This window comes from Eulemur rufifrons, chromosome 19 (genome assembly GCF_041146395.1).
Source record: "Eulemur rufifrons isolate Redbay chromosome 19, OSU_ERuf_1, whole genome shotgun sequence".
Taxonomy (NCBI): domain Eukaryota; kingdom Metazoa; phylum Chordata; class Mammalia; order Primates; family Lemuridae; genus Eulemur; species Eulemur rufifrons.
This window is the reverse complement of record NC_091001.1, coordinates 13506890-13578978: the sequence shown is the minus strand read 5'-3', so window position 1 is coordinate 13578978 and position 72089 is coordinate 13506890.

Sequence of the window (72089 nt, the reverse complement as noted above, 5' to 3'; positions counted from 1 at the left end):
AACATGTTTCTCATTTGGTTGGGTTACTCCAGCCCATTTGGTGACTTCCAAAGCTGCTAGATTTGAGTGAGACCCAGAATTGGAGACCAGGACCAGGCTGCTGTGCCAGTTGCTCTTCTGCTTGGTCCATGTGATCCAGCAGATGCAACGGTGTTTACAGTGTCGGTGGCACAGAGATGCTTTTGGAGGCTTTGTCAAGCCCTTATAAGTGAATCATAGATCAGGCCCTTAGGGTTTTGCAGCAAGAGCCTGCTATCCTCTACAGATAACTACTGTCCTTTTTGGTAACAGCTCTTGGTCTGCTACTGGGCCTTATGGAGACTGAATATTTAACTCTGGGCAACCAAGTTATCCTGTTACCTAAGCTGCCTATTATCAACTGGCTGTTACCTGATCCACCACACCATAAAGTTGGGTGTGTACAACAATACTCCAACAGTAAATGGAAGTGGTATATACATATAAAACCCAGGCAGATACTGAAGGCCCAAGTAAGTTACGTGAAGAACTGGCTCAAATACCCATCGTTCCCACTCCTGACACACTGCCTTCTCTCTTCCAGCCTGCACCTGTGGTCTTATGGAGAGTCCCCTACAATAAGTTAACAGACAAAGAGAAGACTCAGGACCAGTTTATAGGTGGTTCTGAATGATATGCAGCCACCACTCAAAAGTGGAAAATTCCAGCACTACAACCCCTCTCTGGGACATACCTGATGGGCAATGGTAAAGGGAAATCTCAGTAATCAGAACTTTGAGCAGGGCACTTGTTCACATTGCCTGGAGGGAGGAATGGCCAGATGTGCAACTGATTATATAATGATTCATGGGCTGTGAACAATGGTTTGGCTGGATGGTCAGGAACTCAGAGAAAACATGATTGGAAAATAGGTGACAAATTTTTAAAAAACAAAGAAACAAAAACAATAACAGCTATTAAGATATTGGTGTCCCATGTGCTTGCTCACCAAAGGGTGACCTTAGCATGGTGAGATCTCAATAATGAAGTGGATAATTCATGCTGTGAATATCAGCCTCTTTCCTCACCCACCTCTATTATTTCCCAATGGGTTCATTAACAAAGTGACCGTGGTGGCAGGGATGGAGGTTGTGCTTGGGATCAGCAACATACAGTCCCACTATCCAAGGCCAATCTGGCTATGGTCACTGCTGAGTGCACAATCTGCCAGCAACAGAGTTTATCACTGAGTCTCCCCATATGAACCCCAGGGTGATCAGCCAGCTACCTCGTGGCAAGCTGATTACATTTGACCACTTCTATCATTAAAACAACTTTTTTCATATTTCTGGAATAGATGCTTACTCTGGATATAAATTTGACTTCTCTGCATGCCAATGTTTCTACAAAAACTACCATCTGTGGACTTACAGAATGCCTTATTTAGCATTATGGCATTCCATACAGCATTGCTTCTGATCATGATCTCATTTCACAGCAAAACAAGTCTAGAAATTGACTCATTTTGGTGGAATTCACTGGTCTTACCATGTTCCCCACCATCCTGAAGAAGCCGGTTAGACAGAACAGTGGAATGGCCTCTTGAAGACTCAGCTAAAGTACCAGCTAGGTGGCAATATCTTGTATGGCTTGGCCAAGGTTCACCAAAAGGCTATTATATGCTATGACTCAGTGCCCAGTATGTAGTGCTGTTCCTCTGATAACCAAGATTTACAGTTCTAAGAGCCAAGGGGTAGAAATGGGAGTGGCACCATTTACTCTTACCCCTAGTGACACAATAACAATTTTGTGCTCTGCTGACCTAGCGGTTTTGGTTAGAGGAAGGAATGTTCCCACCAGGGGGCATAACAATGATTCCACTGAACTGAAATTTAAGACTGCCACCTCCCACTTTAGGCTACTCATATCCCTGAGTGAATAGGCCTAGAAGGGAGTTGTAGTGTTGAGTGGGGTGATTGGTCCTGACTACAAAGGAAAAAATTGGAATATTACTACAGTATAGAGGTAGGGAAGAATATGTTTTCCATAAAAGCATTAAGGCATCTCTTAGTATTACCATACCTTGTGATTAAAATCAATGGAAAACTACAACAAACCAATCAAGGCAGGTCTACTAATGGCCCGGACCCCTCAGGAATAAAAATTTAGGTCACTCAACCAGGTAAAAAACTATGATGAGCTGAAGTGCTTGCAAAGGGAATATGGGATGTGTAGTGGAGGAAGGGAGTTTAAATACCAGCCACAACCACTTAACCAGTTACAGAAATGAGGACTCTAATTTTCATGTATATTTTCTCCTTAGTTTGCTATGAATGCGTTTGTGTGTTTGTATGTATTATACACACATACACCATACATGAACACCCCCCCACGCACACATACTATTGGTTCCATTTCTCTAGAGAACCCTGCTAATAAAATTGTTTACCCTTTCGGGGTTTCAATTTCTTCATCTGTTAATTAGGTAATACCAGCTTAATTAATGGATCAAATTAAATTTGTCATGTAAAGACTCTCCACGTTAGTTATTATGTCTATAATCTTACTATAGGGAAATCTGGAAAAAAGTAAATTAGTGTTTGATGTCACTTACTCCTTAGTAATCCTTTCATAACTTACTAATGTATACTAAAAGCTCATAAATTATAGCACTTTAAGGGCATACTTACGGTTTTATTTCTCCTTTAAATACCTTTTAGAAATTGCACTTCTTAGCCCCACCGTCTTCAAACTATCCTCACATCTGCAATCTGCATGGCGATAATGACAGCTGCCATGGCGGGACAACGTGAGCACTGCTCACAGTCAATCATTGCCAGGGTTTTCTGATGCAAATTGATCCTATAAAACTATATCCCTGGTAATTATCTTTGTGGATCTAGTATTTGGGAACTGAGCCATTTAATGACAGTATTCCTAAAAGAAAATCCAGCAACACCTACCGATTAATTTGTCATTCTTCTCCCTGTATTTCACAAGATAGTTCAGTATTCTTTTAATAATGCTCTCTACCCTCACATCACCTCCACTTTTTCTTGTTTGTTTGTTTCGTTTAGGCAAACTGGAGAGAGTCCTGTTATTTAAAAAGAAATAAGCATTAAAGTGATATATTAGACAACCGGATTTCTATATTTCTACTCATGCATAACATTGAGAATGTTATTTAGAGCTGGATGCACAGCTCTGGAGTCAGATCTCCTGGGTTCATTGCCATCTCCATCACAAAATTGCCATATGACCTTAGACAACTGAGTTAATGTCTTTTCTTTCTTTTCCTCCTCTCAGTATTAGACATACTAACAGTACCTAACTTATAAGATTTTTATGAGAATTAGAATACAGCCTAAGTGTTGTAGTCACTTACAGAAATAGAATGTACCCCACCACCCCAAATTTGCTTCAGATGTAAACACTGACTATGCTATCCATGCATCAAGAGAGTATGAAATGTTTGTTACTCACAGAATGATACTTTCTGGAGAGAACAGACTGTGATCCAAAACATGTCCAGAAAGGGACTGAGAGAGCAAGAAAAGAAGATAGCTTAGATCTTACTGTGGTGAGCAGATGGGATTGGAGTAAGAATTTCTGTACATACACAGGCTGTGTCTTGCCTGGTTTGAATTTTCTGCCAGCACCAAAGGAGGGAACACTTGATTTTCTTATCAGGTTCTCCAAGATGTGGGACAGCAGAAAAAGGGCAAGTGGTAGAACTTGCAAGCTCTCAGCATGCAACAATTATGTCGGACATTTTATCAAAATTCACATCTCTTGTTTGACTAAAGACTGAAATTTGCATGTTTCATTTAATTGAATTTTAATTCATTTATGTAAGCCATTATGGCACGCTTTGAAGCAAGTAGCTTGAGTCCAGTAAAAGAGGTGAAATTCCCTTGAATGTCTAGGTCAAGAGACCAGTCTTGTGCATTTTTTCAAGTGAAATGAATGTCTTGGTCACTATCAATGATGCCCAGAACTTCAAAGTAGGTAAGGCATATCTTGGTGAGGCTTTGTATTGTATCTTTAGTATATGTAGAGATATGTGTGACTTGGATTTATATTTTGGGTGATTATGAGGTAAGAAATTTCCAAATATTGTTTATCCCAAAGGGGGAAATCTTGGATAAGTAATTGTTGTTGCCACCATTGGATAGGTCAGACCATTAGCAATGTCCCAAATGTCTAAAAATACACAGACAGGGCTGATTTTTGGCCATGGTACCCAGTGCTAAAATGCCTACTCAAATTGGTGCCAATTTTGTTTACACTTGAGTCCTGTCATCAATCAGTGAGGTTCTTTTTAAGACATGAAACCAGTAACTCTCCAGAAATCTCCATCATATGTGATGATAGCTATATTGTCCATAAATTATAAAACCTTCCTTTGGTGTTAACTCAGTTGATCCAAGAAGCTCACCAGGTATTCACAGGGGCCATAAGAGGGGTGGCATCCCCCAGTATTAGTATATCTGGCAAGGGACTGAGGAGAGGAGAGGCAACTCCTCCTGCAGGTGACTTACTCCAGGGGGTCCAGGTTTGGCTCTATTTTGTGGGTACCATTTCCATTTCAACAAGGAGGCTTTAGGGTGGGCGAGGGTGCTGCTTCTATGATCTAAGGAATAATGGGAAGTTGTGTACCAAGGGCCATGGGTAGTACCTGTGAGAGCCTCTAGTTCCTAGAAGAGCACAATGTTTAGCCAGCAGTCAATACAATGAAATAGAATGTAGTGCTGAGGAGAGCAGTACCTTGTGCCGAAAGTCCATGGGCATTTATCACCATGATGGATGGCTGAGAAACACTGAGGAGAAAGATAGGAAGTTGCTAAAGCCTCTACTGTTAAGGAATATTTGGGGGCATTAATTGGAGTGTCTATTGTATTGCAATTTGGAAAGATTATAGAGACTTTTGTCATTGGGGGACTCGTTCAAGATGGGCTGATTTTAGAATAGGCTTAAGTAAAATCTGTAAACAGGGAATGTGCTGCCTGCAGAACCCAAAAAGGCCTGAAAGGTGTTGGTCTTGCTTTAATGTTGTGGTTACTGAGAGGATCAATAGCTGTTTATTGACAGTGTCAGGGATGCAGTGACCCTTGGTTGAGCAAACAATTTCCAAGAGTTTAACTGAAGTAGCAGGGCCTTTTACTATTTGTACTATGTATGTGACACTGGCCCATCCCCTTTATTTGAACTCCTTTGTGAGTATCTGTATGTTCTTAATGAGTGTATCAAATGAATCTCCTTGGAGGAGGATGTAATCAATGTAAAGTCATACCTGTGCTCCAGGATAAATTGAATGTAATTAAGATCTTGGCTGCCACGTTATGTGTAATGGCAGGGCCCTTGAGATAAACCACGGGTAGCAGGGTAAAGGTGTATTAGGTATATTGGAAGGTGATGGAAAACTGCAGCTGAGGGGCTATAGAAATCAGCACTGTACGGAATATATTATAGTAGCTGAATCTGTGCCTGCAAAGTATTTACCATTTTCTGACTTGATAGAGTCAGTAATGTCAATAATATTGGGCATGAGAGCCTTAATGTGTAGGGCACAGCATTAAGCTTGCGGTAATGCACCATGGGGCACCATTATTTCGTTCCAGGATTAAGAACTAGCCAAATTTGATTGTTAAATGGAGAAGTAGTATGTAAAATTACCTCTTCTCTAAATAGATCTTGTATTATCAGTTTCAATACTTGAAGATGATGTTTTAACTGACATTGATCTATATTAACCATCTTAATCAGGAGTGAAAGTCCATGGGCACCCTTTCTGTCAAGCTAATTTTAAGTGCTAAAATTGTAATTTGACTTTATTATGCCTTGGGTCAGAGTGTTTATATCAATTACGGGATATTTTAGGGACATAGGTGCTATGGCTATGGAGAATTTAGGCAAGGAAATAATTCTGATGGTTAAGTGGTAAAGCATACCTCGTTTAGTTCTCTATTTTATGTTTGCTAACTCTTTTAAGAATGTAGAGGGTGCTCAGTTTAAATTTACTGGAATACTCAAGTTTAGCTCTGATTGGAGACTCAGTATCATGTGAGACTGTGAAAGTTGGTTAGGTGGTGACTTCAGCAGATTTTAAAGTTAATCTAGAAAAGTCAATAAGCACTCTTTTTTTCTTTTTGTCATAAATTCTTTTAGAAAATATTTGAATTGTGGTCTTTATTTCAAGTTTTATTTCCTCCCCCTATATCCAGGTAGGTTTGTTTGTTTTTTCTTTGTTTTGGTGGTATCTACATATACTTCAAGGGGTTCCCTCCACCCTGTTCGTATTTATAAATTTCTTCCGCTAGAGCATCTCAAAGTCAGTACCATCAAGGGTTGCTGTACAGGGTTTAAGTCTCCCAGGCTTAAGCTGGGTTTAAATTAAAGCCTTGGTTGTACACTAGGATGCCTTGAGTATTTTTCCCTATGATCCTAAGGACCAGGATCTCTTTTATGACAGAGGTACAGGGGGAGGGAACAGCAGCAAAATCATTTTGTAGGGTCCTACTGAGCCACCTGCTTTTATGTGTGTGGACCTTAAAACGTCACATGGTGTATTCTTATCCATGTGAAACCACCCGCTTTTTTAATCACATCAGATATTAGGCTTTTCCCTAAACACTCTATAGATTGGGAGCCAATACCTGATTTAGACAAAGACCCCATGGTCACAGGGCAAGAGCTGTTCCCCTGAGCCTAGCATATATGCTTGATTTTGCTGGAATTATGACACACAATTTGATCTGAGATACACAGGCATGTTCAGGCAGAGACATATGACCTAAAGCCACTTTAAAGTGGATCACAAACCAATACTTTGCCCCTGAACATCACCTATTGAAACTTCTGACTTCTCTTAGTTACAACAGAGACTCAGTAAAATTCAGCAAATGTAGCATAAAGCAGCAACTGCAAGATTTCCAGCAGGCAGCAGCTCAAGGCTCATATTTGCCAACAGACAGCAACATAGCTGAAAAAGCAAGCTGGCCAGCAGGGAGCAGAGTAAATTATTATAGTAAGCTAACCCAAGGAAGAAAGATCCCCCCAACTATGTTGATCACCTACGTATCCTGTTTACTCTACCAATGGTTGAGGTCACCCCACAGAAACTAAATGGATACCCCACTCAAAATTTGGACAAGATTTTGATCTGATAACCCCATGCACACAGCAAGAAAGTACAAAAAAGTCTTTATGAGGCCTTCTGTGGACAGCAGGGCAGGTTTCCATGCAGGTCTGAAAATGGCTTAAGAGAGTAAGGTCAGAGACTGAATTGTCTTTTCTTATGGATGGCGGGACACTGGGGCCAGAGTTCCCCGGGCATGCACAGGCTGTGGCTTGTGTGCTTTGAACTGCCCTTCGGTACCGAAGTAGGAAGTACTTGGGATTCCTTACCAGCTTTTTCAGATGTGGGCTGAGGGGAAGAGGTAATAGAGGAACTTAAATGCAATCTGTAGTCAAACGCTAAAATTAAAGTCACGTTCTTTATGATACTAATACTATATTTTTCAACAAATGTTAAGTGTGTGTTTTTACCATCCTTAGAGTGTTAAATTCCACATCATATTTGTCACTCCATAATCACAAGAGGGCTGCTGAACTTCCAGGTATTACCTAAGTATTCTTGGCAGGAGGAAGAGGAAAGTGACTTAAGTTGTCATGGTTGCACCTACCCCTTTTTGAAGTAAGGGAATACTTTCCCAAGAACTCTCACTGTACATTTTTTCTTGAATATCATTGACTAAAACCAAACGGCATGGCCATCCCCAGTGCCAAGGAAGACTGAGAAAGCTAGTATTTCTAACATTGAACACAACTTGGGGTGGGGACCCTCTTAGAAAAGAAGAGGGTATTGGCTGTTGGTGGGTACTTAGCTGACTATAACAGTAATGCTTTTGTATATATTTCTGCGAGAAGTTTTACATTGTAGTTACCAACAGTTGTAGACACTATATTTTTTTTTATGCTGCATCCTTGCTGTGTTGAAAGTTGACATCCATCACATACAAACAGCTGAGGAAATGGCAATAATTGCTGCTTTGACAACATTGTGTCTTTTCTTACACATGTGCAGGAAGGGGAGGGGTCAGGGAAAGAAGTACTTATTACACTGGGAACTCACTATAATTTCTCCTTACCTTTCTGTTTGAATGACATAGACTAACGCACAGCTTTTATTTTTTTTATTTATTTATTTTTTTGAGACAGAGTCTCACTCTGTTGCCTGGGCTAGAGTGAGTGCCGTGGCGTCAGCCTAGCTCACAGCAACCTCAAACTCCTGGGCTTAAGTGATCCTACTGCCTCAGCCTCCCGAGTAGCTGGGACTACAGGTATGTGCCACCATGCCCGGCTAATTTTTTGTATATATATATTTTAGTTGTCCATATAATTTCTTTCTCTTTTTAGTAGAGACGGGGTCTCGCTCTTGCTCAGGCTGGTCTCGAACTCCTGACCTCCAGCGATCCACCCGCCTCGGCCTCCCAGAGTGCTAGGATTACAGGCGTGAGCCACCGCGCCCGGCCCTGACGCACAGCTTTTAAAGGACTATTGCATGACTACATATGTAGCTTGTCTTTTGAAGGGATGGAAATGAAAAAGCTTGACCCTGAATAGTAATCATTACCTTATTTCTGACTCTATGTCAGACATAATTTGTCTTTCCTTCCCATTTCCAAAAGTAAAATAATCATTTATAGGAAACTGAAAAGTACATTTCCATCCAGTTATATAAGCAAATAAGGAGGGAAGAAAGGAGCAGTGTGTATGTTAAATGCAGAATAAAAGCTGTTCACATTTAGATATCACAATTGTATATCTCAATGCCTTTCCTTTCATACTTAAGAAGCATAATGCCCCTGAAAATGAAAAGAAGAAATCAAAGCTATTAAACACATGTTCTTTTCTCTGTGCTTCTTCATTGATTAATGCCCTGAGCTCACACAGCTGTAAAGTTAAACTGATGTCCTCTTTAGATCGTGCCTCACGTGAATTTACCCAGAAAAGGAGAGAAAGGCTTGTTAAGTAAAGGAGTAAATGAGATATCTCATTTACATTGAAACATAGAGAAGATCAAAAAAAAAGGGATGCTTTTTCTTTGCCAAGTGCATTTCTTCACTCAGTATACTAATGAGATAATGGAACTTGACTTGTCACAATAATTTGCATTTGGCTTTGCTTTCTATAGTGTCTTGCTATGCTTCTTATTTCAAAAACAAATTAAAAACGGGATTCATATTCACTCAGGAAGCTACAAGATCCCAACACATTTTTTTTTTCTTTCTTTCTTTTTTTGTATGCTGAGCCTAAGATCTTGCTTCCTGCTTTGGATTATTTTATCCTATTAGAATGTCCACATGATTTAAAACAACCTTGTAAATAAAATACATGAAATTTACTATATTCTAAAAATGTTTTATCACTCATTCTAACAGGGAGTACACAGGTAGTCAAATACATTAAGTCAGACATTCTTTACCACTCGGCTTCAAGCATTATTCACCATAAGCTAGTGGATATTTGAACAATTGATTAAAATTTGTTTTGCTTTCTGACCATGTGAAATAATCTGACTCTTTTAAATTGTTCGCATAAACCATACTAATTATGAAAACATTGCAGGAATATTAATAGATATGTTTTTCCTCCTTTCCCATCACATTCTAAATCAAAACAAACTTTCACCATACATTTCCCTGCTCAAGATCTACTAATATCATATAATGTTATTTCACTTATTGGCTAAATACATGAAATTAACAATTTTCTCAGTTGGCTAGACTTCTTAACAATAGCACTGAAAGTTCCAGGAGAGTAACATCAGCAAAATGCCTGGAGAGGAGTTTCCAGGGCTCATTCCTTCAAAGAAGTGTCAATTTGAACAACCTTTCACATATGCAAAAAAAATACTTCCAAAGAGTTAAGGAATCCAGGTAACATAATACAGGAGTTAGGAGGAGAACAGAAATAAGAAAAGATATATTAAAGTAGATTAAAGAGGAGATACATTAATGTAGAATAAACAGTTCCACATTACCTAGGTCACCTTTCTCCCGATACTTGCAATGCAGATGTAATGCAGAGAGAAATACTCTGTGCATGGAAGAAGGAGAACAAAGGAAGCACATGATTACTCTGCAGACCCCAGCACAAGATACTGTACAGTGAAGCCCAGTATCAGGCTGGCCCCCGTGGCCACAAGCTTCAGTCTGAGCTCTATAATCCCATGCTTGAGGGTTATGTAGACCCAAGATCCTGACCCACTCCAGTGGATCCAGTTTATAAGCCTGCCTCCGCATACCTAGGCTCAAGGTTAGATTCTTTGGACTCGGGAGCTAGCCCCAACCAATCACTGATCCAAGCACAAGGCTGGCCCACCCAAGAACTCCAGCAGCAAGCTGCATGAGTCAAAGGGATAGCTAACTGGATGCAGAACACTAGCCTCACTTACTGTCTCCATTAATGAACTGGTTGGTGTCAATGCCTGTGATGAGCCCCTGTAGCCAATGCTCTCCTTGTCTCAAAACGACTCTTTCCATATGCCTCTGGACCCCATACCTTGCATATCTCAGATTTTCAAATCCCCTGCACACTCCTGAATAAACTCAACATCTTTGGAACATCTCTCTCTGTTATTTAGTTTGACATTTTACAACTTCTTCCTACTTGTTAAAAGTTCTTCAGTGGTTCATCTACCTATTTTATAATGGATTTCAACATTTTACTTTGCCTAATCCATTCATGTACAAATTTCTGTTTTTTAAAGAAATCACTGCTTCTTTGCACAAGCAAACTTCATGCAAAAAACAGTCTAAACTCTCACTATCTCCACTTTTTAAACTTATTCGTTCCGCACTGCATAACTATATCTCTTTTAGTCTCACTAGATGCATCTCTAAAATATGTGTTTTAAATATCAAAATGGCAGAACTATTGTGCAGGTAAAAATCTCAAAAAAAAAAAAACTTTAAAAAAGGACTTTTTAAATTTAGAGGATTAATAAATGGCATTTTTTACTTTTACCCACTATCTCAAGTCTGGAAACAACATGAGATAAATTGGTATTTTTTTTAAAAATCAGCTTAACTGTTGATAATCTGTATAGTGAACCTAGCTTTAACTATTTGGCCAAAATACACATTGTCTGAGTCTGTTTTGTGATTCTATAACAGAATAGCACAGACTGGGTAATTTATAACGGAAATAAATTTCTTACAGTTCTGGAGGCTGGGAAGTTCAAGGCCAAGAGGCTCGCATCTGATGAGGGCCTTCTTGCTGCATCATCTAAAGGTGGAAGGCTGAAGGGAAAGTAAAGGCAAGAGAGCAAGAGCACAAGAGAGGACTGAATTCACATTAACTTATAACAAGCCCACTCTCATGATAACTAACCTATTCCTACAATAATAACATTAATACATTTACCAAGGCAGAGCCCTCAGGACCTTATCACCTCTTATTAAGCTCTACCTTCCAACACTTTTGATTTGGGGATTAAGTTTCTAACACATGAACACACTTAAACCATAGCGTTGACTTAATATTCCAACACTGAGTGAAAGTAGTAGATCCAATCCTAGGCAGACCCCTCTGCTTTCTGGAGCAGACAGATCATTTTTTGCTGAGAATACAATATATATTAATAATGAGCAAACCATGAACCACCTTTTCTGTAAGCAAAAAGAGGGAGGGAAAGAGGGTGAGATTCATTTTTTCCCCAAACTTGCTGTATAAGTTTCCTATTGCTGCTGTAATATTAACCACATCTATTACCACAAATGTAGTTACTTAAAACAACATAAATTTATTATGAATTTATTACCTTACACATCAGTATGTCAGACATCTACTGCAGGTCTCAATGAGCTACAACATCGAGGAGTTGGCATGGCTACATTCCATTCTGAAGGCTCTAGGGAAAATCAATTTCCTCGTCTTTTCCAGATTCTAGAGAAAGGCCACCTAATTCAGTAACTCTTAGTCCCCTTCCTCCATATTCAAAGCCAGCGATGGCAGGTTCTCACAGCAAAATATCTTCCACTTTTACCTTTAAGGATCCTTGGGATTATATTGTGCCCACCCAGATAATCCAGGATAATGTCTCTATTTTAAGATTGGCTGATTAACAAATTTATTTTCTTTTGCTACCTTGATTATCCTTTATTCTATAAGGATGCATATTCACAGGTTCCAAGGATTAGGACGTGAGTGTCTTTGTGGTGCCATTATTCTTCCCACCATAATCAAACCTGATAATCCCTCCTTTCACCGGAGTGAGAGGTAGGTAGAGTTAAAGGATTAATTGCAGCTGACATCTCTCTACAGAATGCTTAAAGAGTGGTGAGAAAGTATTTTTCCCACTGCTAGATTAATTGCAAAGAAAATGGTCCAGTTCTTCCTTCTCTGAATCCACACCCGTTGCACTGTGCCTTTACAACTCCCTTTATCAAGAGACAGAGTCTATTTCTTGCTCTTTGATTCTTGGGAGGCCTAGTCACTAGCTTTGAGCAGTAGAATGAAGCAAATATGATGGTGTCATTTATTAATCCTAAATTTCAATAGTCCTTAGGTTCCCCCCAGCTCCCTCCCTCATTCCCTCCCTTCCTTTCATACTCTCTCTCTCTCTCATTGCTTCCTTGGCCATGAGAACATATCCAGGTTAACCTGCTGCATGATGAGAGTTATGTGGCATGTGCTCCACTTATACTTAATTCCTTCAGTCTAGCTGATTGCAAGAACCCTGCCAGGTAAGCAAGTGAGCCCACTCCAGGCCAGACATCCACCCAGCCATGTCCACTCTAATTTTCTACACCCAAAACTAAGGTAAAGAAATTAGTTATAGTTTTAATACATTAAATATAATGGTGGTTTGTTATACAAGATTGTTGTGGCATAAGATTACTGGCATATATATATACTGGCATATATATTATATTATATATATTATTGATATAATATTGCCTTTCTGACATAAGGTTGCAGAAAAATTTCAAATACCAGACGTGTTATCTAGTAATCTTGGAAGATACTCTAATATTTACATTTTACTTGAAGTTTCAAATGAGCAAACTGACTTCACTAGTTGAACATCACCTCTTCATTCATCCTCTCTTGGTTATATCAAAGGTTGAAATGAATCTCAGTCCATTACTAAGGGATCCACAAATATCAGGCAACACTGGTCCAGATCATATGGTTCTAACTCCTTGAAAGCAAGCTCTAAATTGAATACATTGACTTTGTTTTACTATAATTAGTTATTTTATATTTGCTCCAATTTCAGCATCATTGTTAAAATGCATTGCTTACTGACTACTTTTAATGTTTGAAATTCAAATAATGCATAGTATCTTGTGAATCCATATACATATTACTGAAAATATTTGAATGTTTGATAGAAACCAGAGTAGTGTATCATACATAAGTGATATAAATTATTTGAATATAGATTATTCCCTTCACTATACATTTATTTTGAGAAACTTAGTGTTTTGCATACTACATAATTGTTAAGAATATTTGGGGAATAGAGAAAGGCAGAACTAGTTATTAGTTAGGACTCTAGTAGTTAAGAACTGAGAGATACAGCGTTAGGTAGTGTGCTAGTCTGTTTTGTGTTGTTATAGCAGAATACCACAGACTGGGTAATTTATAAAGAAAATAAATTTATTTCTTACAGGTCTGCAGGTTGGGACGTCCAAGGTCTAGGAACCTGCATCTGGCAAAGGCCTGCTTGCTGCACACCTCACAGTGGAAGGCAGACGGGGAAGAGAGCACCACCTAGGGAGCACTGCGCCACTCTAGGGAAAGAGGGGAGGAGGCCAAGCTAATCCTTTTATAAGTTTTTTCAGGAACCCTCTCCCATATTAACAGCATGAATCCATTTGTGATGGCTCAGCCCTCATGAGCTAATCACTTCTCAAAGGTCCCACTTCTCAACACTGTTGTGCTGGGGATTAAGTTTCCGACACATAAACTTTGGAAGACACAACCAGACCATACCAGGCGGGCAACTCACTTTCAGACACAGTTCATGCCTCATAAAATTGTGACAAAGTAAATTAAATAATGAAGAGAAAATGTTTATTATAGTGCCCACTATATAGCAAATGTTTAATAAACATTCACTAAAATAAGTAATGCTAATAAAAATTAATAAGAAAAATAATAAAAATACCAAAACAGTTTGAAATTATTTGATAAAACTCATGACCATTTACTTTTTTTTTTTTTTTTTTTTCCCTGAGATAGGATCTCACTCTGTCACCCAGGCTGGAATGTGGTGGCCAGATCATAGCTCACTACAATCTCAAACTCCTGAGTTCAAGCGATCCTCCCTCCTCACCCAAGTAGCTAGCGTGCCTGGCTGATTTTTTTCATTTTTAGGAGAGATGGAATCTCCCTATGTTGCCCAGGCTAGTCTCAAATTCCTGGCCTCAAAAGATTCTCCCACTTCAGCCTCCTGGAGTGCTGAGATTACAGGTGTGAACCACGGAGCCAGGCCCCCTATACTTTTGGGTTTCATGTTTCTTTGCTTTAATATTTGACTTTTTGTAGCAATCTTTTTTTAAACTTAAAAATACCTAATACTTTTTAAAAATTTTTACATGTTTAAGGTATACAACATGATGCTTCTATATACAAGTATATGATAAAATGATTACTGTAGTCAAGGAAATTGACCTAACTCTCATCTTTCATAGTTATCTCTTTTGTGGTAAGAGCATCTAAAATCTACTCTCTTAGCAAATTTTCGATATAAAATACAATATTATTAACTCTAGTCCTCAATCTCTAGAATTATTCATCTTATATAACTGCAAGTACAATTTTAAGTAGAAAATTCACTAATTTTTTTGAGATTTACTCATTTCTAAAATTGTTCTACTTCAGTGATGGTTACTTGGGGAAATTCTATTGTAACTAACTTTATGCTTAAAACTAGACAAATTTATTAATATATACAGAAAAAATAGAGAAAGATTAAGAAAAGATAAGGCCACTGGAATAGTGAATAATATCACATCTTCTAGAGACAAACTGTGTTGGGTTTGAAGTGTGGCTGTACCACTCACTAGTTGTGAGACCCTGGACAGGTTACCTTAGTTTTCTTATTTGTGAAATAAAGTTAATTATAATGGCATATATCTCATGGAATTATTACGAATATTAAGTGACTTAATATTTAATTGCTTAAAACAATAATTTTAATTGCTTAACACAATAATTTCTGTGGAATTGTTACAATAGTTTCTTTCTCTCAAAGTGTCCAAAATTGGAGTGCAAAATTCAAACAATACCAAGAATAAAGTGACCATTTCCTCTCCTTTTGATAATTAAAAAAGAAAAAAAGACACAAGGGAATAAACACACAGATATAGAGGAATGTACGCAGTTAATAAAATGAGGAAATTGAAGTCTAACAATGGAGAGCAAATTAAATTCCCCTCTTCTTGTCCACATGTCCCTGCAACTGTGTGTGTTCCTTTTTTTTTTTTTTTTTAGCACCATGCTACTATGGATAGAGATCAATTCTACTCTGATTTGCTTTTATCCCTAAGTACCCACTGGAACAAAGACTTGAATGGACAAAGATGCCTCCTCTGATTTAAACATTTCTTGACACACAGTAAACAACTTTAAAAAATGCTTTCATGTTTCTTCTCCAAATTGTTTGATTTTTTTACCGTCTCAGTTTTCTCAACTAACCAACTCACTGCCATAAATTGTCCTTAGCCTGTTTTCCTCTCATCTTTCTCTCACCATTCACCTTCCTCCTCTCAGAAATAAAATTTCTATACTTTATAGCATCCATCCTTCACCCAAAAAGACAGACCAAGTTGTCTCATTGAACAAAACAATATACATATAATTAGAAATTCTGGTGAATACTATATTTTCTATATCATTGCATCTAAGAATTAAATTAAGAGGCTGTATTAATATACTACTTCACTTCAAATATTTACAGGAAAATCATGAGAAACTTAAAAGTTATTAAGTCATTCATTCATTATGACTTGAGTGGATAACATGCAAGGTAGCCAACCACTTAAACAAGGAAGTAAAAATATTATAAATTATTCCATAAGTCTTTAATACATGTGATTCTATATTCTCAAGTTTCAAGCCAGTAAAACATGTCCAAGTTTTCTTGCACTATCTTTTTTCATTTCTTTGATTTTTTTTCACTTCTCTCCTATTGCCCTTAGGTATAACAATTGCCAGCTACATACCAATTCAAAGTAAAGTAGTGAGGGAATAGGGCATTCTCTCAAAGACTGCTAATAGTAAAGTTTAAACAACCTCTGAATTCCCCAGAAGCATCACTTTGAGGGAAAATTTGGTATGTATCATTTGCAAGAATTTATTATGTTATTTAAAACTGTTTTTCTTCCTGGGAGGGAAAAATCAAAGTAAAATGCTATACTTTTAGATCCTTTTGTTCAGCTTTGATGGAAAGAAAACACCTCACTTTCATTGGAATATTTCTATATTTATAAAAGCCAAAGACAAAATTCCAGAAGACGTTCTCTAAAAAAATGCACACAATGTTTTTTGACATTTTAAAGTAATATTCATATTGGACCTTATATTCATGGGATGGACTCTAATGACAATTTTATCTCATGTTGTCATTGTCCCAGGGCAATGATATTTATATGTTTTCTAATCACTCATTGTGAATATTTTTACTGGATTAATTATACCAAAAGTATTAAAGATGTCAGCATTATAGTATAGTTAAATGAAATAAAGTAGACCTTGGCAAAAGTGCTCCCTCATTGGAGATACCAGATATTTAAGAATGGAAAATAACTTCTCTCAGAAGACTGGTAGCATAGGAAAAAAAAAAAAAAAACTTACCAAGTAATTTAACAAGACAGAGAACAGCAGAAAATAAGTCCAAGCCCAAAAACAATGAAAAATCATTTCAAGGACAGGCTCATAAGAGAGAGAGATAAGTAATTTAGGAAAGATTTTCTTTCTAAACAGGAAAGATTTTAATTCTAAAACCCCATCATTTTATCATTAGGAGACTGAGTTAGTAGGGATTAAAGTTCCACTTCCAAAAGACACAGCTATGAACCAGAGGTCAAGGTGAAGGCAGGTAAGTGGGCAATATCACACTCGACTGAATTAATGAATGTCCGGTCCATGTGTTTCTGCTTTCTGTATTTTAAGCCCAGGAGAGGGGCTGAATCACAGCCAATTTGGAGGGCAGGGATAAGTTAGAGAGGTAGATAGAGTGATCAACACACAGACAAATATCTATTGATCGCAACACCTTTCCAAATAGAAGGAACTAGGCCTAAAGAAATTGTCAAGGAAATCAGTTCAAATGCGAAGAGAACTGACATCAATGATGTAGCACCCATTGATATTCTATAGAACTGAAATAGCACCAACACTCATGCTAAACTAATAACATAAATTAGCAGTGAGAGTATTGACTTTAATAGGTCAAAAAAAAAAAAAAAAAAAGGAACTACAAACACCAATAGGTCTAGCAAACATTTGCTCATTAATGGAAGTTCCCTCAGGAGTGCTATTCTTTAATCCAAAGGACATGGATGTATAAAACCTTGTTAGAACTAGTCATTTTGGAAAACATAACACAATTTAAGCTACCATCAAGCATTTCAGACTTGGTTGTCATTCAATATACAATGTTCTTGCTGCCTGCCTGACGCTTTTTCTGAAGTAGTTACAGATTTTTGAGGTTTCCCAAGAAGCTCATAGTTGCTCCTTTTGCACCCCATGTGGTATGAGGTTTCATAAATAGTTTTCCAGATGTCCTTTGAAAAAGTATTTTTCAGGTGCTCCATTTCTGCCCCAAAAGCAAGTCAATCTAATATAAAATTACTGATTGTAAATGACATTACCAAGGACTTATGTGAAACTCAAAAGTGTTTAACAGAAGTCTTTTGAAAATGACAATTCATTTAACTTACCACAAGTACTTGTTGAAAGCCAACTATCAGCCAAAACTGGATTTAAATGCTATGAACATGAATGTGAGAAAGATAAAGTTACTTACCTCAAGGATGTTATCATGGAAAAATTGATATAAATAGGCAAATGTGGCTTAGAAATGTGGAAGAATTAATCGAATAGTGTTTATCTCAACTGAGCAGTCTAGGATATGGAACATTTCAAAGATTGTATTAATACTTCTCAAGGAAAACATACAGACCACTGCATGTACTACTTGTATACTCTATCAATTTTGATATTTGCATAATATTTGTCTTAGTGCATAGACTGGGTGGCTTACAAGCATCAGAATTTTATTTCTCATAGCTCTGGAGGCTGGAACGTCCAAGATTAAGGCACTAGCAGATTCAGTGTCTGGTGAGAACCTATCTCCTGGGTCATAGGTGGTGCCTTCTCACTGTGTCCTCTCATGGAAGAAGAGGACAGAGGTCTTTCTTGGTCCTCTTTTAAAGGGCTCTAAACCCATTCATAAAATCTCCACCCTCATGACCTAATTACTTCCCAAAGTCCTCGCCTCCTAATAGTATCACATTTAGGGTTAGGATTTTATCATATGAAATTGGGGATGATCCCAACACTCAGATCATAGCAACATTTTTCAGTTTTCAAATCTTTTGAACATATATAATCACATTTTATACCGTATGTGTGTGTTTAATCAGGATGAGTCTGTAGATAGTGGAGAACAAGTGCTTGCTGACATCCATAAAGTAAAAATTTTGCCTATGAAAAAGAAACTTATAATCTTAAAAGACTTCAGAGTCTATTCTAAATGGTCTTTGAAATATTACTGAACTTACAGTTTTATAAAGTGAGGAAATAACAATCAGAAAGTTTTCTGAGGATGACTAGTTACTAGAGGGGAATTGTCAGCCATTGCTTCATTGATTTCAGTTTGATTTCCTTTCAAGAGGAGAAATTATAATGAATCACCACCGATCAGCACATCTGATTATGAATGTCAACTGTAAACTCTATAAAAAGCACCTGCTTCCTGGCAAGTACTAGGCAACTGTCCTGTGCCAGCAACAAAGATTTTAGCAATCTCTCATCCCTAAAACCCTTCTCTCAGTAACCTATTTCTTGAAATGGCACCTTCATTATGACCCACACAATTGAAACCCATAAACCCATACCTCATAAAAATATAAACAAATGTTTATATACACAAATGGGTATATACACATCTAACGGGTGTGGTGTGCACCATATAGGGGATGGACACGCTTGAAGCTCTGACTCGCGTGGAGCAAAGGCAATATATGTAACCTAAACATTTCTACCCTTGTAACATGCTGAAATAAAAAAAAATAAAAAAATAAAATAAAAATGAAAAAAAATCTAGAAATAAATTTAATGACATGTGTGTCTATGTGTATTTTGGATAAGTTTCAAATTTAATTTCATCATTTAGTTTCATTTTCATTTAAAATTACCTCTAGGGTATGGATAATATTTTTTATTCAGAAAAGATGTTGTCCTTCTCAAAACATAATTGATTATCCTCTACTGGGCAGATTCTTATACCAAGTCACCTTAGATGCAATTGAGGTGTCTAGGTTCACCCTGTATATATTCTTCTTAGAAAAATAAAAAAAAAAAAAATAAACACAATTGTCTTTGGCTTTTCTTATGAAATTTTTGTAGGTAGAAAAGGTTGGTTAGCTCAACATAACCGAAATGGGCCAAATCAACTTTATCAAGGGATAGGCAATTTTAGCTATGTTTCTTGGGAAGAGATGGTATAACAGCAGAAATTTTATGGCAATATAAACTTCAGGTTAATACATTTAAGTAATGCTATTATACGAAAGGTTGAATTGGATGGATAGCTGGATAGCCTCTAAAAATCTCTCAATTCTAATATTTTGTTTATAAATATGCCAGATAGGATGGAATACAAACTTCTTTTAAAAGTTTTCACTTCCTTAATAAATACTTCATGGTTCAGAACATTCTGTAATTTATTTTTGTTTTCCCAATAATGCATGTCCTCTTAATTCAAGGATGCTATTATTGACCATTTTAGCATCAATGAGTGAGCGTGACCTCAAAGATCAACATGGGGCCAACAGATCTTTTCACATCGTGCACACATAAAGATTTTACAACAAGAATTAAAACAAAGCCAGGATTTTCAGTGAGGAAGTATAAACTTTCTGTACATCCAAATAAAGCATTGTATTTTTTTGTCATAAGCAAGACCTTCACGCAAAAACCCACTTCTAAATGATTTCAGTGTTTAAAAACATCATTTGTCTTTGCCATCTGAATGACATTCTTTTATGTTTTGTCCTCTGGAAAACTGGCTGTATTAATGGACTTCAACATTAAGAGTCCATAAACCAAAAATGATAATATGTATATATATATATATTGCCCATGATAATTTCATGGTTTATTGAAAAGTGATGTAGACACATAGGTTTAAGATAAATGGAAGGTGATGGTAACATTACAAAAGTAAGAAGTAAAATTTGAAATTATTACGAAAATGACTGGGTAAACTAAAAAAGGGATGGGCATAGTGATCTGCTACGATTATTATCTTGGCACTGTCAACTAAAATTATCATTTTACTATCCTCTCCATTCACTTTAATATTTTTCTTAGAAAAACTTAATAAGACTACCTACATTTAGGAAATATGGTTGTAAGACCATTAATGATCTAAATGAAATTGAAGATCCATTAAATAAAATTTAAAAATATTTTACCTGAAGTATAGCCAAAATATGTATAATATACTATAGAATTTGAAATGTCATTATAAACATCTTAATCTTTAAATAAGAATAATTTGAATTGCCTCTGCTTTATAACTGCAAGGTGCCAGGTAAATATAAACTATACTTTTCCTTACAGATGTAACATATTTGCTACCTTATGCAAAAGCAAACTTTCAAGAGGGCTGAGAAAACCTAATTAAGTATATTTTAATGTATAATATAGCCTTGTGTTGAATCAATACTGTTAGCTTGTTAAATACAAGGTTTTGCTATACTTTTTAGAGTTAATTATATTATTTCTCTCTCTCTTTTAATAATTTGCTAGAGTTTCTGGTACATTAAATAACAATGACAATAGTAGATATTCTTGCCTACATGCTGGTTTAAGGCTGGTGCGATGCACGCAAAGCCCTTCATACAATCCGTAGCAATTATGGAACACCTCCTCATTTGGTAACCATTATTACTATTTTATACAAATTAACATATTAAAATGTTTCATTACATTTTAAGAATTTCTGTTGTCTCTTTTCAGGAGCATCTCCCTCTGCTAAAGTTTGTTTCCTTATCCCATATGTTTCTCGCAGATCTATCAGGCACAGTGCCTCTCCCAACATCCTCGCAGACATAGGTATGAGGTCACCCAGATCTCAATAAATAAACATCCATAAATACAGTAATTGATCAAAATGTTGGGAAATAAACAAATTAAACAAATTCACCGGAAGGTTTTCTATTTGATTGTCATGTAGATATTTGGGAAACTTAATTCCATTTGCAACCTTAGTTCCCCCACCCCTGACATGTAACAACATCAACATATTAACAGGCTCCAAGGGATTAAGATCTGCACATCTTTGGAAGTGCTTTTATTCTGCCTACCACAGATACTCTCCAATATTCATCATATAAAGTCAATTCTAGTTGTTTCTCATCCATTAACTGGTAGTGTGGCCAAATACAAATAATTTAATCTTTATGAATGTATTTTTTCCTCATTTAGAAATTGATTGTTCTATTTGACAACCTTTGCCTTGATTTCTTGATATGAATTTAGTGACTGTGACTTTTTAAAGCCATCAATTTAAGCATTAGACATAATTTTATATTTGAAAAATAAGTCCTCATTAATAATCTCCCTTTCAAAAATTAAAATGGAATAGTGAGGAATATAAAAGGTTTGTTTTAAAGACTTTAGTTGTATTTAATAGATAGAATAGAAAAATAGCAATTCTTTGGGAGCAAAACCAGAATCTGCTTTATTCTAATAAGCCACCTTTTCAAGCTAAGGAAATAATTAGAAATGTTCACAAAAATGCTCATCATAGAAAATAATGTAGCTCTTAATCATATTTTGAAGATCAGTAAGCATAATTCAATAATATAACGTTTTCTGAAAAAAGATATAAACATTTTTTTAATATTATTAATTTTGTTTAATTTCTTTAAAATGCTGTAAAAAGGCATAAAAGGAGTCAAATTAAATTCAACTAATTAATAAGCACAACTTTCTCTTTGGGATGTCTTAAATAACTTTTATTTATGTTTTTCCTTTTTGACTTCTCTGTATTTTCCCTATTCCTACAAGATTATAATTAATACATCTATAAAAATAACTTTTAAAATTAAAAAGTTTGGGGTTACGTAATAAAGAAATGGGTGAAAAGTTTGATCACTAACATATCACAATGGATAACTAACAACATCTAATGCAGAAATAACTATATACTGTTGTTAATACAACACTCTAATCCATCTCTGTCATTATCCAGAAACTGCAAAACCTCTTAAAATATGAATTCAGACACCTCATAGTTTTGAACAACATCTCTATAATTTTATTATTTCATTGTCCCAAGTACAAGTCTTGACCTCACAGTGTGTCTAGTTCAGTGATCCTTAAAGTTCTTATTCATGATCCACTGTTTGTCTTCATTTCGTTCTCTACAGAGTTTAGGTTCCGTGGTCATCATTTCTATCAATTTCCTTCCAATATGCTAAATGTCCTTGTCCCATTAAATTAAATTTCCGTTATGCTCCTCTGGCTAAAACTCAGTCCTGACTGAGTCAAATTCTAAACTTCCACAGCTCCATCAAGCCTGCTGAAGACCGGAAGGAAAACGATCACATATCTAGCCATGTTAGTACCACTATATTTTCAGGAACATTGGCCTCAATTCTAGCTTGCAGATCTGTACAACAATGGAATGATGTTTTTCTACAAGATAACTTCTTTCATTTTTCATAGAAATAATTAGAAATATGCCTAGTTTCTTCAACTTTCTGAACAGGGCCCTACCAATCATCTCACACTGAGTAAATTACTTACTTCTTACTTCCTGCATGAAGTCAAAGCCACATTGAAAAACACAACACCACCAATCTAGACTGAGGTTTTCTTCATCCATAGCTAGATATCAATATACACCCACACAAACATACACATGCACATTCTATCTGTCAGAATTTTGTTGAAATACATTTTCCATGGAGAGTCTCTTTGTAGTTATCTCCTATATTGTAAGTTTATATTTGTTTTATTCCTTTAATAAAATTAATTTGGAATTATGTAGTTAGAAAATAAGTACAGCCATGCATTGCTTAATAACAGTGATATGTTCTGAGAAGGCCTCATCAGGCAATTTTGTCATTGTATGATTACTGTAGAGTGTACTTGCACGAATCTAGATTGGATGGCCTACTGCACACTATGATATGTGGAATAGACTATTACTTCTAGGGTAAAAATCTGTGCATCATGTTACTGTGCTAAATACTGTAGGCAATTGTAGCATAGTTTAAGAGGAAATACCTAAGTCTTCACTTGAGTACACGGGTCCTTACATGATCTGACCTCTGGCTACCTACCTGAAGATGTTATCTTTTATTCTTCCCTTCCTGAATCACTTGTCATTCTACTGATGTTATTGCTCTTCCTTTTACACATCTTGTTCTTTCTCTCCTGAAAGCTTTTTGAAATTGTTATTAACGCTAACTGGAAAGTTCTTCCCCCAAACAGTGATATAGCTTACTTCATATTGCAGTTTGAGGTCTCTGGGAAACCAGTTCTGAGGCAGACATTAGGATGGAGGATCCGCACTTGTAGAATGGAAAGGAAGGAAACAGGGTTAGGCAGAGAGCCAGAGAGAGATGATGAGGCTGACACAGTGCTCACTTCAGTCAAGGCACATTTGAAGAGACTGGCATCTGAGAGCACTCCCAAAATCCGGGAGTGCGGAAGTCCTGAAGGCAAGAGACATGCCCACATCCACTACACCCCATCACATCCGAGTCTCTGTGCAAACGTTGCCTTTCAGAATAGTAAGTCCCTACTGCAATGAGTTTTATCCTTTGTTTTGTCTTATTTGTTTCTAATCATAGCACTTATCACCACTAGAGTTTACAATAAGTTTTGATTTGTTTATTTATGTACTATACGTTTCTGCCTTAGAATATAAGCCTCACAGGGCTGCAACTTTGTCTATAATATTTAATATTTGCTATTTTATCCCCATTGCCTAGAATTATTCCAGATGAAAATATAACTCACCACTCACCAGTTATTTGGTTGGTTGGTTGGTTTTTAGGTTTCTTTAAAAACAGTGGTTTCTTTCTTTGCATCATTCTTGCCAACAATAACTTTCTTTAAGTTATTTAATAAATTATTTCAGATAAAACACTCATTCTGATTATTTTTCTTTTCTTTTCTTTTATATTTTTGAGACAGAGTCTCACTCTGTTGCTCAGGCTGAAGTACAGTGGCACAATCAGGAGTCCCAGTGCCTCAGAGGGACTGGGACTACAGGTGCATGCCACCACACCTGGCTAATTTTCCTGTTATTTTGTGTAGAAATGGGATCTCACTATGTTGTCCAGGTGATCCCCGATTATTTTTCTAACACAATATTTTCATAAGGTTTTTTTTTTCAAATATCGTATCAGTTAACTATTGGGATTCCAGCACATACTAAAAAAGAACTTCTAACACATATACCCAAAAGAATGAGTTTGATAATTTTTCATGTACTTTAAAAGCATTCTGTATATTTACAAAAATTATTATAGAAGTTTATGAGATGGGATGTATGAAAGGAAGACAAATTAATTGAGACAAATTTGACCTATAAAAAAATCAAACTTTCAGACTCCACCCCAATCCCAAGAAGGAAGCTCCTATAGCTGAGAAGGATAAAGCCACTATATTCACAAAAGAACATTTTATTTTTCTTCCATCACCATAGATCCACTTAGTTATAAAGAATAAAATTGGGCTGTTAAACATGATTTTTTAAAATAATAATCAAATAAAATATTATCTTTTGAACCAGAACTTATGGAAATACTAGCCATATCTAATTAATATATATGATGGGCCATTATTTTTCTACTAGTGAATAGAAAAACAAATAGAACTGATGAATAAATATGAGTCTCAAATTAGTTATTTTTTTCCTAAGTCTCATATTCTAGCAAATAGTGGGACAAGAAATAATTTTAAAATATTATATCAAAGAAACATAGTATCTCTATTAAATTAAAAAAATATTTCTAAACATTTTTCATTAAATGCTGAATTATGCTTCTAACATTTTGTGAACCTAGTATAAAAGAAAACATCTGTGTTTTATAATTTGTTTCTTTCATTATTTAGAAATGCTAGAAATATAATCCAGTATTTGTCACCTTCAATAAATCAGCCAGGGAAAAGATAAAGGAAGAGCAGAAGTGTCATTGGCTGCATATAATTATTAGCAACAATTTTATTGATTTTAAATTTATCAAAAAAGTTAATTGGGAAAACTGTTTTTGTTGGCACTTATCAGTTTACAAATGAGGTATCATTTTGTACATGTGAAAAGTATAAATTAAATGCATAAAGATGGGGGAAGAAATACAATTTATTATTTAATTTTAGAATTTGGAGCTCAATTTTAGAAAGTTTAAATTGGTATCTAAATTGGAAGCACTCATCACTCTTGTATCTTTTTCATTCAACAAACAACTTTTTCACTACAGTTATGAAATTAATAAATATTGAAAGTTGACTAAATTAAAAAATGTCAATTTTCTGGGTATATTCTACTAGTGTCCTTCATTTCAAAACTTCAAAATATGGTGCAAGAAAATAAGCATTAAAATAAAGCCATTATATCTCACTTATAGTACCCAAGCTATTTTAATAATCAATAGAATATATACTTATAAGAAAAGCCTCTATGACTTGCATAATAGACATGTTAAATACTAAGAACTAATATTTTAGAAATTCAGTTGCAAAATAATTTTCAATAAAGTTTTACTTAATAAGGAGCAAATGATTACTTGACTGGCATTTTTATCATAAACCAGTGCATGGTTGGCAAACTTTTTTGTAAAGGGTCAGATTATAAATATTTTGGGCTTTTAGGGCCATAAACTGTCTGTGTAACAATCCAGCATGGAAGCAACCATAGCCATTACATAAAAAAAGAGTGAACCTTGTTCCAATAACTTTATTTATAATAACCGGCAGAGGCGACTCTTGTTCTCTAATATCATTCTTCAGTAAAAGAAAAAGAACCAGGGTTTGCTTGAGAAATGATTGATTTTGGGAAAGAGCAGGAAATATATAAGATGATCCTAGAACATTGTGTTATGTAGGAAAGTAAAGAAGTCCCCCCCCACACACACACACACAAAATAAGGGGAATATGCCTAAGCATCTCAGGAGCCAAGTAAAAAACACCCAACAATCAAAGTTGGAATAATTTGAGCAACAAAATAAAGTGACATTGCATTATAACTTAAAGTATAAAATAAATATCCACGAGGCTATTCTAATATACAACATGATCGAATAAATAAATAAATGGTGAAGGAAAAATAAGTCCCCCATACGTAATTTTAAACATTTGTGTAGACAATGCAAACTCAGGGAGGTAGAGCAAACTTCCCACTCCTTAGTGTGAATTACACAACATGACTTCTCTCCATTTTTTTTTTCCTTGAACAGGAACAGAAAAACAAGTAGTAGGAAAAAGAATTTCTGTACTCTAAATGCCCACTCTTTTTCTAAGAATATATATGTTGTCTCATTTATTTGCTTTTTAAAAAATAAAATCATTGAAAAATGAGAAATTAATTGACTGCAAATATTACATTTTTTATATCTCTCAATCAAAATTAATTACTATTACTTAATCTCTGTATTTCGTTTTTTACTTTGATGGTGCCTTTTAAATTTATGTATTTTTTGGTGCCCTTCAGTGTTATTGGTAAGAAAAATGACAAAATAATAATATTGATAGACCATTTTCTTATATCAACTTATATTATCATTAATTGAAATAATACATTTTATTATAAAATTTCTTAAGCATGATATATTTGCATATTATTAAAAGATGTTGATATTCCACATTATCAACTTTTATCTCACAGTACTTTATATTGTGTTAGAACTGCACCTAACCTCAATGAGACACAGTTTCCAGTTTTTATTTCAATTTATCATTTGAAACATATTTTGGATTAATAATGTCTTCTTTGTGAGGCAATCATAATTCCAGTTATTTTAATGTAACTTCGTGATACATATTTGGATTTATGTAATGACCTTTTGAATGTTACACTGTCTTTGTTGAAGCATTTTAGTTTTAATTTTATAATCTGGGATTATCTCTCCCAATTTAAGGCTATTACATAATAAGCATAATTGAAAGATTCATTTTTTAATTGAAATGGCTTCACATTATCAAATCTAATTTTTGTCTTAATATTTTAATTATTATTTTAGTATTTTTCTTAGTATCTATTGTTTAAATTGCAAATAAATTTCTTTCCAGAAATGCTTTCACAATTACTAAGTAGGAATGGAAACAAAGTTAATTTTAAAATTATGTCTTTTATGGTCATTAAAATATATCAAATTACAATTTAAAACATCCTTAGCATATACAAATACAGTACTCTCTGTATATGCAAATATATTTATTTTATAGGTTATTTTTTCTCCTAAATGTTTATATTCTCCAGATAGCAGTGTTGCTATGCATATCCTTCTGAATTTATGTCTTTCCATGAGATTATGACCTTGACCAAGAATTTTAAACTAGTAGACTACAGAAAATATATTAATTTGATTTCACATGTAATGTGAAGGGTGATCATGGTCAAACAATGCCACAGACGATGTTAAGTCCAATCACCAGAATGGAAGTCCATTGAAAAATTCAAAGCTAAATGCTATAGGAAATTAACAAATGGCAATACAAACGAACTAATCTGTTCACTTGGTTGGTTTAGATATGCAATCATAAATAGTATTTAAAAAATCTGCTTTAAGTGTCTGAGACCTTACAAGGTTCAGGTTACAACTCTGCTGATTTTATAGTTATGTCTGTTATCTATTAGTTAATACTTTAATATTATAAGTACCTGACGTTGTATTTATTAAGCCTTTAGATATACTGAAATATAAGTTAAAGTATTTGGTATTAATGTTCTTTTTCTATATATAGTTATCATTCAATCTAGTGCACTACTGTAAAGAAAAAGACATGGTAAACAATGTGGGAAAATCTAATATATCTTTCATGAAGTTGTTTAACAACAGTTTCTATTGAAATTAAAAGTGGTGGTGGTGCTCCTTAACTTTTATATGTCTAATTATATATATAACTTTTCCAATATCACCTATAAATGCAACGGTAGAATCCAAGGAATCAACATTTTAATCAAGCTAAACCAATTTAAATAATGTCCTTCATAAGACAATAACAGTGGAAAAAAATATTCAAGGATAATAGATAATACAATATATTTTTAGAAGAATAAGTAGAATTTAATTTTGAGAGACACTTAGAAGCAGGGAATGACAACAGTAACAACTGACTATGTATCTTTCCTAAGCAGCAAAATTATTTTCTAACACCATATAAATTAGCTTTGTTTATAAATAATTTCCAAATAGGACTGTAGACCAATTGACTATCAGAATGACAAATGAAAACAAACAAAAGTTAAAAATACTTTTTGATACAGTTGGTAAATCTAATTTTAAAATTGCATTAAATTATACTAAAGATTTATCAGTAAATAAATCTTAACAGTAATATGACTACTTATTAACAGTAATACTTGTTACAGTTAACAGTAATAACAGTAATAATGTGCTGTGGTTATATAAACAAATACAAAAAGTGAGGATAATATTGTAAGATAACTACAGAAAGTGTTTGAAAAGATATATTATGGATTTTTTATAAATAATACAGCACAGAAGAAAAGAAAACTCAACAGAGATTTTTTGAAGTTTATATTTCCAAGAGCCAGTTTCTGAGATAGAGATTAATATTTGTAATGTTTATTGAGAGTACTCTTGGGATCAACAAATGCCCAGAAAATAAAAGCTTCCTCTATTCTGGTACCAAGGAAAATTTGCACATTGCCAATTGTACTTTGGCATTTTCTTCTTTTTCCAGGATATCAAAATGAATTTGTCTCTTTGTCATTTTTAAGTATCTGGTATTGAGTGCTTAATGCCTTTGAAATATGGAGAAGAATTCAGGAAAACTCACATGGGCTGTCTGTAAATTACTTAAACAGTTCTGAATCTACTCTTTATAATATTTTTTTGTTGTTGTTAAAAGTTCTTAGTGTTAATACTTATGCAAACATTTCTGTTTTATTATTTGCAATTTGAAAGTGATTAGATTCCAGAATAAGTTTACTAGGTTTAATGATTTCTTACTGGATCTGTTATCTTCACCTATAGACTAAACCCAATCCTGGACAATGCTATTTGACAAATGGCCAGTAATCATAACTTTATTACCAGTACTTAATGGTGAGCTAAAAATGCAGGATAAAACTTGAAACCATGACATAAATTTTAAATGAGGAAATTGTATACTTTGAAAGAGAAGAATGAGGAATAGAAGTAGAAATAGGAAAGGGAGAATTAAGAGGAGGAGGAGATAAGGATGAGAAAGAGAAGCAATAAGAGAGAGAAGGACAAAAAGTGGGAGAAGACTTTTTTTTTTTTTCTTTTTTTTTTTTTTTTTGAGATAAGGTTTTATTGTGTCTCCTAGGCTGAAGTTAGGCTGAAGTGCAGTGTTCGGATCATAGCTCACTGTAACCTTGAATTCCTGGACTCAAGCAGTCTTCCTGCCTTGTTCTCCCAAAGTGCTGGAATTACAGGAGTGAGCCACTGTACCCAGATGTCATTTTGAGTGACAACGTAAATATTACAATATTGTTTTTGAAGCTTCTGGTTGAACCTCAGCTGATAGTGAGATATTAGTTCATGGACCTACCAAACTCAGAAATATATACATATTTATGATTTGATTTAAATAGAAAAAGAGATGTATAAAGACACTGGGAGGAAGGCATGAGGTGCTTATCACCATAGGGGATATCTGTGGAAGTACTGATGTATTGAAGTAATAAAGGTGGGGGCAGACACGGGAAAAGTTGGGTATAAAAATTATGAGATCTCATTTTCACCTTTTACCTCTGTAAGGGAAGTATAATAATTTTCCCTCTACCCTTCTCAGTTCTTACTGGGACTCCCCTAAGAAAAGAAAGATTAACAAGAGAAAAAACAAACAGAAGTTTATGAATATGTATACCTCATGTAGACATGGGAGATACTCAGAAAAAAATAAATAAATAACTCAGAAATGTAGCTTAGTACTACTGCTTATACAGCACCCTCAAAAAAAGAATAAAAAATTTTTGAGGAAGTTACAAGATAAAGGAAAAGGGCCTTGAGTTTCTAGGAGTGGCCAATTCCGAGGGCAAGTACAATATGTGATAGATAAGAGATAGTTCGTCAGGTGTGCGGTGTATATTCCCCTGTTGCCTTCTCTAGGCTGGTCATGGTCTGAGATCGTCTCTGGCGATCAGCCTTTGTCCATCCTGACAGAAACAGGAGAAGAGACACCTTTGTAAATTTATGTTCTGCTTTTAGGCAAGTGGCAGGACAGAGAGATTTTTTTATGTCTCCATCTTCCCAGTCGCCTTCAGCTCAATATAATCTTTATGCCAAAGTGGCATATTTGGGGTGGCGCATCCTGCTACTGTTCATCTACATGATGTTAAGACCTGAAGAAAATAAATTTCCTTTTATTTGTGAGATATGGTTGCAAGTTGAACCATTTTACTATGTTTAATAAAAGTTTGGGATATAATTAACTTGCCCTTACAGCTTGAACTTCTGGTGTTTTTATATTTTGCATCTAAAGATATTTCCAAATGAGAGAATTTCTGCATTGCTGATATGATTAAAGAATCTTTATCTTTCCTTTCTCTACCTCATTCCTTTCTTCTTGTATTTCATAGTTGGCTTCTATGAAACTTATGTGGATTTCTAGTCACCTTGTTTCTCACTTTGGGTCAATAGTAATTTTATCATTTTGTTCTTTTGGTCAAATTTTCTTTTTCCATTGCAATTTTCAAAGTAAGAAACTCTATTTTGCTGGGACCTTCATTCTCTTTATGTATCTTTAGGTTTTCTTTGGTATGTTAACCCTTAGCCCTTTTGTCTGACAGTTAACAACAGCAGAAATAACCTTCTGACAGGTACAGAAGCCATCATTTCTAAAATATGATCATCCTGACAGTCCTGAGCTGTCCATTCTGCCACATCAATCTCTTATGTGGCTAAGTTGCACAATGCTCTGTCCAGACTGATCCCCATTTTATATCCATATATCTATGTATTTATCTATTCTGGGTATCTATATCTATGTAGGTATTCACATATAGATACATTCACACACATAGGTATATATGTAACTATGCTTAGACACAAATACACATGTACATGTATGTGTATATATTTATAACTGTGTCTTTATCTTTTTCATGCTCACTCATTGGAATTTAGCTTTTCTCATATTACCGAAAATTTTTATTGTATTTTTCTTTTATTCTACCAAGTTCTCCCTACTTTAACTTACTCATTAGCTGTTCTTTTATTTTTCATTGATTTTTCTGCCTTGTATCCCTTCGGTCTCGCCTCGGAATGAATGATTGATGCATAATTGTTATAGCAACTTCATTCGCTTAATGGTATTTGAATCTTTTTCACTATCTATTTCTCTTAACCAGTTTTGCTTAAAAGAACAGCCCCAAGTACAAACACAGAGTTTCTCTAAATTTTGGTGAGCAATATATGATAATGTTTGTTTGAACTTTGTCTATTTTAAGCACTAATTTGTTCCAGAGGAAAAGAGATCAGCATTTAAACCTAAGATAACTGTCATTTGGGCACAAATTATATGATTTACATACAGATCAAAAGAACTAAAAAACAAATTGTTGATTGTATATTTAAGAATGACTAACTAGATTTATGCTTATTTTCAAAATAAAAGTTTTTGTCTATAGTCATCTTTAGAATAGTACATAGAAATATATTTTACTCTTGTTAAGCATTTATGTATTTGGGGATGAAATTTACAAATGTTTTCTTATTAAATTCTCACAGGTATCTATAATGCTGACAAATTTATCTCCAATTTTCAAAGGAGGAAATTAACCTTCAGAGAAAACAGATACTTGACAAAATTACTGAGTAAATCAGTGTGGGTACTGGAACTCTGTCTAGTTCTAAGTGAATGCTGAAAGTTTATGTTATAAGCATCATATATATCTATGTAAAATATAGTCTTGAGAGTTATTTAATATAAAATGACAAAAATCTATCTCAAATATTCCATTATAGTTTCAAGATAAATGAATGTCACTGACAATCTTAAAATATGATTATTATTTATAGCATTTACCCTGTATTTTACACAAAGCAAGGGTAGTTTTCCTTGATATGTATATTTATCCAATGTGCAAAAATTAATGATGTAATTATAAATGGCTTTTATATGTTTAATATCTATTGTTTTCCTTGTCCCAAATTTAATTGACTTTTTATGACATTTGAGGTTCTTATTTTTCCTTTCTTTTGTTATTGGTTTCATGTAAATAGAACATGTTCTCTGTTAATGTAAAAAATTTATATTCAATATTCTTAAAGTACTGTACACATTTTATTTGGATAACTATTGAGGGATATATTTTTCTCTCAACAAATCAAACAGATTCTGAATTTCTTTTTTAAATTCACTTTAGTTTTATGAGAAACAGGAATAATTTTAAAAGATAATTTTAAAATTGTACTTATTTTTGTACTTATGAAAATAAACTGTGATATAAACAATAAGCAATTTACATTGAAAAGAATATAAATAGAAAGATTTGGAATGTATATATTTCATATACTAAAATAAATTTTTATAAAGTTTAATCCCAAGTAGTTTAACTGATAAATTTCCAACAGTATTATTTCATTCAATTAATTGCTACTTATTTCTCTGTCACTTTTGTAAAACTCTGCATAAATAATATCTCTTTCTTAAATTTAATAGAACATTTTCACACTATAATTCAAAAATTAAATCAATTAACCTGATAATTTAATAACAGGACCAAAATAGAAAATCTTGAATAATGAAAACTTTAACAATGGGAAATAAAACAGAATTCTGAGAACTTGGGAGTCATAGTGATCAGGTTTAAACCCACCTTGGTCAAGCTGCTCACAAGACATGTGATCTTTAATAACTTTCTTATCCTAACAGTACCCTAATTTACTTATCTGTCAGGTGGGATAATAATATTTTACTCAGAACATATTGGGAGTATTAAATAAGATAAAAGACAGCTCTTAGAAAAATGGCCCAAACTGTGCATTAATAAAATATGTGATTTTCTCACAATTTATTAAGTTGATATTATTTGAGAAATACAGAGGTCAAAAATATATACAGAGGACCTTGAACTCAAAATCATTATTAACTACGTCATGTAGCCATTTGTTACTTTTTTATGTAATCAATCAATCAGTCACTATTATTGAGAAACACCTTTGTGCTGGGCTGAGGGTAAGTTGTTGAAATATAAAGGCAAAAAGAAGCACACAACCTAGGCCAGCCATGGTGGCTCACGCCTGTAATCCTAGCACTCTGGGAGGCCGAGGCAGGCAGATTGTTTGAGCTCAGGAGTTCGAGACCAGCCTGAGCAAGAGCGAGACCCCGTCTCTACTAAAAATAGAAAGAAATTAGCTGGACAACTAAAAATATATAGAAAAAGTTAGCCAGGCATGGTGGCGCATGCCTATAGTCCCAGCTACTCGGGAGGCTGAAGCAGGAGGATCTCTTGAGCCCAGGAGTTTGAGGTTGCTGTGAGCTAGGCTGATGCTGATGCCATGGCACTCTACACTCTAGCCAGGCAACAGACTCTGTCTAAAAAGAAAAAAGAAAAAAAAAAAAACAAAAACCCACAACCTTGATATTCCTACAACTTGACATAGTTAACCTTCCTTGACTTCAGTTTTTGTTTTTCCATAAAACAACAGTTCCCATAAGCCTCCGTGTTCCAAAGACCCATATTGTCCAAGCAATAACAATAATGAGGAACGTTGAACACATGCAGACTGGGCAAACTGCAAGGCCCAGATTCCCACAGAACAGTTACTATGCAGCCCAGTATGTGATGGATCAGACTGTCAGTTTGAAATGTGGGTCTAGCCTCCACTACTTGTATACTCTTGGGAAAGTTATTTCTCTTTAATCTTCAGGTAATAATAGTTATCCTACTTGACAGGATTGCTGTAAAGATGAAAAGAAACAATGTTTGCAATGGGCTTGGCACTATGAATGAAAAACAGAAAGCACTCTGTAAGTGAGAGCTATGATGATCATCATGGCCACTACAATGACAATGATGATGTTTTCGAGAAACATGGATCTACTGTTGCCATAGTTTTATATTTTTAAGGGCAATTTATTAGGATGATTACTTTTATATGAAATCTCCTCACTCTTAACATTGACCACAAATACTATAAGTGAGAAGGAAAAAAAAAAAAATCCTCCTCTGACCAATGGTCTACCAGTTTGTGACTTGTTCCTTTGTTGTGGTAACCCTTTAGCTCAAATACTCAGTCTTCATATAGTACTCACCTGAAATGAAAAAATGTACGTTTATCAATATATCATTGTGGAAACTAATCAAGTAATCCAGGAAATCCAATTAAAAGGACTCCAGATCCTTGGAAAGAATGAGAAAATACCACTCACGCTTTCTTCAAATGACCTAGAGATTTATTCAAATATATTTGTCCAGTTCCAATAACATGGACTGAGAATAGAAAACAGACAGTATACGTATATATAATTGCCATTGATAGCTGGCCTAGGTCATTTGGGTACTGTCCTCACCTTTTGATGATTCAGTGATGTTTTCCGACAAGTTTAGCCAAGACACAGTGACCCTAGTTGAACAAATCACTCTGTAAGGTTTTAATATTGCTTAATAAATATTTCCATTACCTAAAATTAAGGGCCTGATTTGGTGTTTTTAATTTTCCTGTATACTACTTTAACTTATCTAAATATTTAGATATTATTTCTTCTTTTTGGCAACATTCCTGTATTTGAATATCCTTTAAGTACATTTGGCATTATTACCCTATAGGGTAAATTTGTTAACTAGTTCAGCCTATAGTATAATTATAAATAAGGCATATTGTACAGAAAAATCATATTTAAGTATCTTCCTCCATTAAAATAATTTCAACTAGAATACCAATAATGCTAAACTGAGATAGATTGAAATTTAAATCCATTCAGAGCCAGTGTTTTTTCTTGTGTTTTCTTTAATTGCATTCATGGCAGATAATCATCAGTTTGGAGGATTTAGGATGAGTTTTACTTTCTTATGATGAAATTTTTAAAACTAAAGCATTATAGCATAGCACTTAATGTTATAATAGTAAGAGTTAGTGAACTGTAGGAAAAATACTAAAGTAAAATCATGCCATTCAACACAAGACTTTGAAAGAAATGAATTTTGGATGGAAAAAATAATGGTGCATTTGACAATAACACAAACAGGTTGAAATGTAGATAGATTTGTCATCATAAACCATATTTGCTTAGTATCTGTGAGTGTGTGTGTGTGTGTGTGTGTGTGTCTGTGTAATAATATAATTTTTGCTAGGTTATTTCACAATGCTTCCAAGTTTTCAAAGCCAATTCACATATATCATATATTTGTTACAGCAAATGCACACATGGACATTCATGTCATTTTACAGATGATTAATCTAAAGCTCAGAAAATATTGGCTGATGTTTGTGCATATATTTAATTGTGTTTCTGCTATCTTCCTTCTAGTTCATTCCTATTTGTGTCACACAATATTTTCACTACATTTATTTCTACACCAATTGGCATATAGAGCATATAGAAATATATGTACACATATAAATAAATACACATATTATATATAAATATATAGGATATTTATATTATACACACTTATATGTGTATCTATTTATCTATCTATGGAGAGATTTATAGTTGCAGATGAGGCAGAGTACAAACATTTATGTTCTCATATTGAGCTAGTCATTATCTGCCACAAAATAAGTTCTCAATAAGTAAACAGAAATCTACATATCTACATAAATAAATGAACAATTTAAAATTAATATCTGTATCCATAGCATAGCAGTTATGATAAGAATTGATTTATTTTATGGTAATTTACTCAATATTTTTGCCTTAACACTAATCAATCAATACATATGCAAGTTTACATGAGAGAGGCATCACTGGTCAAGATTTTTTTTTAAATAGCATAGCACCGAGTATTTATAATAGTAACTTTTAGTGAACTGTAGAAAAAAATACTAAAGTGAAACAACTCCCTTCAACACAGCAAAACATTGAGAGAAATGGATTTTGGATGGAAAAATGGGAGTGCATTTGGCAATAACAAAGGAAGGTTTAGACTTACATTTGGAGGTGCAGTTTGTAGAGAAATAAATGGTAATATATTTAAGGAAGGACAATATATGAGTGAAGCCAAACAGATAGAAAAGTTTAAGATTTATTTGAAGGAAAGTTAACAAAAGTCAGTATGGAAGCAGTGAGTGATGTAGGGCTGGCTCAAGTGCGGTTTTGAAGGGTCATTAATCCAAGTTAAAGAGCCTAGACTTTATTGCACCCACAATGAAGAATCATTAGGGAGGAAATGGGAACTTGAAGGTAGCCTTTAAGCTGTGCAGGGTGCATTAAAGTGGTAGAAATTCCCACTTGTGACTCTAGCAAGCAAGCTATTACAGAAGTGATTGGTGGGAGACAAGCCAGCCTGGGGAACTTGAAATATGTGTGTGCACGTTCCTCCCCTTACGTGCATGTGTGTTCATTACTAATTTAGTAATTGTCCAAACTCACAGTATTTCCTAAACATTAAGCCAACCAATCACCAGTCAGCATGTTATTATATCTTTTTTGCCAGTTTTATGAGTTTGTGGCTTGTGTTTGGCAAAAATGTCAACCCTAAATATGTTATAGATACAGCTAATGAAACTTCGCATCATGGAGGGACTTTACGCATGAGGACATAATTTTTTCTAAGTTCTAATGACATAATGTTTAATTCAGAAAAAACGGTTTGACTTCACACCTAGGAGGTGAAAGTTAGCTATGGATGAATAAGCAAGTAACACGTCTTTACGTCTACACTTCTGGTGAGAAAGGACATGAGTTTTATGCTCAAAGAGATTGAGTTTGAGTCCAACCTTGGAGCAAGTTACTTAACCTTGCTAAGAAATGGTTTCCTCATCATCACTCTGTATGATGACAAAATTGTTATAGTGACAATACATGTATAAGCTTTTCAGAATGTGTGGAACATAAGTAAACGTGCAGCTGGAAAGAAGCAACATTGTTAGGTTTCTATATCCTATTTAAGATATTATCATCAATAACCCAAATGATACGTCTATAAATTCTTAAGTTCTAGTTATTAATAAAAGTGGCTCCAGGCTCAAATACAGGTAGAGATAGCTGATGTATTTCCAGGTATTTCTGCAAGTTCCTGGCAGGTATTCATAATCTTGTGGACTCCTTGTTGGAAAAGTTCCTCTAAGGAAAGAATATAACATACATGAAATATGAATACTGTCTAAATCCGTGACATATAGCAAAAAGAAGAACTAGTTTAGTAGAGCTAGAGGCTAAGGAAAGTAAAAGGTGATAGATACCTAGTGAGCACATCACGGTGACTCTTACATGCCGCATAGGGAATTTGTATTTTATACTGTGTATACTGAGGAACAATTGAGTATAGGGAAGGGACAGCAAAAGAATGACAGCTGAAAATTATTATTATTATAAACTTTGGAAGAAGAGGTAAGAAATAAAAACATATTCAAGGAAGGAGAAGCAATAATAAGTGGATACGTAAATATATCAGAGGGGGAATATAGGGGTCCCTGATTATCCTCATGATTCTAGATTGAGCTTTAACAACAATAATTATGATGTATTGAAAAGTAATTTTATTCAACGACCTGAACCATATGTCTTATAGTAATTATGTCTTTAACAGTTAAGTAGAACCAATTTCAACTTAAGCTTCATCTTCCCTTGAAAGGCTCAAAGATATCCCAAGCCCAACATGTTAATACCTAGTTGTAGTTTCCTCCCCTCAACACTACTGGGCCATCTATAGCTTACACAATGCTTTTTCATATGTTAACAAGAGATGGAATTTCTGAAAGGGGCAGTCTACAGACAGCTGTCTCAGGGAGCAGATCGGGAGCTGGATTTGAGTGCCCACTCAACTACTTGCCCCAGCACTTCTGTGTAGTACACAAACTTCACAATCATACCTGGTAGCCTTGTGACTGCTTCACCTGAGGAAATGGTACCAAAAAAACTACATCATTGGTCAAGGCAGAAATCTAAGTTTCATTTTGATCTTTCTGTCTTCTTCTTTCTACTCCTCATTCTATAAGTCATCGAGGTCAACGGATTTTTTCCGTGCAAAGTATTTCTGAATGTTCACTTTTCCATCTTCATCACCATGTTCCTAGTTCAAACCACTGTTGTTTACTTTGCAGCTGGCCTCTTCCTCCTGGTCTCTCTGGTTCTGCATTGCCCCAGGACCCAGTGGAGAATAACAATGCTAACTTAAAATAAATACAGAATGAGAAATAGATATGCATAAATCTATATGAAGGTTAATATTTATAATAAACAAGGGACAACTGAAATATACACAAGGTTGATGTCTCATTAGATGAAATCTAACATAATTTCACTCAGAAAGGATACAAATTATGAGCAATGTATATAAAATAGTCATTTTTATTAGTATATTAATTTAAAAAATAAATTTTAAAAGTGCTCTAGGGATTTCTAAAAGCTTTTTCAAAAATAAAAAAACAAAATCAACTGTTAAATTGTGGAGATTATTTGAGGGAATGGAAGGTAAAGGCTAAATATTGTAATGAAATGTATACACTCTGATTTGCTCTGAATTGTTTCACAAATTGTTTCACAAATTGTTATCCACATTTTAGAAATCGCTACAAACTCAATTACATAAGATCAAGATTTAACCTCTCAATTTAATCATTCATATATCATTTGATGAAAACAAAAATTCATTATGATTATGTCTTTAAAGAAGAGCTTAATGTGTTCATAATTATTGTGTTTGTTGATATATTTTGTATATTTTTCTACATTGTGCATCATCTTATTTTGTTTTGAAATGTTTGTTTTCCTTTATCTTGACTTTGGGTTTTTCTATTTTTTGGTAATTAATTTGCTTAATTATGTTTGGTTTTCTTTTTACTTGTTCATACTTGCCTTTAGATCCTATATTAGAACTTATGTCATTGCCTTTATTGGCCTCAACATTTCACCATGAAAAAGAAAGAATTCTGGAACTGGGAATACTGTAACTCTCTTTCTCACTTAAACGGTTTATATTTCCTTATTTCTCTGCTGACTTTTACTGTGCTTAATGATCTTTAAATGAGATCCCAGCAACTTACTTGAATATTTTGAAGTTCTTTTTAGCTAAAATATTGGAAGCTGAATTCCGTAAAGAATTTGCTTCTCTTTCTGCTTCTTCCAGTAGCCAGCCGGCACCAGCATCCTGCAACAAACTGAGCCCCTCGTCCTTCAGGGCTCTGCTCAGTTTAAAAGGTTCTTGGATTCAGCTTCGTCTTAGCTCTCCTGTTGCTGTCTACATCATCCTCAGGACAAGCTTGCCTACCTCGGCTTCGTGCTTCTCTTGTCCCAGCCCGTAAGTTTTCTCTGGAAGAAGCACTGCTAGAGACCTCCCTTACTTACGAGATAAGTGATTCTTCAAAGAACGTGCTTTATGCAGGATATATTTTTCTGTATTGAGCAAGTCCCTCCACATCTAGTCGACCTTTATGTGGAAGCAGAGCTCCTCATCTCCCCTTTAAAAGGCTCTAATTCTGTTTCTACCATAATCAATGTAAGAATTCTTAGTGAATAAAATATGGCCAAATCCAGTGAACACATAATCTTCTTTGACCTCTCAGCAATATTCATTATTGTTGTCAAGCCCTCTTTTTTTGAATACACATTTCTAGAATTCTAAGATACTGCACTCTTCTAAGTTTTCTTCTTTATAGCTTGTTTCTTTTTAATCTTCTTTGCTATCCTTATCATTTTAAATTTAAATAATGAAAGGCCTTAGGGTGTGGTTCCAAACTCCTTTTTGTCTCAATATATTTCTCCTTCAACATGAAATAATTTACTACCGTGTCTTTAAAAATCCAACTATGTATCAATGTCTTTCAGATATTTAATCATACTTCAGCTCTCTTCCCACATCCAACTTGTACATATAATGATTTAAAACAACTCCTATGTGTTACTGAACACTCAAACATGTTATCTGATCTAAACTCTTAACCTTCTTGCCAAAATATGTTCCTTGTCTGGGTTTCCTTATCTTACTACATTTTATTGTCATTTATCCTATAACTTAAACCAGATCTTTAGGAATCATCTATAATACCTTCCATTCCCCCATTCACACGTTGCAGCTATTATCATCAGATCATGTCATTTCTTACATCTAATTTTTTTTTTCCTGACTGTTCCGATTTCTTTTAACTCCGATACTTTTAATTCCAGAATTTCTCATTTCCACTCTTATTCCCTCCTATCCAACATTTTCCTGATTAAGAGGTATTATGTTCTATAAGTCATTCAATAGCTTCTCAGAACATCCAAAATTAAGTTAAGCCCCTTTTCATACTGTACGTGACTCTGAATGACATTTCCTTTTGCTTTCTAGCAATAGCTAATGCTCCTATTGCTTCTTTCATCATGCCTCACCCACGCTGGCCTTAAGTTTAAGTTAGCTTTCACATGATGGTTCTGCATAACAAACAACCTCCAAATAGCTCTGGTTTAAAACAACAATAGTTGTTTTTCATATAGGAGGTTCTGTGTAAGCTACAGCAGCACTGCTACAGGATGCAGGGCATCTTAGAATTCCACCACCCTCTGGTGTATGATGTTCCCATGACATGCTGTTTCACTCGCATCAGTTCTTAAAAAATAGAAAAATATGACAATGCCAAACATTAGTAAAAGTGTAGGCCCAAGATAACTTTTATATACTATTAGTGGATATATTAATAAATTGGTTCAACCAATGACATCCAAGTTCCATGAAATCAAGGCATTTTTGCCCCTTTTTTTTTTTTTACAGCTATTTGTCTAGAACCATGACAACTGCTTAACTCATAGTAAGTAATAAATATTTATCAGATAGTAAATAAGTATAAGCAATTTGGAAATATCTAGTAAAAACAAGATTATACACTGATTACCCAGCAATTCAAATCCTAGGTGAATTCCCGAGGGAAACCCATGTTTATACCCAAAGAGACAAAGACTATCGTGTGAAATTCAATATTACTATAATGGAAAAAAATAAACAAAAATAAAAATGAGAATTTAAAAACATAGAAAGAAGTAATAAATACATCATTCTGAGTGGTAGCTACTTCTGGAAAGAGAGACAAGACACTGAGAGTGAGGAGAGGGAAGGACACATAAATATGTTGAATTTCATCTATAATGTTTTAGTCCTCTAAGAACAATCCATGGGAACCATGACAAGATATTAAGATGTGACTAAGCCTGGTGGGTATATGTGTTTTCATTGCATCATTTCTTATACTTTCTTCTATGTCTGTATCGTAATTTTAAAGATGAGAAGCCATATTGGATCAAGAGCCACGAACTCTTATATTATAGTCCCTGTTCTGCATTACAATAAAGTTTCTGGATAATTTCCAGGCCAAGTTATATATAATACAACATTGGTGTTACAAAACTAACATAGTATCATTTTTTTTCAGCAAGAAAAAATTTGAATGGTTTTAATTCTTATTCATAATTCTCCATACATTTGAGGGAAAAGATAATTTTTTTTTCATTTTCTAGTTTTCTTTATTTCTGTGCTTCATCTGTAATGGTTCTTACTTTTACATTATGTATTCTTGCCTTTGTTCTTCCATCTTTCCTTTACCTTTTACTGAATTGCACCTGATTTAATATGATAGCAACTAAATCTGTGAATGTTGTCAAATATTTTTTTTACCTTTCTAAGAATAATAAATGATGAGGAGAATATAAGAAAAATTAAGTATAAATTTTATTGTCTCAAGAGTATACTCAGTAGAAGTCACATAATAAGGCAGATACTTGCTAAGATCTCCCAGGACAGCTGTTCGTCAATTTGGCAAGTAGTACCGTCTCAATAAACACCGTTGAATTTATGAGAGAATGGATGAATGGATGGTCTACTCACCAAGACGAAGAGCAGGAAGAAACTATTCCCTATAGCTAAATAGTACAAGTATATCATGTAATAATAGTGTAAAATAGGATTTGAATTTATTTCTAGTTTTCCCATAAGGATAATCAAGAATAACCTCTACCTAAAAGTACTGAGTTACCATCTTTTATCAGCACTAAATGCTTGGTTAGAAATTCCTTCATAGCAAAAGTGACAATAATATAGTATCTGAAATATGTAAATAAACTAAACTCGTCTGGGCCCATTTAAAATGTTAGTTTGCCTCCAGAAAGATATGATGATCTAAAATGTCATTCTTAATGAAGTAGACATTATCAGAGATTCTGCCATTTATCCACTTCTAAAATTTTTACCAAGTCAATTTACCTCTTAATGCTCATATATGTTCAAGCTTTGCAGAAAGGAATAATAGCTTCTCATCTCTTATATCTTGCCTCCTGTCTAATCAAAGCATTTTCTAATTCAAATTGCATTAAGCGGTGCACATCAGATGAGTTCATCTAGTCATTGAATGAGAAAAGCATCCCACTGAGGGCTGAGCTGAGGAATCACTTAATGCTTTTAACCGTCAAGCTGTTTGCAACCTATTTATTTTCCGTGGCATCAATTATCATTTTCACAAGATTGGTTTCTCAACAGTGTCTTTTCTTGGTGAGGTGGCATAAAAAGGGGGAAAAAAAGTGATCTTCCTCAGTTACATAAATTTCAATACCAAACCCCTGTCACATTCCCAATCATTCTACCTAAATTCACTCGGAGATAATAATACAATGCATAGTGTTCTATTCTGCAAAGAAGAATGTTGAAGTTTTTCTTGCTTTATAAATAAAATGCTAGGGCTTTTATAGCTAGATACATACAAAGACATTTACCATTTTAGTGTGATAATTCACTGTCTCTTTTGACCATCATTGTTCAGTTGACAATTAGAGAACAAAACTCTTAGGCACTCTTTCTGTTTAATTCCTTGAAATTGGGCTATTTTTTAGTATACATGTTTTTCCAATTGATTGGAGTGGCATAAAATATAGTCTAAGACAATTGGCTGTTTCTTGGGATATATTAAAAATGGTAAAATTAAAGAAAACCCCAATCCAGTTTAAAATTAGAATCTGAAGTTCACAAATATTGTGCCTCACATATCTGTCAGGTTTTAGCCTGAAACTGTCGGTTCTTGGCGCACTCATGGCTAAAGAATGACCAGACATGCCAAAGTTCGGTTAGCATGAAAATGAGGTTTATTGAGGAGAGAAAGATAGGATTACAAGGCAAGAGCAAGATATAGGTTTACAGAGCATGATACATATGCCACAGACTACTGGACCCACTGTCGCAGCAAAGGGAGATCCAAAGGAAGGTCAAAGAGAGAGAGATTGGCTACTGTCTGCGTCTTATTTTATAGTGCCGGGATAGGGACCTCCCTTGTGGTTCAGAGGTCACCATGGAACTATTCTGGACAGCTGAGAGTCACATAACCTGAATCTTAACTACACATGTGGGTTTGAGGTCACTTTTTGGACTTTATGATACCCATGTGGCTTGGCCTGTGGGCTAGGGAGTCCTCTGCATTCTTTTGCAGTTGGTGTGCCAAGTGCTGATTGGTAGATTCGTAGAGTATTCCCTCCTCCCCCAGGTATGGAGATTTAGGGTTGGGCAGGACCAAGATGGGGGCAACAGCACCCACTTTGGTCTCTAGGAGACCTGGAGGCCCTCACTATCTACCTAAAATTCCCCACTTTCTATTCTAGATGCCCAAATCATTGGATAGGGGCGTCGAATCCATCTTCCTAACATATCCGCAATTCAAGCCCATTGTGAACTAAAATAAAATCCTAAGCCCCTGCTGACTGAACAAACACTCTCTTGGCCAAGGGAACCCCAGAGAAACCTTAAAACCTCTCATGACAGGAGGTCAGAAAAGCCTTTTTTTACCTCCTACTTTGTTTACCACTTTATTCCCTAAGGGCTACACAGAACCAACCCTTTGGAAAGACTTGTTTCACCACTAATTTCAACCAACCACCTAATGCTGCTCCTCCCTTTTTGTGGTTTTAGCACCTCATCTGACCAGTATTCTTTCCTGATAAGTGGCCACATATCATGCAGTGGCTCTAACCAGACTATGGAGTATGAACAGTAAGGGTTTTCATGTCCTCCGCCTCACATTTTGACGTCAGAGGACCAAGAATTCCACCCTCGGATCATGCTAACACAGCCATTTTTTGGTACCTGTGACCTATGAAGGGGCATGAAGCTTAATTCCACATGTGCATATTTCTCCTTTTATAAATAAACATAACTCCTCCTTTAGCTTGTTAAATACGTATATTTGGCCACCCACCTCAGCACAAAATCCTATTCCCTTTGTCTACCCCCAGATTAAGCATGTGTTTAATATGTATATATTTTAATCAGTGTGATGTGATAATATGCAATATGATCCCATCTAGAGGTCCACTAATTATTAATCAATTTTAATTTCTCATAATTAAAAAATACTTGAAAAGACTGTGCATTCTCCATTGTCTTAGTACCTTTGTTGAAAATCATTTAACCATATATGTGAGGATTTATTTATGGGCTTTCTCTTTAATTCCACTGGTCTATATGTTTGTCTTTCATACCAGTACCATACTGTTTTCAATATGTTTTGAAATATGGAAGTGTGAACTCTCCAACTTTGTTCTGTTTTTTTTCAAGATTGTTTTGCTATTGAGATCCCTTGAGATTCCATATCAATTTTAGGATGAGTTTTTTCTGTTTCTGCAAAAGCAAATGGTTCTGGGAAAACTGGAAATCCACATGCAAAATAATAAGGTTGGACCCTGACCTAATATCATATGAAAAAATTAATTCAAAATGAATCCATGACCCAAATATTACATATGACCTAAAAGTATAAAACTCTTAGAAGAAAACATATGCCTAAAGCTACAAAGCATTGGATTTGGCAATGATTTCTTGCATATTACTCCAAAAGCATAGCAAAAAATGAAAAAAGATAAAATGAACTTCATCAAAATTTATAATTTTTGTCTATCAAAGGATACCATCAATAGAGAAAAGACAACTCTCAGGATGGGGAAAAATATTTGCAAAACTTGTATCTGATAAGGTATTAGTAACCAGATTATATCTTTAAAAATTTCTGTAACTCACCAAGAAGAAAAAAACAAACAACTCATTTTTCTTAATGGACAAAATACTGGGATAGACATTTCTTCAAAGATGATATACAAATGGCCAATAAACACGTGAAGAAATGTTCAACATCACTAATCATTATGGAAATGCAAACCAAAACCACAATGAGATAACACTTCACATCCACTAGGATGACTACTAGTAAACAAAAATAAAAACACACAAACAAAAAATTAACAATTGTTTGTGAGGATGTAGAGAAATTATAACTCTTGGGCATTATTGATGGGAATGTAAAATTATGAGTCACCATGGAAAACAGCATGGAAGTTCCTCAAAAAATTAAGCATAGACTTACCATAAAACCCAGTAATTTCACTTTTGGATATATATGCCAAAAGATTGAAAGCAGGGACTCAAACAGATATTTGTACACCAATGTTCATAGTGGCATTATTCACAATAACCAAAATGTGCAAATAACGCAAATGTCTATCACTACATGAAAACCAAAATGTGGTATATATGCAATAGAATATTATTCAGTTTTAAAAATGAATTGAATTCTGATACATGCTACAATACAGATGAAACTTGAAGCAATATGCTAAGTAAAATAAATCAGACACAAAGTACAAATATATGATTCCGTTTACATGAGGTACCTAAAATAGTAAAATACATAGAGACAGAAAGTAAAAGGGATTGGTGGAAGGGGAATGGGGAGTTACTATTTAATGAATATAGAATTTTAGTTTCGGATGATGAAAAAATTCTGGAGATAGATAAGAGTGATGTTTGATCAAATGTTAATAAAACAATGTGAATATATTTACTGCCACTAAACTTAACACTTAATAATGACAAAAGGTGACTTTCACAGTCATTTCCTTAAAGGGGACAGTCTACCTTTGTTAAGCACACAGGAATCGTCTTATAAATACTAAGCTCCATTTGTAATACATATATGAGTGATTTTAAAAAGAAAACTAAAGCAGCATGAGGAAGTAGTTGCTATTCTCTCAGATATGGATTAAATTTTGTTATCTTTCCCTAGAAAAGTAAAGATTATCTTTAAAAGCTGCCCTTATTATATCACTATAGAAAAAAAAAAACAAAAAATTCTTTTCAAATGCACAGATATCTAGAAAATTAAAAGAGAAACAAATTTTCAGAACTTCATGGATTTTTTTCAGTAGGAAACATGAAGAATATTGTTTAAAACTACTTATAATTAATAAGGACTTTACAATTAAAAGATTATTCCTTGCACAAATATATATATATATATATATATATATATTTTTTTTTTTTTTTTTTTTTTTGAGACAGAGTCTCACTCTGTTGCCCAGGCTAGAGTGAGTGCCGTGGCGTCAGCCTAGCTCACAGCAACCTCAAACTCCTGAGCTCAAAGGATCCTCCTGTCTCAGCCTCCCAAGTAGCTGGGACTACAGACATGTGCCACGATGCCTGGCTAATTTTTTCTATATATATTTTTAGCTGTCTATATAATTTCTTTCTATTTTTAGTAGAGATGGGGTCTCGCTCTTGCTCAGGCTGGTCTCGAACTCCTGAGCTCAAACGATCCACCCACCTTGGCCTCCCAGAGTGCTAGGATTATAGGCGTGCGCCACGGTGCCCGGCCTATTCCTTGCACAAATATATAGAAAAAAAATTCTTGACAGCGTGATACTATTATTCAAACTTGGCCTGAATATAAAGAAATATACCATAATTTCATGATTTTGCTGAGTGAATACATAATAATATTCAAAGCAAAAATATATATATATTTGAATTACAAGGTCTGATAAAGTAATGCCCTAATGTAGACTTAAATAAGTTACAACAAAAGGTGTTGAGGATAGCTTAAAATAATTTTACATTATAGAAATATATGAAAGGTGTAAGTCTGAATAAATAACAAACATTAAAAAGTCCAACTCATAATGGTGGGCAATAAACAAAATTTATAGCAAAATTAATTATGAGATGATTACATAGAAATCAAGATGTTAACTATCATGTGGATTAAGAAATGTCTAAAGATTACATAATTTTGATTGTAGAATAGTATGAGTTCTGTGCATTCACCAGTCTTTTCTAATTCTACGTGATGCTTTTGTTAGGTAGATAGTGAGGGACTCCAGGTATCCTAGAGATGAAAGTGGGTGCTGTTGCCTTGGAGCAATTGCCCCACTTGGGAAGAAGGACAAGGGTGGGGCCCAGGCCTCCATCTTGGTCCTGCTCTACCCTAATCCTCTCCAAAGTGACTACCATACCTGGGGGAGGAGGGAATGCCCTACAAACTGGCCAATTAGAACTTCCTGGGCCCTCTGCAAAAGAACGCAGAGTACTCTCTAGCTTATGGGCCAAGCAGCATAGGTACCATAAAGTCTAAAAATTGACCTAGAACAACCTGCATGTGTAGTAATGCAGTTCCCAACTGTCCAATCAAAGTGGTTCCATGGTGACATCTGAGTCACAAGGGAGGTTGCAGTCCAGAAACTATAAAACAAGACACAAACTATCAACAAGTCCTTTTTGTCCCCTTCCTTTTGCTATCCCTTTGCTGTGACAGTGGGTCCGGTCATCATCTGTGGTGTATGTATCACACTCTGTAAACCTGTATCTTGCACTTGCTCTATAATCCTATCTTTCTCTTCTCAATACACCTCATTTTCAATGCTTGCCTTACTTTGGTGCATCTGGTCATTCTTTGGCCTTAAGTGTGTCAAGAACGGACATTTCAGACTGAAACCTGACACTTTCACTTTAGCGCCACTGGATCTCTTTCAGTGCATTTAACACACTTTGTTTACTGTGATTCATAGTGGTAAATCAAGAATTTTAATGTATTGTTTTTTATCAGAGAAAAAATATAATAAAACTTTTTTTATAAATAATTTGTCAAATCTGAAATGTATTAATTATAATTTCATGAAATTAAATTTATGGGCTGTTAGTATTACATTGATCACTTAATGTCAACTAAATATTCAGTTAGGAGAATTGTTTGTTCTGGTTTGTGTATTTTCAAGCGATAAAACTATTATTGTTTCAATGTGTTGAATGTAATATATACTTTTTGTCCCTATGGCTAGTTTTTTTCCATGAAAATTTCAACGCTTATCCCTGGAGGAAAGGTTGATTAAAACATAAAATTAATCTAAAATATCAAACCTTGATTTTATTGTAGAATGTGAATCTGTATATACAAAGAGGAGATATTCTACAGGTATGATGATTTGCACAAGTAGTGAAAATGAAGTACATTGATGCATATCTGACAACTGAACGAGTGATCTAATGACTCATAATTTGCTCTCCATTATGAAGTATCATTAAATAGTATTATTTAGTTATTGATTGGATAACATTATATTAAAAAGGAGCACAGTAACTACTATGAAAAACAGTAAGGATGTTCCAGAACAAGCACTGTATAGAATTATAAACATTGTCCATAAGACAAAAAGCTCAAACCACAAAGACATAATTAAAATTTGTGATATGGGTGTGAAAAAAGAATATATTGCCTTCTTACTGGTAGTCATGTAAATGTAGTTACAATGTTGATTACAAATATGCCCTCAAAGAAAGCAGAAGCAACAATAGAAAATGTATCTAATTAAAGAAAATATATATTAATTACTTTTAATGTTGAAGGACAATAGCATGAATTTTTGTACATTACTACAGATACCCTTTTTACAATAGGGTGGAAATATTGATGAATTTGTGTACTAATCAACACTTGGCCTACCTTTATTATGGATTCAAGGGAGATTGTTTTTGCCAAGTTAAAATTCTTTTGCGAGTTTTAATGGCTAGAGAAGATAAGCAATACTTGCACACCAATCTGGCCAGCATTCACTCAGAGAACAGCTGAGATGAAAAATAGCCATGCAGTTTTGAAGTAAGTTTTAGAAATTTTCATATGAACAAACTTCTTTGTGTAATTAATTTTACAGCGACCAATAAACAGAAATGGGCAGGAATTACAAGATTATTTACTTCCATTCTAAATTTGAGCTGATGTCAAAGCAAACATGAAAGAAAAAGACTATGATTTTGTGTTTATTTTTTTTTATTTTAGGCATATGTAAAAATATTATTTTATAATACTGATAATGTCAGAAAAGACCACTTCTATGATTATAAAAGCCTTAACAAATATATGAAGGCCACAGAAAATTTCCAATGTTTTTAATAGTTTTGAATTAGCAGGTATTCAATCATCATATTTTGTATACTAATGATATTTTTAGAATAAATATATATTTAGAATAACACAATAAGATCTTAAAAATAATAATTGCATTAGTGTTGAGAAATACTTAATTCTTCCAGAAAAAATAAGAAAACAAATGTGGCACTTTTTAAGAATAAAAACACCACTCTCCTACCAACCACCAAAATTATAAAATAGATTAAATGACTTTGAAGACTCCTCCACAATTTCAACTTTCCTTCAGGGCCTAAGGATTCCACTATACTATCTTCTAGTTCATTAATTCTTGCTTAAGACACATATAAACTTGCTTAATTTTGTATAATTTGCAGTAAAAACCATCTGTTATATTTTTATTCAGTTATTTTATTATATTCCTTTTAGTATTTTTATTGTTTATAAATCTCTGCACATAATTTTAAGCTTTAAATATACAATTAAGTTTATTTCACTACCTTCATCTAATTATGAAATATGAATTATTTATCTATATTTTTGTTGTGCAGGGTCTCACATGTTACCTTCTTGCTTTTTGTGAATAGATATTTTGACTAGAACTTTTTTGTTTTCCCTGGAAATTTATTTTAGTAATTCTTCACAATCTGTAGTAGAATTGGGTTCCTCTGAATTAACATCTGTGAAGTGCTCCAATATACCTTGCAAGATTTCCAATTCCTAATTTTTGGCTTTTTGATTTCACACAAGTAGTAAGTTTTGGCTAAAGAACTGCATTGGTAGAAACATTTGAATATAAATCTCAGTAGTGTTTTTTTTTTTTTTTACATGTCTTTGTTTATTACTCTTCTTTGTATTTCATCTTCCATGTGGCCAATTGGCAACAAGTTATAAAGGAATTATTTAATACTTTTCCATGTGGTACCCAAAGAACATATTTCATATTCCCACTTATGTTAGTGGTTCTGGATTAGGTTTCAAGGAGCTCCTTTGATACACCATAGTGTATGGTGGTCTGTGCTTTGGCTATATTTCCTCTCTGTGATGTCTTAAATAATTTACTCCAATTTCACAGGGTTTGGGAGAACTCAGGTGAAACCTGGCTGAAAGGAAATATTTCATACCCTGACTCCCCTTTCCACTCAGGTCTCTGTCGTGAAAATATCTGACATTATGTTAAGGCAATATATTATGTATTTTATCCAGAATTATTGGTTGTTTCAGCACAGGGGCCAATTCAGTTACTAACTTGTCATATTAGCAAAAATGTCTGTTCTGATATTTGTCTGTTTGTCTGTTTTAAGATTGACAATGTTTAAAATGATTTAATAAAAATTATTCTCTACCAGCTAATTATTTTCTTTACTTATTATAATAGAAATAAAGACTAGTGTTAATATTATTAATGAGCAAAATTACATCCATATTCAAATACTGAAATAAAAGCTGAAAAAAACATTCTCCTCAAACAAAGGAATACAGGATTATATTAGGAATTCACTGTGCGTCACCCTGCCTTGCCAAAACATGACTGTATCCAGCCTTGGAATGCACTATGCCTCTGGTCTTAGTGTGTGATTTAAGCTTAATCCTTAGGAGGGACTAAATCCATAATTCCTTGATGCCAATTTCATTGCCCAAGCCAAATTCTTTTATAATATTTTTTAATTTACTAGAGGTAACAAATAAGAAAAATCGATTGATTTGAAGCCCAAGTCATTTACCATGAAGCAAGTCATAGACACTTAGGTAACAGGCTACAAATCTTATCATCTCTGGCAGTGTTATAAAATAACAGTGTATTTGAAAAATGATATATTAGGTTTTATTTTCATCATTAATACTTTTGAGTATTTAATGACGTAATTTGCATTTGATAGGCCAATGTGTAGCAGTATTGATGCTAATTTGAAAACTCTCCTCTAAGAAAATATGCACATTCTCCTTCAGGTGACGGTGAGAGGTAATGTGAGCAAACACCTGTGTGTTTGAGTGTTCAGTCTTATGTTTCTTATACTTCTTTGAAATGGCAACATTTGATCTGTTAACTTAAGTTTCAGATTAAATCCAACTCTCCCCATACATATATCTTAATATGTGATAAATTTTGTTTATATATGATGGAAATTTTGTATCTTAGATATTTTAAAATCAAGATTAACTGAATGTATCAGGAGCCTCCATAGCTTATCATAGACGACCGCACTTTACCAACAGTAATTTTGTAGAAGCCTTTGACTTCTAGGAAGTTGACTAGCTCAGGGATTTATTAGCTTGCTAATAATGTCAGAACAATTTGTAACATCAGCTTAGAATGGAGGCTAAAGATGCTTTCTGGGATTTGAACATTATGACTTTTTCTAATGCACTGTCACACTTTCTACCCACGTATTTTCTCTGTATTATTTTGGAGACGAAATTAGAGCTATAGTGAAGAGTTTATAAATGAAGTGCCATTGTTATTCAGTGTTTATATTATACCCAAAACAATGATCAAAGATTAACTAAAGGTCAAGACACAATTTGCTAGAAATTGAGCAGACACACACACACTCACACATGAAACTGGCAATTAAGGTTACCAGCACATAATAAGTGGCAAAATTCCCTTTTTGTTAATGGAGTATCTATTACAACTGACTGGGAAAATCAAAGACGATAGTGACAGAAATTAATTTTGTTCATATCATGAGCATTTATAGCAGACACAGCACCAGGCAAGTTCATATAGTAGCAAAGATCGAAAACACAAAAGACTTATTCAGGCCATCAAGTTCATCTCATGCTCAGTGAAAGCTTGTTTAGAGTGAGGATGATGAATGGTACTTATTCTTAGTCTTCTCTACTTTGAAATATTTTGAAAAACAAGGTGTTTGCCATTTCTCATTTCAATACGGTCCCAAAATAACACATCACTTAAATGACAAACATGCCCTGTTTGTACCCTGAGCTCCACAAAAAAATTGATCTTCCTCAAACATTCTGTCTTTTTTATTTCTTTGCATAGCTTTTTTCACTGTCAGAATGACCTCCTTGTATTTTCTACAGAATTTCCTCCATTTTTCTAGATCATCATAAAGTCCATCTTTTCATGAAACATTTCCTTATTTCTTCAATTTTTACTGTTTTATTATTTAAAAAGTTTTAAACTTTTTATTTTTAACTAATTTTAGACTTAGAGAAAAGTTGCAAAGATAGTGAAGAAACCTCTTTTATATCTTTCTTCCATTTTCTCCAGTGTATTGACATTGACTTAACCATAGCACACTTATCAAAAGTAGAAAATTAATATTCTAACAATGCTCTTAAAAGAATCCTACAGTTTGTTTAAATGTGGCCATGTTTTCTACTATTGTCCTTGTCTTCAATATCTGTAGCCAGTTATCTGAGACTTGATTTCATGGGAGAAATTGCAGCTAGAAATATTTATTTGGGAGTCAACAACATATACGGCATGTAAAGCCATGGTTTTGGAGGAGTCACCTAGAAAGTGAGTACAAATAGAAACTAAGTTATCAAACTACTGATCAATAAAGGCATCCATCATTTAGAAATTGGGAAGATGAGAATCCACCAAAGAGACTGAAAAGGAGTATCTAGTGAATGCTGAAGTAAACCAAGTACTTAGGCTGTCACTGAGGACACATGAATAAAAAGAGGTGTGTGTATATGCATGTGTATATGTGTGTGTGTGTGCATGTCAGGTATAGATAAAAATATTAATGATGCAGGAAAAAAATTGATTGCTAATTGTGAGAAAGAGGCCATTGCGTAGGAAATAAGAGATTTGATCCCATGTTTACAAAGCAAAAGTAGAATGCTTGATTGTTTTAACAGAAGAAAAAGCTGTGTTGATAGCTACAGACCCAGGTACAATGGTGGGTAATAGAGGAATGTGTAGAAATTCTCTTCTGTTAGTTTTTATTTTTTTACAGTAAAGTAAAAAAAGCAAGATTACCAGACGAGAGTGAGAACATGGGAAAAAGTTTCCAAAAATAGGGGTACTTAATTCAAGCATTTTTAGGAACAAAACCTGAAATCTCAGAGGCTTAAACCAGTGAAGGAAAATTTTTTACACACAAATTGTCTGAATAGTCTTTTGTAAGTTCATCTACTGGGTAGATTTCTTTCAAAGAGTTCTTGGATCCACCTGGCCTGTTTGATATGTGACTTCATAAACTTCAACAGGGGACTTCATTCAGGCTTCAGAAAAGGTCAACAGGGAGAGTGTGCACAAGGAACACAAGCTCTTCACCCACAAGTGACTCATAATCTGCACTCACATTTTATTATTGCGAACTAGTGGTTTGTCTCCACCTAGCAATGAAAAGTCCAAGGAATATAGTTGAGCTCTTAAGCAGGAGTAGGACATGGCTTTCGGGAGACTCTAGGTCATTTCTGCTAGAGTGGGGTTGAAGATTTGAAGACACAAAAGGGAAAACATGTTTATTTAAGTCTTTAGGAAAATAAAAATTACTAGATACAAAAAAACTGCTGAGTAACACTAAAGTTTGTAGTTTTAAATTGATAGCATTTGATAGAGAGTGCGGCAGTGATTTGAGGCGAGTGGACTGGGGGACAGTAGGCGGCCATTTGACTTTCAGGGAGCTCGGTACTCCAGTAGAATTGGGGTAGTCACTGTGGTGATGACTGTGGTGATGTCCTGCCTGTTGGGAGTAGGAAGCAAGTTGATTTACCCTTATTATAATTTTGCCTAGAAGGTTCGCGTGAAGGAGGCAAGAGAGTTGAGGGAATAAGCAAAGAGGTGATTGTAAAATGGATAGTAGAATCCAAGCTCAACGGGGAAGAATGCAAGGGTATAAAAACTGTGAGTGACTATGAAAAAAATTGTAGAGTCAACAGATTGATGGTCCTTTTGAGATTAAAAAGCAAACAAAGACAAAAGTTATGTGAGTCAGGGACCAGAGGGAGTGAGATAAAAACAGGGGAGTTGTGGTCAGGTAGCGAAATGCTTTTAATTTGCTGTAACAATGAGAAGTGAGTTAAAGGAGTAGAGTATTGGAGGGGAAGATATTGAAAGTGTCCTCTAGATGAACATTTAAGTAATTATGAATCATGACAGGAGAAACAGAGAGAGTGGCAGTGAGTTGGGGGCTGAAATCTTCCAGTTTTGAAGGGGAGTAGACTGGGAGACTATAGATGGCCATTTGATTTTCAAAGGAGCTGAGTGTTCTTTAAAGTAGAGAAGATTGTCTGAAAGTGACATAGAAGGGTGAGGAAGATGCCTATTCTGCTTCCAGGAAAAGTGATATATTTTATAAAAGGAAAAATAACCATCTCTAGAGGATTGCAAGGAAAGGAAAGAAAAGTCTTGGGCACAGTAACAATTTTGTTTGTAATAAGATAGTGAAGAAACACTGCAAATAAAAAAATTTGCTGATGAAAGAGCATGGATTCCAGTGGATTTCACAAAGATTCATTATTGTCCAGAGGAGTGAGATTGGGTTGGATGAGAGGATTGACAGTTACTTCAGAATGAGAGTCTTGTTGATGAGGGATAACACTTAGGAAGGTAATTAATTTCAGCATCTTTGAGCAGTTGGCTGTTATCTTTTCCCAGCTATCCCTGAAGCAAAATCTGTTTGGGTACACAGAGGATTTGATCTCACAAAGATACACACATACACAGACAAAGAAAAGAGACATGACCTGGTATGTAAATCATATGTACCATGTTTGAGAGGCCAGTGAAGAAAAGTGATTTTACTTTGCTTACTAAGAAAAAGACACAGTTGTCTTTCTTCTCTCCTAAAAGAATCTATTTCTTACTCTGACTCTTTGGTAAATAAACAAAATCTCTCTAGGGACCACATAGTCCCTTGTTTCTCTGCTTCTAGTGCTGATAGACATCTCTAACTTCCTTGGCTTCATTGCTCCTTGAAATGCTAATACCAAGAAAGATAGCCACTCCAGTTGTCCTGGCACTTTGGTGGTTTATACTAGGCAGAGCCTCTGGGCTAAACCACTGTTCTCCTAGAAATAAGAGAAGTTTTAGTATTCTTTTGTATAAGAGCAATTAACTACACAAATGGCTAAAAATAGAATTCTCATGCTTTGTGAAGAGTCTTAGGAGGCTGGGGCTTTTTACAGAAACACCAAGAAATCTAGGGAAGTTTTATAACTATCAATGCAGCAAGAAGATATATCACTTTCTGTTGACAATTAAAAAATCACCACAATCAACACTAGAGCCCAAATTAAATTTTTACATGCTTTTGACAAAGTTGACAAATTATATTCTGAGATGGGATTTGATAATTTTGTGTTCCAGATAAAAGCAAACACTATTATATATATTTTTATTATTTTTCAAGAAATAATTCTGGTTTCTGATTAATATTAGTAGTAGGTAACACTTTTCAAACATTAACTTTGGGCTACGTACTATTCATATTTTATGTACTGTTTTATACAAACCTATTTATTCCCCACAAGCCGATAAGATAGGTACTATTAACAGCCCCATTTAACATATAAGAAAACTGAGGTTCAGAGAAGCCAATAAATGTGTCCACACATTTACCAAGATATATAGTTATGATCTGATCCCAAGTCCAAATCTAAAACTCCATTATCTCACTTATACTCTATTACTGTCAATACACTACTTCCTCTCCCCCCTTGCCCTCCAACCCAAGAGATTTTATTAAAGTGAGAGAGATGAATTGATTAGTTGAATTAACAATTGAGAGTGACACATAAAAACAACTGTATATAAAGATATAACATTTGCAATAATAAACCCAATGAGTGGGTCAAGGTGAAAATGTATCCAGTTGAACCATAAAAAAAATGAATGATGATAAAATTGTTATAGTTTGAGTGTACGTGTCTCTCCAAAATTCATATGTTGAAAGTTAAACCCCAAGGTGATGGTATTAAGGGGTGGGGGTCATTTAAGAGGTGATTAAGTCATAAGGGATCTGCCCTCATGAATAGATTAGTGATTTTATAAGAGAGGTTAAAGTGAGTGCCCTGGCACCTTTTCCTCTTCTGCTCTCACTGTGTGAGAATGCAGAGATTGCTTCTCCTGCCCCATAAAAATGTAGTGAGAGGCACCATGTTGGCAGCAGAGAGTAGCCCTTACCAGACACTAAATCTGCCAGCACCTTGATCTTGGACTCCACAGCCTCCAGATCTGTGAGAAATAAATTTCTATTGCCTATAATTTACTCAGTTTGTGGTATTTTGTTATAGCTGCATCAATGGACTTAGACAAAATGTAAATGCAAGGCAAGGAGATATATAGGAGAGAAATAAATGTATTCACTCAAATGTAAAACGACTTCCAGAAAAAATAAAAATAAAATATATGTTAAATATATATGTGAAGAAATAATGGCAAGGAATTGTCCAAAAAGAGAAAGGTGTATGATTTCATATTGAAAAGATTAATAGCATGCCAAACAGCATAAAGAAAAATTAATTCAAAGCTAAACACAAAAGTTTAAGTTAAATTAAAAAGCATCAAAGACAAGGATGAAAGTCTAAAACTTTTAAACAATAAAAATTATAAATGAATAAGAATTACATAGAAAGTGATCTCAGCAAAAACATTCAATATAAAAGAACAATAGAGTTATATTTCCAAAATGCCAAAGGAAAATAAATTTAAATCTAGAATTGTACATCCAATAAAATTATAATTTAAATATGATGGCAAAATGGATATATTAAGGGTCATATTAACCTTGGATATTTAACCAAAAAATATTTTTGAAAATACACTTTAGTGTATGCTAATAAAAAGGGGTGGGGGAATTCAGGAGGACATAATAAGATACCTATGAGGGTGATTAAGATTATTTTATGAATAAGCAGGTGCAAACAGTAATATAAGCAGAAAAATACAGAAAGTAGATTCTATGTGATAAAAACAACAGGTTGGACGTTTGTCTTAGGTCAGGTTGCTATAACAAAATGCCAAAGTCTGGGTGGCTTAAACAATAAACATTTATTGCTCCCAGTTCTGAAGACCCGGAGGTCCAAGGTCAAGGTGCTGGCTGATTGAGAGTCTGTTGAGGGACTTCTTATTGTTTGCAGATGGCCACCTTCTTGCTGTGTCCTCACATGGCAAAGAGAGAGAGCAAGGGGTCCAGTCTTTTCCTCTTCTTTGTTTTTAAATGTGTTTCATAGGAATCATTTTACAGATCATATCTGATATATCCCAAATTCTTCATCTCTGCCTTTTTAAAAATGAGTTTAACATATTTACTTTTTTATATTTAATATTTCATCAGCTATATTAGCCATCTGATGTTATGTTTTCTACTATTATTATTAAAATATTGTCATAATTTCTTTTCCTGTTCTTACTTTCATTCATTAATCATATAATGGGGGCTGCCCTCTCACAACCTCATCTAAATAGAATTATCTACCTCACAAAGGCTCCATCTCCAAATATTATCACATAGGGGATTAGACCTTTAACACATGAATTGTGGGAGGACATAAATATTCAGTCCATAGCAGGGTTGGAGGAAGTGCAGGAAAGTAAAAATAAGATAACAGAATGTGTACATGAAACAAATATAAAATAAACATGACTTAAGAAATGGGGGCCGAGCGCGGTGGCTCACGCCTGTAATCCTAGCACTTTGGGAGGCCGAGGTGGGCAGATCGTTTGAGCTCAGGAGTTCGAGACCAGCCTGAGCAAGAGCGAGACCCCATCTCTACTAAAAATAGAAAGAAATTATATGGACAGCTAAAAATATATATAGAAAAAATTAGCCGGGCATGGTGGTGCATGCCTGTAGTCCCAACTACTTGGGAGGCTGAGACAGGAGGATCCCTTGAGCTCAGGAGTTTGAGGTTGCTGTGAGCTAGGCTGACGCCACGGCACTCACTCTAGCCTGGGCAACAAAGTGAGACTCTGTCTCAAAAAAAAAAAAAAAAAAAAGAAATGGGAAGATTAAAATTAACTATGTATATAAAAGCAAATGTATAATGCCAATTTAATTGTCACATCTAAAGAATTAAAATTTGAATGTATAGATCTGAAACAAGCAATAAAAAAACTAAGAAAGACACAAAAATAAATTATAATAATATTTTAAGTAATAATAGTAATAGAAAACATAACATCACATGGCTGAAATATTTGACAAAAAGAGTCATTTTAATAAAGGTAAATATTTTAAACTCTTTTTAAAAGGGCTGAAATGAAGAGCTTGGGATCTATCAGATAACATCAGGAAATAAGATTTTTATGAGACATATTTAAAAACAAAGTGTCTGTAAATATTTTGACCAAAAATATAATAGGGTCATCAGGTAAATATGATGCAATAGAATGCTGTGGTAGAAATTTTAAATCAAAAAATCTAGATCATAAAAAAAGAAACTCTCATAATGGGCAAAGAGGGACTCTATCATTAATAGAAAAAATAAGTAAAGAAGATATAGTCACTATGAAAATATATGTATCTAATAAAATACCCTCAAAATGCATCAAGCCACAACTGAGTCATCACAGGGAGAGGTAGACAACTCCAATTACAAATAGTAACACTCTCAGTAGTGGCTGCATGAAACAGACAAAAACAAGCAGTTATGAAGATTTGAATAATAGCAATAATAACTTTGAAGTACCTTTTAAAAATGTATATCTAAGCTATCTCTGTATGTGTGCATTCTTTGCCAATAAGAAATAATCATTACTTACATTTTTCAACAAGCAAAATTGCTGCTAAGCAAAGTTTCTCTAAAGTACTGTCTTACAACTAGGGAACCCCTAAAGATTTATTACATGTGAAATCCTAAGAAACAGTGATGATAATTGTACTTTCAAATCAATCAGATTAATCCAAATGCAGAAAGCGGAGTAAGGGCTTTGGACTTACTCCCATGAAATAATTTCCAAAGGTAATAAAATGTATTATGTACCTTAGACAACCAAAATAACAAGAAAGAATGTCAAAAGACTTGAGAAAGATATACAGCTCCTGCTGATATAAGAATTATTTAATGTATTTGGCTGTGAGCTTAAGTATTCAATTATACATTTTTCTTCAAAAGTATTAAATTTTTTAGAATATTTCAATATTATCAAATAAAAAGATGGGTAGGAATAACAGCAACTGGCATTATGAATTTTAATTACAAAGATTTTGTGTGTGTTTCATACCTCTACAAATAAATAAATAAATATTTTTATTACAAAATGTTGCTGGATTTTGGTAGTTTTAAAAACTGTTATTGTTTATATGCATGTCAATAGATAAGACCCATGTTTCTTTGTTATTTTTGACTTCTTTTTGACTTGGCTCCAGTTAACCTTTGCAACTTGTTCAATGAGAAACTCCAGTGAACTGTATCACCATACACAATTAATGGTTGAGTGGTCTATAATAAATGAAAATGCCACCACTGCTTAGCAATTAGCTTATGGATCATCTCCAACCACTTAGAAACTCTTCTGTCTGCAGCATTTAAACATGCTGGGTGATTTAAATTATACTTAAAGCAAGCAGCAATATTTAATTACTAGTGGGTTCATTGTGTGGAATTGTCATCATTATGATGAACAGCCCTTATGAAAAACAATTAATTTGGTATCTTGTTGCTAGGTCAACTATAAAAGCTAATTCCCTTGGGGAAAGAATTGTGTTTATCAGGACATAACCTTTTATAATATTTTGATCTAAAACATTAATGTGATCCCTTTAAGAAAACGTTGCAGAACTTAAATGTGACAAATATATCTCTAATATTAATTTGGGGTGGGGGAAATTCGTCTCTTGCTTTTTTTACTAAAATAACATAATGACGGGTGAAAGAGAAATAAAAGCTTCAATTTACACAGAAATCAAGTATATTCTCATATTTCAAATCTATCTTTGGGAACTCAATTATTCACAGAGAAGGAAGGAATTGCTGCTAGACAAAGGTATTTGACTTCTCATAAAAGAGTTCAAGTACCCAGGAGATACGTTTCATTTCAAACCCAGTAGATCAAAAAACAAACAACTATCTCTTCTGACTAAACCACTCAGTTAAAAAGAAAATAAGAAACAAAGCAATACAGCCTTTTTTCAGTAAATGTTTTCAATAGGGATATAAAAGAACACTTGACTTATTCATAATCCCCTGGGTGAGGTGAGGGAAAACACTACTTTGTTCTTTTGAAAATCATCTTGTGCTCATATTTGCATTTTTCTCTGAAAGATGTAAGATTTAATATCACTATACTCTGTGAAACTCTTGGAATCAAGAGGTCAATGATTTGGATGGTGATGGTTTCACAGTGTTTGTATTTGTTTTAACTAGGCAATGATACCTATGGACTATTTGGACAATATGTTAACCTATTTTTTAGTTTTGTTTCTTTTCCCAGGATTATTGTCTGATCTTATTACTTAATCACTTGTATAATAATGACTTACATTATGACCAATATTTCTTCTTCCATCAATCAAATTCTTTGTTTGTGTCCATTCAAAAGTTTCTTACATCATGGATTGTAATTACTCCAGTTTTCTCATGTGTCTCGACAGGAAAGAAAGAAATTTTAAAAATTTATAAAACTATGGAGTTATGGAAGGGAACTTGAAAGACATTCAATTTAGCTGTTTATCCATTACATTCATGACTAATATCATTATTGAAAAATTTTGTGATTGTAGTTTCAAATGTCAATTCATTGTCAGTCTTAATCTTATTGAATAATCTAGTGATGAGAATATATAAGGGTTTTCTATCTGCACACCAACGTCACTTTATATATATTTCTTATTTTGCCTTTTTCACAACACATAATAATAATGCCCATGACTGATTTCTCTATTCCATTATGAGACCTTAAGAATAGTGGCCCTTTAAGCGAAATATCACAAGAATAGAAAAACAAAAAAACACATGTACTCATCATTAAATTGGTACTAATAGATCAATACTAATGTGCACATATGGTTAGTAACACGCACAGGGTGTTGGGCAGGGAGGAGGGCAGAGGAGGGGATGGGTACATTCACACCTAACAGATGCAGTGTGCACTGTCTGGGGATGGGCATGCTTGTGGCTCTGACTCAGGCAGTGCAAAGGTAATTTATGTAACCAAATGAAACTTACACCATGGACAGTCTTGGTTCTCAGGTCTTTAGATTTGGACTAGAGCTCTCCTGGCATTGGCTCTCCTGGTCTCCAGGTTGCCAACCGCACATCTTGGGAATTCTCAGCCTTCAAAACCAGGAGCCATACTCTGGAGTACCCAAATTAATGCAGCCTTTAACACTGGAAAATTTACCAACAACTCTGTCCCATTTTTAAATGAAAATAACACTATTCTTTCTTGTATCCACTTCCCCAACAAATATTTATTTGATGAACAAGACAAAACCCTCACTTCAGTGGAAGGTACTAGCAGGGGAGACAGGTGGTTTAATGGAATGCAATAAAATAAACCATATGCTATCATCTAGTAATATGTGCTAGGAAAGAATTAAGTGAAAATAAAAAGAGACTGAGAGGTTATTGAAATTTATTTACATATGAGAGCTGGAGAAGCCATCGCTGACTAGGTAATGTTTAAGCCAGAAGTAAACGATAATAAAGCATTAATCACTGAAAGAGCTGGGAAATAATATTTGAGGTGTCTGAGATAACTTTTTTCAGATTGTGAAGATGAATCACACATGTATTAATTGCCACTTATTGAGTATCAAATATTCAGTCTTCACTTAGAAGTTTACATTTTATATGCAATATAATCTCATAGATTTCTTAAAACAACCATAAGAGAGGTATGTTTGTCATCTTCATGTGACAGTTTGAAAGATGAGAAAACTAAGGTCTAGAGAATGTAAGTAATTTAACTGACATTATGCAACTTGTTAATGGTTAAGCTTACCATTGATCCCAGGTCAGCAGTCTGAATATCAAGGGCTTCTCTTTCTTCTCTTTGCATGGTATAAATTGCAAGTGTTACGGGATATTGCAAGAAAGAGAGTTTAGTCCACCTCATCAAAATTTTTTTCTAAATTAATCAAACTACGTAAAAATATTTCTTTTGTAGCATTAAGAAATATGTATAGGAAACCATCATCAAACTTAAATAAGAATTTGGCAATATTTTGTTATTTGCTATATGCTAATTCTCCATCATATTAAATCCTACAGAAAAATTGTAATCATTTCATTAAATTTTAAATATTACTTTTCTTATTAAAGAAAAAGAATTTAAATGGAAAAAATAGTAAGGACAAGATACTATGTATAATTCATACTATAATTGTACAGGGCTTCACATCTGAGAAGGTTGCTAATTAACATATCAGCGATCTTCAATAAAAAACCATATGATTAAGTCAATCACAATGACATACAGAAATGGCATGCTCTCCATTGCAAAACAAACGTATATGAAGAACTAATTGTGGTTCAATGAATGGCAATAAAGTAAAAATATAGTGTCCACAAAAATATGACTGAGAGTTACAAATTTATTATAGGTTAATTAATGAGATTGATACAGCCATTCAATGCATATCAGCAATAAATGAAAAGTATATAGCATTCTAAAGTAATCTGAATAGATGGAGTAGACAAAAGAAAGTCAGGTCTGTAGCTATGTTTAGATCCTACGTAGCAATACTCTTCATTAAAAAATGCCTGCATGTCCACTGATTTTTATCAATCCACAATAGCAAGATATGCAAATAAATGTCATAGAAGTATCTATTAGCTATTAAACTATATTTTTTTGCTTGGAAGAGATGGTAAACAGTATCTAGTCCATTTACTCTACAAAGACTGAATAAAATATGTAACTGTAGTTAAAAATACTATGGATCAAAGAAGTCCCTAAATGAATGTTAGAAAAGAGTTTGCCTTTAAGGAACAAATAATTTGGTCATATAAATTATTTAATATCGTGAATAAAATGTTAAAATTATATGTATATGTTTACTTTTAAGAGTCAATATTTTGTGTCATATTTCTAAATAGTGATTTTGTAATTTTACATATCACACTAATGTAGGAAGCACTAAGAAAGTGCCATTAATTTGAGAGGGCTGATCATTATATCTTAAAGAAAAAAATGTGATAAAACAAAATATAATTTTAACAAAAGTAAACAAGGACCCATGAAATGCCCCTATTTACTCTAGGAACATGACGAGAATAAGGAAACTATAGTTTGGAAGAAGATCCAATAAAACTGGTAAAGGTGAAATTGTACTAGGCCGACTCTCCACGGAGATGATTTGGACAGATAAATATAAACCTCACGTATAATTTATACAGTTATGTAATCTCTATTTTCTTTAAGGAAACATGGTGAAGAATTTTTGGAATTCTAGATTTGACTGTGAGGGGCTAGGGCCTAAGTAGAGGATACCCTAGTATTTTTAGAAAACTAAAGTTATTATTATCAAAATAATGCTTGTTTCTTTCTGTAGTCAAATCATATACAACTTTTTAAAACTATAGTTAAATTATACTCAATATCATTTTAGATGTGTTATTTTCCACAACGGACTCCTGGAATTTTATTGTGACTTAAGGCAGCAATGTAGCACACTTTGTTGATTTTTACTGCATACAGAATATACAATTACACTTTATTCATTAACCTTACAAAGATATTTGACTTAATGAAAACACTTGGAAATGTTTGATGCTGCATTTGTTATAGACATATGAAAAAAGCTATCATCAGTGACAGTACTCACAACTGATTGCTTGAAATGAGGCAAAACACAAGTTGTAATATTTTATTTCAACAACATAAACTACTCCATTTGGAAACAAAGTGTATATGCATTTTATAATGTATCAACCATGTGCTTCATTTTCTTTATTCTGATGCTTTGACATCTGCAGTTTTGCTGACCTTGAAATGACTGCCCCTCCTGGGGTTAACCCATTCCTAGTGATAGTGAACAACTTTCTCACAAGTAAATTTTTCAGCTGCAAACCAAACAATCCAGTGCCTGTATATGCCCAACCACTTCCTTTATTAAGCTCTCACACTCTGGGCCACTGTCCACCTTCTCTAACCACACAGGGGCCAGATCCAGAAAAACTAGGAAGAGCACCTCAATCCCAGATCTTGCTGAAATTACTCAAACTATTCAGTCCTACAATTGCTTACCTTGCCTCACTCATTCTTTCCCACAGAAATCACCATCAAAGTTCTTCCCACATTACCCCCCTTCCCTGCCTCCTGACTGACCCTGGTGCTTCCCTGTGTGACCGTCCCCCACCATGGTGTGAGGTGCCCCCACTTAGGATCCGGGAGCACAGAAAACTGTCTTTTCAATGATGGTCACCCCCTGATCTATTGGTCTTACCATAACTAAATAATAATGAAATCTGATTAAATTTTTCAGACTAGACAAAGGCATAATACTATTCTTTTAAAGTAGAATTTTTTTTTATGCAAGTTTTAGGATCACAGAAAAATTGAGTGGAAGGTACAGAGATTCTCCTTATACCTACAGGCTGCATAAACATACAGCCTTCTCTATTATCAACATTCTCTGCCAGTAGTACATTTTTTATAATTGATGAAAGTAGACTGAGTCATCATTCTCATCTACAGTTTAGAGTGTACATTAGGGTAAAAATGTAGTATTGTACATTAGGGTACAAATGTAGTATTGTACATTCTAAGGGTTTGGACAAATGTATAATGACATGCAGCTACCATTACAATATCTATAGAATAGTTTTACCACATTAAGAATCCCTTGTGCTCCACCTATTCATCTCTTCCTGCCCTTAACCCTCAGCTTTTACTGTCTCTATGGTATTGCCTTTTCCAGAATGTCATAAAATTGGAATAATACAGTATGTATATTTGCAGATTGGCGTCTTTCTTTTAGTAATCTGCACTTAAGTTCTCTTCATGTTTTCATGGCTTGATAGCTCCTTTGTGCTGAATAATATTCCAGTGACTGGCTGTACCACAGTTTATTTATCTATTCACTTATTGAAGGACAAATTGGTTGCTTCCAGGCATTGATAATTATGTATAAAGTTGCTATAAATATCCATGTGTAGGTTTTCGTATAGACATAAGCTTTCAACTCTTTTGGCTAAATTATCAAGGCATGAAGCTCCTAGAGTATATGGTTAGAGCATGAGTTTTGTAAGAAACTGAAAAACTGTGCTTTCAAGTGGCTCTACTATTTTGCATTCCCACCAGGAAGGTTGATGTTGTCAGTGTTCTGGATTTTGATCATTCTAATAGGTATATAGTGCTATTTCAGTTTTTTAAATATGTATTTCCCTCATGACATATGATGTGTAATAATTTTTGCTATGCTTATTTGGCATCTGTATATCCTTTTTGGTGAGTGATTTATCTAAGGGCTTTGGCACATTTTTTTGTCGATGAGTTGTTTGTTGCCTTATTGTTGAATTCTAAGGGTTCTTTCCATATTGTGATTAACAGTCCTATATCAATTACATCTTTGCAAATATGTTCTCCTATTCTGCAGCTTGTCTTTTCATTCTCTTGACAGTGTCTTTTGTGGAGCAGAAATGTTTAATTTTTTTGCCTTTTTTCATAAAAAATTATTTTATTCTTATTTTATATTACACAAATTTAAGATGGACAACATGATTTTTTTATTTAAATAGATTTAGGGGGTACAAGTGGTTTTATGTTACATGGCTGAATTGTGCAGTAGAGACGTCTAGGCTTTTAATATACCCATCACCTGAATAGTATACATTGTATACAATAGGTAATTTTTCATTTTGTACCCCATCTCCTTCTGTCTCCAATGTCCATTAAGTCACTCTCTATGCCCAGATGTCCATTCATAGCCATGCTTAGATCTCACTTATATGTGAGAATATGCAGTATTTGTTTTTTTGTTCCTGGATTACTTCACTTAGAATAATAGCCTCCAGTTCCACCTAAGTCTCTGCAAAAGTTATTATTTTATTCTTTTTGATGGATGAATAGCATTCCATGGTGTGTGTATGTGTGTGTACCACATAGAAATGTTCTATGTTAATGAGGTCCAGCTTATCATTTCTTTCTTAAATAGATTCCACCTTTTGGTTATAGTAAAAGTCATTTCCAATCTTAAGCTCTCCTAGGTTTTCTTTTATGTTATCTTCTAGTATTTTTATAATTTCGAATTTTACACTTATGTCTATGATACATTTTGAGCTAATTTTTTTGTAGGGCATAAGGTCTGTGTCTGGAGTCATTTGTGTGTAAGTGTGGATATTCAGTTGTTCCAGCATCATTTGTTGAAAAGTCTATCTTTTCTCCATTGTGTTACCTTTGTTTCTTTGTCAAAGATTAGTTGACTATATTTATGTGGGCCTACTCCTGAGCTCTCTGTTCTGTTCCATTCATCTATTTATCTGTTCTTTAACCAATATCACATTGTCTTAATTACTGTAGCTTTACAATAAGTTTTACAGTTAGGTAGTATCTGTCGTCCAACTTTGTTCTTCTCCTTCAATATTGTGTTGGCTACTCTGAGTCTCTTCCCTGTCTGTGTAAACTTTAGAATTAATTTGCCAATATCCACAACATAACTTTCTGGGATTTTTATAGCATTTTCATCAAATCTATAGATCAAGTTGGCAAGAATTGGCATTTTGACAATATTGAATCATCTTATCTATGAACATGGAACATCTCTCCTATTATTTAGTTCAATTTCTTTCCTCAGAGTTTTGTAGTTTCCTCAAATAGATCTTGTACATATTTTGTTAAATATCTACATAAGTGTTCCATTTGGGGGAATACTGTATAAATGGTATTGTGTTTTTAATTTGAAGTTTCACTTGTTCATTATTTTTGTATATTAACCTTATCTTGCAACCTTGCTATATTTGTTCATTAATTCCAAGAGATTTTTTTTGTCAATTTCTTTGGGTTTTATACATATGTAAAATATGTTATTTATTAACAAAGTTTTATATCTTTCTTCCCAACCTGTATACTTTTTCTTTCCTCTTCCTCCCTTATTGCATTAGCTAGGACTTTACAGTACCATCTTGAAAGGAATGGTGAGAAGGCACATCCTTGCTTTATTCTTGATCTTAGTGGGAAAGCTTCTAATTTCTCATTGTTAAGGAAAAGAGTTTAAGTTTCAAGATTTTTGCAGATATTCTTTATCTCTATAACTACTTACTGCTTTTATCATGGATGGGTGTTGGATTTTGTCAAATGCTTTTTCTGAATATATTGATATGAACTTGTGAGTTTTTCCTTCTGTTGTCTATTGATGTGATGAATTACATTAATTTATTTTTGAAAGTTGAATCAGCTTTGTATACATGGAAAAAAAATCCCATCTGGCTGCTGTGTATAATTCCTTTTATATATTGTTGGATTCAATTAGTTTTTGAAGATTTTTGTATATATGTACATGAGGGATATTAGGCTATGATTTCCTGTAATATTTTTGTCTGTTTTGATATTAGGGTAATTCTGGCTTCATAGAATAAGTTAGGAAGCATTATCTCTGCTCCTAGTTTCCAAAAGACAATGTAGAGAACTGGCATAATTTTTTCTTTAAATGTTTGATAAAATTCACCAGTAAACCCAACTGGGCTGGATGATTTGTTTTAGAAGGTTATTAAATATTGATTCAATTTATTTATTAAATGTAGTGGTTTAAATGTGTCCTTCAAAGTTCATGAGTTGAACACTTAATTCCAAATGTCTTGAGAGGTGGGCCCTTTAGGAGATTATTACATTATGAGGGCTCTACCTTCATGAATTGATTAATGCCATTATTGCAGCATGAGTTAGTTATCACAGGAATGGGTTTCTGATAAAAGAATGGGATCACCCTCTTTCCCTTCTCTCTCTCTTTCACGTGCTTTCCTGCCCTCTGAATTCTGTCATGGGATAGCAAAGCAAGAAGTCCCTTGCTAGATGTGGCCCCAATTTTATCTTCTGTTATTTATAAATTGCCCATTCTCAGATATTTTGTTATAGCAATAGAAAATGGACTATAAGACAATAGATATAGATTTATTCAGTCATTTATTTCTCCTTATGTGAGTCTTGGCATATTTTGTTTTTCAAGGAATTGGTCTACTTCACTTAGGTTATCAAATCTGTGACCTTGGAGTTTTTCGTAGTATTCCTTGGTTATCTTTTTAATGTCCATGGATCTGTAGCAATGTCCCCTCTTTCATTTCTGATATTTGTAGTAATTATTGTCATCTTTCCTTTTTTCTTAATTGGCCTGGCTAATGGATTTTTTATTTTATTGATTTCCTAAAAGAACCAGAATTTGGAGTTGTTCATTTTTTTCTATTGATTTCCTATTTTCAATGTCTTAATTTCCTCTCTAATTTTTATTATTTCTTTTCTTTTGCTTTGTTTGGATTTAGATTGGTCATCTTTTTCTAGTGTCCCTAGATAAAAGCTTACATACTTGATTTTAGATCTTTCTTCTTTCTAATATATGTATTCAATTTTATGTGTCCCTCTAACCACTGCTTTGACAGAAGCCCCAAATTTTGATAAAACATTTAAAATATTTCAGTCCACTTTTCTTGCTTTCATCGTTTCTTAGAAGGTAGATGTAATTCTTATCTTTGCTCCACTATGTAGGTAAGGGTTCTTTTTCCTCTGGCTTCTTTCAGGATCTTTTCTTTATATTTGATGTTCTGTAGCTTGAACATAAGGTTTTTAGGTGTAGGTTTTTTGATATTTATCCTGTTTAGCATTTTCTGAGATTCCTGGATCTGTAGTTCCATTTCCAACATTACTTAATAATTTGGAGAAAATTCTCAGTCATTCATGATTCAAATATTTCTGTTGTTCCTTTCTTTCTTTTCTTGTTCTATACATTATGTATATGTTATACCTTTTGTAGTGGCCTCCCATCATTCTTAGATATTCTCTTCCTTTTTTTTCAGTCAGTCTTCTTTTTCTCCTCAGTCTTAGAAGTTTCTATCAAGGTAGCCTCAAGTTCAGAGATTCTTTTTTCATCCATGTCCAGTCCACTGATAAGACCATTGAAGGCATTTTTCACTTCTGTTACAATGCTTTTCATGTCTCGTATTTCTTTTGGTTTCTTTCTTAGAATTTGTACCTCTCTGCTTACATTGCCCACCTGTTCTTGTATGCTATTTACTTTAGAGCCCTTAGCATATTAATCTTAGTTCTAAATTCTTGGTCTGATAATTCTAATATCTTGCCTTATCTGAATTTGGTTATGATTCTTAATTGTCAAACTGTGTTTTTTTTTTCCTTTTTATTACATCTTCTACTTTTTTTTAATTTATAGCCAGATATGATGTACTGTGTAAAAGGAATTGCTGAAAATAAGGTCTTGATAACGTGGTAAGGTGTGGGGGTAGGAGAAGCACAGCCTTATGATTAGGTCTCAGTCTTTTAGTGAGCCTGTGCCCCTGGACTATGAATTTCACACATGTTTTTCAGTCCCCTGACCTGCTCCATAAGTGGGCAGTGTGGCTAGAGTGGACTGGAGTTAGTTATTTCCCTTCTCCCAAATGGAAAACTCTGATAAAACTCCAGCATGTTAGTTTCTGTTTAAATAGTTTTTCCTGAGGGTAGGGAAGTTAAGAAGAAAAGAAACTCCTCTGTGTGCTCTGGCATATTTCAAAATGGTTCTTTTTTCCTTTTTTCTCAGCTGAAAGCATGAGGAGAGTTTTCTCCAATATTCACTGTGTGAGCCAGGTTGCACTCCTGGATATAAAACTCACAAAAATGTGGGCACCCCCCATGACTGGATGCCCCTTGAATTTTTAACTTTCAGAGTTGCCCACACTGAGTTTCTAGTAACTCATTAATTAATGTTTAGCTTTCCTATCCCAGCACTGATTCCTAAGGATGTTTGAACTCATGAGTTTATGTTCTGATAATCTGTTATTTTCTGTATTTGTCTGTCAGTATCTCCAATTTTAGAGGCAGTGGTTTGAGCTGTGACTTCACTTCTTTTATGAGTCTAAGAAGAGTTGTTATTTCTTTCAGTGTTATCTTTTTACTTGTTGTTAGGATGGGGTGGTAATTTCTGAGCTTCTTACATATCTGAACTGAAAACTGAAACTAGTATTATATTTTTAAGTTTAAATAAGTAATTAATTACTGATGTGTCAGTATTGTAATAGAAATGTCATTGTATTTTAATAGAAATTTAATTTTTTTGTTTTCTTTCTTGAGTACAATAAAAATACATGTTAAAATTTTAAATTTCAAATTAAGCTATAATGGCATAGTGTTTACAACATGACTTCAAGAACCCTGATCCTACTAAATATATCATGATTTTTTTTTATTTTTGTAAGAGGACTATGCAAGTATGTGGAGAATTTTGTATACTTAAAGATCTAAGCTCATCCTTTAGGTAATTATATAATTTTGAGCAAGTTTTAGGATAAGTTGACCTTTTGTTATACATTTACAATTGTATTATTCACTAAGTGCCTGGCATTGCAGTAGATGCTGTAGATATAAAGCTGAAGAAAATAAAAGTCTCTATTCTTATTGGACTCCTTTCTGTATGGCAAACTATATGTTTTTGGATGTATAATATTATGAAAACAGTGGGAACATGGACAAGGGAAAGATATCAGTTTGATGTCTGTCAAGTGAATCAACATAACAGCAATTTATCTGATGTGCACAAATGCACTTGGATTAGCAGTAAAGAAAAAGGGAAATCAGCTTCTCTGTTCACACTCAGTAATGTGAGAGTAAGACACATCAGAAATATTCTAATCTTTAAAAATGTATAGTAGGTCATAAAATAAGCTTAAGTTCAACTTTCAATAACATGATGAATTGAGGAGATAATATGTCTACCATTTCAACTAAAAATTTAAATGATGAAAAAATAGAAAAATTGTTTTGCACACATGTCCTTTACTAAAGTAAGACATGGAAGTCCCCATTTGTTAGGTATGAGAAGTAAACTCAAATCCAAAGCAACAAACCGAATTACATGCCTCACTGGGTCAGGAGAGTTAGAGAAATATAAAATAAAATAATCAGATAGATAATAGAGAAGAATACATTAATGAAGTTTTACAGTAGCAGTCATGATCTCTGTCAAAGTGATCTGGGATCCTGCATTTAGTACTTGCAGGAAACCCATAACTTGAAGATACTTCCTGAACCTTGAACCAAAATAACAACAACAACAACAAAAATGAAACTATAAACACTATGGTCACCAATGTGGCAAACACGAAAGCCATTCCTCTTCCTCCAGACTTAGAAATAAGAGTAAATACATTTGATAATAATCTCCTACAAAATTAATGCAAAACATTTGACACATAAGAAATTCAATTCATATATTTATATGCATTACAAATTATCAAAACTGCATAGCACATAATCCTAAACAAGAAATTAAAATAAA